The sequence below is a fragment of the Rhinoderma darwinii genome, unplaced genomic scaffold, assembly GCF_050947455.1.
Source record: "Rhinoderma darwinii isolate aRhiDar2 unplaced genomic scaffold, aRhiDar2.hap1 Scaffold_83, whole genome shotgun sequence".
NCBI classification, from domain to species: Eukaryota; Metazoa; Chordata; class Amphibia; order Anura; family Rhinodermatidae; genus Rhinoderma; species Rhinoderma darwinii.
The window spans coordinates 304,016-376,104 of NW_027464397.1; the positions used below are offsets into that span (position 1 = coordinate 304,016).

The following is a 72,089-nucleotide window of genomic DNA, read 5'->3' on the forward strand; positions in this document are numbered from 1 at the left end:
GAAGCCGCGACCGGAACTCGTCATCTTACTGTCCGGCCGTGGCTTCCGGTCCACATGAAAATGGCGCCGGATGTCACTCTACCAAAGACCTTCCTTTTGGTCTGTGTGGGAGTGGCGCATGCGCCGTTCCCACACAGACGGCGTACGCTATAGTGAATGGAACAGCTCCTGTTTGCATTCTCTATGGGGATGTATGTGCCGTATTCCATCTCTGTATGTGACGTTAATGGACATCAGTATATGATCGGTGCATGCCCGACACCTGGACCCCGCACCGATCTGCCACTCCAGCTGCCTCCGGGCACCGGACAACACTGCCGGAAGCAGATGGCTCCGGTCAAAGAATAGAGGCCGAGCTGCAGTTCTGCCGAAAGGCTGCTATGCAGTGATCGGAGCCATCTGTTTCCGGCCGTGTTGTCCAGTGCCTGGTGGCAGCTGGACTGGCAGATCGGTCCGGGGTCTGGTGTAGTAATGATTGTTTTCCCCCATACATTACCGATGATTGCTCCTTGTGATACGCTGGATCGTCGATTGGAGCTGGTTTTCATGGTCAGTATCGGGACGTCTAAAAGGACCTTGATTTCCTCAGACACCACCATAACTAGGCATTGGAACCAACCCTTCCATCTTAGCGGGTAAAGATTAACCTTCTAAAAGATTCACTATATACACATAAGGGCTAAAGGTGAATGGCTCCTGACGCCCCTGAACTTTCCTCTGTTGATCTTTTTTTTTCTGCTCTCGGGCTCATATATGACGAGACTGACAAGACTGCCTTTGCCGAGAGTCAGCTGGTGACCTTACGTCAGGGTAAGAGACCCGTTGAGGAGTACTGTTCTGATTTTAGGAAGTGGTGTGTAGCTTCTCGGTGGAATGATCCTGCCTTGAGGTGCCAGTTTAGATTGGGTCTGTCGAACGCCCTGAAAGACCTGCTAGTTAGCTATCCCTCTTCTGACTCCCTAGATCAGGTTATGGCTATAGCGGTACGACTCTTGACGAACGTCTCAGGGAACGATGACTTGAACGTTTTTGTGCTTTCTCCTTTGGCTCCTCCATTAAGGCTCCCGAGGTTCCGTTGCTTCGTTCTTCCATGGGAAAACTCGGATGAACCAATGCAACTCGGGGCCTCCGTGTCTCCCCAACAACGTAGAGAGCTCCGCAGGAAGAATGGTCTCTGCTTCTACTGTGGGGATGACAAGCATCAAGTGAACAACTGTCCTAGGCATCAGAATAAGCAGCCGGAAGATCTTCCGCACCTAAGTGACCATCGGGGAAGTCACTTGGGCGCACAGGTATTTCCCGTAAATATGAAACCTAATAAGATATTGCTTCCCTTTCAGGTCTCTTTTGAGGGTAGGTCTGCTACCGGCAGTGCCTTCGTGGATTCAGGGTCTTCTGCTAATATTATGTCTGTGGAATTTGCTATGTCTCTAGCTATGCCATTGATTGATTTGCCTAAACCTGTCCCGGTAGTGGGTATCGACTCCCCTCCACTTGCTAATGGTAATTTTACGCAGCATACCCCTGTTTTTGAACTCATTGTTGGCTCCATGCATTTGGAGCAGTGCTCTGTACTGGTGATGCAGGGATTATCGTCCGATTTGGTTTTAGGCCTTCCCTGGTTGCAGATGCATAATCCCACGTTTAACTGGAATACTGGGGATCTTACCAAATGGGGTAATGAATGCATGACGTCATGTTACCTCCTCATAGAGAATATGATTGCGCAATCGATTTGGTACGAGGAGCTAAGCTCCCTAAGGGTAGGATATTTAATCTCTCTTGTCCCGAACGTGAAGCCATGAGAGAGTATATCCAGGAATGCCTGGCCAAGGGTTACATTCACCCCTCTACTTCTCCGGTAGGTGCTGGCTTCTTCTTCGTAGGGAAGAAGGATGGTGGTCTTAGGCCGTGCATCGATTACCGAAACTTGAATAAGGTCACTGTAAGGAACCAGTATTCCCTTCCTTTTATTCCTGATCTCTTCAATCAGGTTCAGGGGGCCCAATGGTTCTTTAAGTTTGATCTTCGGGGGGCTTATAACCTTATCCGCATCAGAGAGGGGGATGAGTGGAAGACTGCGTTTAACACGCCCGAAGGTCATTTCGAATACCTCGTCATGCCCTTTGGGTTGTGTAATGCTCCCGCGGTCTTCCATAATTTCATAAATGAGATTTTAAGAGACTACCTGGGGGTATTTCTTGTAGTGTACCTTGATGACATAATTGTGTTTTCCAAGGACTGGTCCTCCCACATTGAGCATGTCAGGAAGGTGCTCCAGGCCCTTCGGGAAAACAAACCCTTTGCTAAAACCGAAAAATGTGTGTTTGGGGTGCAGGAGATACCATTTTTGGGTCAAATCCTCACTCCTCATGAATTCCGCATGGACCCTGCCAAGGTACAGGCTGTGGCTGAATGGGTCCAACCTGCCTCCCTGAAGGCGTTACAGTGCTTCCTGGAGTTTGCTAATTATTACATGAGATTTATTGCTTACTTCTCGGTCATCACTAAGCCTCTTACGGATCTTACTCGCAAAGGTGCTGATCTCCTCCACTGGCCTCCGGAGGCGGTCCAGGCTTTTGAGGTCCTAAAGAAGTGCTTTATCTCGGCCCCAGTGCTAATTCAGCCTAACCAAATGGAGCCATTTATCATGGAGGTTGACGCCTCCGAAGTGGGAGTGGGTGCTGTGTTGTCCCAGGGTACTAGGTCTCTCACCCATCTCCGTCCCTGTGCCTATTTCTCCAGGAAGTTCTCATCCACTGAGAGTAACTATGACGTTGGCAACCATGAACGCTTAGCCATTAAATGGGCATTTGAAGAGTGGCGCCACTTCCTGGAGGGGGCTAGGCACCAGGTAACGGTCCTTACCAACCACAAGAATCTGGTTTTCCTAGAATCTGCCCGGAGACTAAACCCGAGACAAGCTCGATGGGCGTTGTTTTTCACTAGATTTAACTTTTTGGTCACCTATAGGGCTGGGTCTAAAAATATTAAAGCTGATGCACTGTCGCATAGCTTGATGGCCAGCCCTCCTTCGGAGGAAGATTCTGCTTGTGTTTTGCTCCCAGGTATAATCATTTCCTCTGTTGATTCCGACTTAGTCTCCGAAATTACGGCTGATCAATGTTCAGCTCCCGGGAACCTTCCTGAGAACAAGCTGTTTGTTCCCCTGCAATTCCGGCTAAGCGTACTCAGGGAAAATCATGACTCTGCACTATCTGGTCATCCAGGCATCCTGTGTACCAAGCACCTCATTGCCAGAAACTATTGGTGGGCTGGGTTGCCTAAAGACGTTAAGGGCTACATCGCCGCTTGTGAAATTTGTAATTTTGTGCTAGGTCCAAGACTCCCAGGTCCCGACCAGCGGGCTTACTATGTTCTTTGCCCATTCCCCAGAGACCTTGGACCCATATCTCCATGGATTTTATCACCGATCTGCCTCCATCTCAAGGCAAGTCGGTGGTGTGGGTTGTAGTAGACCGCTTCAGTAAGATGTGCCACTTTGTGCTCCTCAAGAAACTACCCAATGCTAAGAAGTTAGCAACCTTGTTTGTCAAACACATCCTGCGTCTCCATGGGGTTCCTGTCAATATTGTTTCTGACAGAGGGGTACAATATGTTTCATTGTTTTAGAGAGCTTTCTGTAAAAAGTTGGAGATTGATCTGACCTTCTCCTCGGCCTTCCATCCTGAAACTAATGGCCAAACCGAGAGGACTAATCAGTCTCCAGAACAATATTTAAGGTGTTTTATCTCTGACTGTCAATATGATTGGGTCTCCTTCATTTCCCTCGCCGAATTTTCTCGTAATAACCGGGTCAGTAACTCGTCAGGGGTCTCCCCCTTTTTCTGTAATTTTGGGTTTAATTCACGGTTCTCTTCTGTTTCACCTGGTGGTTCCAACAATCCCGAGGTAGAGGTCGTTCATCGGGAACTGTGCACAGTCTGGGCCTAGGTTCAGAAGAACCTTGAGGCGTCCCAGAGCATACAAAAGACTCAGGCAGATAGAAGACGTTCTGCTAACCCCTTGTTTGTGGTCGGAGATCTGGTGTGGCTGTCTTCAAAAAATTTGCGCCTTAGATTTCCGTCCAAAAAATGTGCTCCCCGGAATATAGGGCCGCACAAGGTCATTGAGGCCCTTAACCCTGTCTCCTTCCGACTGGAGTTACCCCCGTCTTTTCGAATACACGACGTGTTTCATGCCTCCCTCCTGAAACGCTGCTCCCTGTCCTTGGCTACCTCGAGGAAACCTCCGGTCCCTGTTCTCACCCCTGAAGGGGTAGAATTCGAGGTGGCCAAGATTGTGGATGGTCCAAGGATCCCTCCAGTACCTGGTCCATTGGAGAGCATACAGGCATGAGGAGAGGACTTGGGTACCCGCCAGGGATGTTCACGCTGGGGTATTGCTCAGGTGGTTCTATCTTCGGTTCCCCAATAAGCCAGGTCCATCTAGAAAGGGTCCAGTGGCCCCTCATAAGAGGGGGGATACTGTAAAGGATCTGCCAGACACAGCTTTTGTATCGACGCCCGTGGTTAATCAGTCTGCACCTGCTCCTAGGTCTGATAGAGTGATTCAATCTACCACTCAGGCTGGTAGGCTCAGGAGTGGGAGAACCTATCACAGCCTGGCCAGACGGTTCTAGCTCCCGCCCTCGGTCTATTTATACCTTCATTTCCTGCTTGTCTTTGCCTGTTATTCTTTCCTGTTTCCTGGCTCTGCTGCTCCTTCTATTATTATTGACCTTGCTTCATTTTGACCCTGGCTTTACTGACTACACTCCTGCTCTGCGTTTGGTACCTCGTACACTCCTGGTTTGATTCGGCTCGTTCACTATGCCTGTTGCTCACGGTGTTGCCGTGGGCAACTGCCCCATTTCCCTTAGCTTCTGTGTACCCTTGTCTGTTTGTCTGTCGTGCACATATTGAGCATAGGGACCGTCGCACAGTTGTATGCCGTCGCCTAGGACGGGCCGTGCAAGTAGGCAGGGACTGAGTGGCGGGTAAATTAGGGCTCACCTGTCTGTCTCCCTACCCCGTCATTACATAATCACAGGCCCATATACCTTTTCTACCCTTGTCCCTGACACAACTATGGACCCCCTTGAGACCCTGGCTCAGCAAATGCAGGGCCTCTCCCTACAGATCCAAGCCCTGGCTCAAAGGGGCAACCAGCGTGATGCTACCCTGGTAGTGGCGGGTAGATTAGGGCTCACCTGTCTGTCTCCCTACCCCGTCATTACACGTGGTATCTAGGTTACATGAACACTTTCATAACGTATCTTGTGGTTCGCGCTTGGGCATTGGAGATGAAGAAGACTGGAAGAAGTCATCATGGCGTTCTGGGCCGGATGAAGAAGAAAAGAGAATGTGAACGACTCCAATCTGAGAAGATGTTACGTGTGAGTCACTGAATTTCACTGCACTGTATTCACTTATATGGTCTGCAGAATGCCTGTGTAGGACTGATATCTGTCACAATATGGTGGGAATATTGGTCTTTGTTTTACTACACACGTTTTTAGTACACAATTAAGAGTGTTCATATTATTTCTATATAGTTTGAAGTTTAGACCCAAAATAATTATTTCCTTTGGTGGGTCCAAGGTACCTCAGTTAGACACTGAGTGTACAGATCCTTGCAGTAAGATATTGTATTACTGTCTGTAGCCTTAGAGGAGAATTTATTAACCTTGCTAAGCCTCTTATCTGGCATAGAAAAGTCCCAAAAGTGCGGGAAAGTTTTTGGGCAGTTTATGCTGAGCTTGGCACTTTTTGAAAAGTGTGTGGTGCTTTGCGGAAAGGGACGACAATTTTACTTTCATTTACGCCAGTAACGGGCGTAATGTAAAGCAGAAATCAACGCCAGCTCCGAGCTAGTGTACAATTTTACATTGAGTGTGTAACAAAAGGCCTAAGCCAGACCCTGTATCTCCCCCACTAATCAGACTGTCTTGTGACACAAGACATGTGTTTTGCCCACACCACTAAAAAAAAAAAAAATATATATATATATCTGAGAAGGCGTATCTATAAGGGTATATTCACACGCTGTGTTTTCAGGCGTATTTCGGGGTGTAAGCGCCTTCGAATACGCCTGAAAAATCGTTAGCCCGATGCCTACAAACATCTGCCTATTGTATTTTAAAACGGCACGTAAAAAGAAGGAGCATGTCACTTCTTGAGCCATTTTTGGAGATGTTTTTCATTGTGTCAATGGAAAAAAATCTGGAAAAAAACACCTCAAAAAAACGTCTCCAGCTTCAAAAACGGCTGTAAATCAAAGGCTGTGTTCTCTGAAACCAGCTCTGTAATTTTCAGCCATTTTTTACTTTGCGTGTGAACCCTAAGTCTATGACACCTGATAGCTCTGCTACTTGATAGGAGACAGCGGCTCAGCAGACAGTATCACATATAATATGCTTAGATACAACGGCTTAGAGGACAGTATCACACATGCTAGGCCCAATTAAAAGGTTAGGCTATGTTCACACGGAGTATTTTGGGGGAGGAATATCTGCCTCAAAATTCCGTTTGGAACTTTGAGGCAGATATTCCTCTCCCTGCACGCCGATTTTCGCGGCAATTATCGCGCCGTTTTTCGCCCGCGGCCATTGAACGCCGCGGGCATAAAACAGCGAGAAATACGCTTTCTCCTGCCTCCCATTGAAGTCAATGGGAGGTCGGAGGCGGAAGCGCCCGAAGATAGGGCATGTCGCTTCGTTTTCCCGCGAGGCAGTTTTACTGCTCGCGGGAAAAAGACGCCGACGCCTCCCATTGAAATCAATGGGAGGCGTTCTCGGCCCGTTTCTGCCGAGTTTTGCGACGCGGTTTCCGCGTCAAAAAACTCGGCAAAATACCCCGTGTGAACATAGCCTTAATTGGGAAAAAATGTCTTATAGTGTTTTTCGATACAGGTCACTTGAACTGGTATCATTTAACCCCTTAGTGACCAGCCCATTTTAGGCCCTAATAACCAAGCTATTTTATTCGTTTTTCTATAGTCGCATTCAAAGAGCTATAACTTTTTTATTTTTTCGTCTACATAGCTGTATGAGGACTTGTGTTTTGCGGGATTAGTTGTACTTTTTAATAGCACCATTTTTGGGTACATATAATTTTTTTATTAACTTTTATTAACTTTTTTGGGGGGGGGATTATAAAAAAAACCTGAAATTCCGCCATTGTTCTAAGCGTTTTTAAATTGACGCCGTTCACTGTGCGATGTAAATAACACATTACCTTTATTCCATGGGTCAGTACGATTACGGCGATACCACATATGTAGAGGTTTTTTTATGTTTTTACGACTTTTGCACAATAAAAACACTTTTGAACTAAAATTATTTGTTTTTGCATCGTTTCCAAGAGCCGTAACTTTTTTATTTTTCCATCAATGTAGTGATTTTTTGGGCTTGTTTTCTGCGGGATGAGACGTAGTTTTGATTGGTACTGTTTTGGGGTGCATGGCACTTATTGATTCATTTTTATTATGATTTTTTTGCGGGGCAATGGAAAAAAATTGCAATTTCGCCATTGTTTTTTGCGTTTTTTTTTTTACGGTGTTCACCTTGCGGTTTAAATTACATATTAACTTTATTAATGGAGTCATTACGGTCGCGGCGATTCCATATATGTGTACTTTTATTTATTTTTTACACTTTTACTAAATAAAACTTTTTATGGCAAAAAATGGATTTATTTTTTTACTGTAATTTTTATTAATAATCTTTATTTCACATTTATGACTTCTTTTATTAGTCCCACTAGGGGACTTTACAGTGCGATCTTCAGATCGCTGCTATAATGCTTTCGTATACTTCGTATACCAGAACATTATTGCCTGTCAGTGTAAATCTGACAGGCAATCTATTAGGACGTGCCTCCGGCGCGTCCTAACAGGCATATGTCCAGGGCAGACCTGGGGGCTTTTATCAAGCCCCCGGCTGCCATGCACCCCATCGGAGACCCGCGATTGCATTTGCGGGCCGCCGATGGGTGACAGAGGGAGCTCACTCCCTCTGTAAACAAAGTTAAATGCCGCGGTCGCTATTGACGGCAGCATTTAACAGGTTAAACGGCCGCGATCGAAGTAAACTTCGATCGCGGGCGTTGGAGCAAGAGCTCAGCTGTCATCAGACAGCTGAGCCCCGGCTCCAGCCTGCACGGGGGACCCGTGCAGGACTTAGACTAGGCTCACGTGAAAAGGCGTCAGCCTAGCCTAAGGCCCCTTAGTGACTCACGTGAAAAGGCGTATTGGTGGTCACTAAGGGGTTAAACAGTTAACCAATGAATGGCGCTGTTTACGTGGAATTTACCCTGTGGCCTAATGTACCATATAATGTATTTAAAAAAAATGTAAAAAAAACCCTACATTTTGTGGGGTGAATTTAAAAAAAAACTGTAATTCCGCAATTTCTGTTTTTATTTTACAGTGTTCATCGGGCGCCATGGATTGCATGATAACTTTATTCTGCGGGTCATTACAATTATGGTGCTAAAACCCACTCTCTGAAGCCCCCCTTCAAGATACATTTCATCTGGTAACAATGACAGAAATATGTCTTTCCATCTGGCACCTCCAGCAGACTCCTTTCAGTCTAGTTTGATTTCTTTTACCTCAGAGTTCCTCTTTTTCCCTTTTTTTAATTTCTTCTTTCCCTCTCCCCTTCTTCTCCTTCTCCCCCCACTTTTTTTGAACTATTTCTAAAAGGGGCTGTGCAGGATTAGAAAAATATGGCTGCTTTCTTCCAAAAACAGCACCACACCTATTCACAGGTTGTATCTGGTATTGCAGGTTAGCTCCATTGAAGTGAATGGTAATGAGCTGTAATACCACACACAACCTATGGACAGGTGTGGTGCTGGTTTTTGGAGAAAGCAGACAAGTTATCTTATCCTGGACAACCCTTTGTCATGGATTGTTCTTGTGCGGAGATGCTCCCTGCATTATCCCTTTTCCTTTATGGCCGCTGATATGTTCTATTCAGCTTTATGGCCTCTGTGGTAAGTACACTGCCAGTCATTAAAGGGTTAACACTTCAGACCACTGTGGGTGACGTCACAATGAATGAGGCGGCAGTGGTAATAAATTCCTGTAGTAATGATGATGAAGGTGCTGATGTCATAAATACAAATGTTTATGACATAAAGAAGATTCCACATTAGAAGGTTTTACTGCCACGTTCAGCGCCATATTGGATGGGACTGAGGACCTTGAGCTTGACTTCCCCACAAATGCCGACCTGATGGAATTTGGAGGTTCTAGCAGGGAAACCCTTCACCCAAGACCACTTCTTCATCACAGTGATGCCATCCTCTTAATACGGGTGGTCTGTAATAGAGGGGGGTTTCCAGCAGGAGATCCCCCTCTATTAGCCGGAGCGGAGACAGATGCTACAAGGAGGCATCTGGAGGACCCGTCTCATCCGTGGATCGCTTATTCATTTTAATGGGTGCCCAGGAAGAGAGACATCCGCCTAGCCAACCAGATCAGCCGATTTATGTGTTTTATGTTGTTCGTTCATTGTATTGTTTTTCCTTGAAAATCTGAGAAAACGTACAAATTCTGTAACAAATTCTATTTTGGCACCTTCTAAGCCCAGAGGAAGGGCAATCCTCCAGCCATGGTTTCCCTAGAGGTTTCCCCCACAGGGGGTTTTTCCTTTCCTGCGTGCTGGAGGGTGACTCTTCGTGAGTCGGAGGTTTGCCATTTTGGGTTTGGTCATATAATATAATAAAAGTTTTGACCATTTAACACCCAATTATAATGTTTTGTGTTTTTATTTTGCATTCTTTGATTTGGTGATTGGGATTCTGGGTCTATCACATATCACAAAATCATAAGGCCGGACATCTACTTCCCACTCTGACATAGAATGGAGACAACAAGCGTTGCTGCACAATTAAGTGTACACATCCTTACATTAAGATATTGTATTACGGTCTGTAGCCTTTGGGGGGAATATATTAACCTTTCTACAACAGTTTACTAGCGTAGAAAATTCACAAAATGCGCAAATGTTGAAATTTTAGGGGGCAAAAATGAGCGGGGCTTAGCAGAAATAGGCAACAATTTTACTATAATTTACGCCAGTAACTGATGTAAATTATAGCAGAAATCTATATGTATAGTGCGGCCCAGATTTATCTCTGGGGGGAGTAACAAGGCAAAGGTCCGTGCCAGACCCATACCTCCCCCCAATCAGACTGTATGCCCCCCCAATCAGACAATAAAATAAATTGTAAAAATTTACTTTAACTGTACAGCAGGCCGCGGCACATAGAAAGTACTGATGACAGGCCGCGTTGCAGCTAAAAGATGCGACACATTTATTAAGAGTCATTCGCCTGTTAATAAATGTGTTGCATCTTACTCCAGCAAACTGTTTAATAGGACTGGTGTATGAAACGCCAGTATTAAAGGGAATGTGTCGCTAGGAATTTATTTTTATTTTTTTCAGTTAAACAGTTAGTATATAAGTGATTACACATTGTTTTAATTTTTTCACAATTCAGGAAATATTATAAATTAGATTCTAATTTATAACATTTCCATCGGCTGGTCACTAGAGGGAGCAAATCCCAAAATTGCAGCATTGGCATGTGGTAAAGCAACCTCATTGCCTTATGCTGCAAATTTGGAGTAGATACACTCGCTCTGCCCCAGCACACACCAGTAAACATACCTACCAACTTTCAAGTATCTAATCTAAGTAGTCTCTGCCCACACATAACCGGTTCAGCCCACTCAGTATTATGTTCCCATTGGACCCCCCACACAGTGTAATGACAAATAGCTGCCCCCATACAGTTTAATGCCCCCTTAGCTGCCCCTAGTACCAGTGCGCTGATATAAAGCGCCAGTGCCCATATAGATAGTGTCACACACAGTGCCCATGTAGATGGTGCCACACACCCCAGGGATTCCACTCCGGAGGAGCCCCTGCTGTCACTGTCCATATATGGACAGTGACGTAAGGCATTCCCTATAGGAGCAGAATACCTGTCCAGAGCGTCGGCCACGCTGTGGCCAGGGATCGCACTCCAGAAGGCGACCTTGATGTAATTGTACATATATGGACAGTGACGACAGGCAGGGCCGCACCTGCCATTAGGCGAGGTGAGTCAGCGGCCTCAGGCGGCGCCACCGAGCTAAAAACGGGGGGCGGCATATTGTGGCAGGGCCAGGGGGGATGCGTGGGGAAGGCAGGGGAGAGTACTTTACCTAGTAGACGTGCAGCACGATAGGCGCACGTCTGCTAGTACACTCCCCCTCTGTGACGCTGCACGCGCCGTGAGAGAGGAGCATAGGGAACCTGGAGGACTGCGGGAGGAGCGGCCGAACGCTCTCTCCTGAAGAAAAGAAAAGCAGCTGGTAAGTAATGAGTTGAGGACAGGAGGCTGAGTCGTTGATAAAGACTAGAGCGGCAGAGTGCCAATTACTGCGCTCAGCCTCCTGCCCTCACTAATTTAAAAGTGATGGGCTGCTACCACACTGACAAGAGGGGGGCATCTGACTGACTGCATTGGGCAGCCTTAGAGGTGTGCGACATGGTGCTGCATCCTCCCACCATGTAGGGGGCGCAACTGTGCAGGCCGTGCTTTGGACTCTATATTCTCTGCTCCTCGTTACACACACTGAGGAAGCAGAGGAAGCAAGTGCAGAGCCGAGGAGGAAGCTCCGCCCACAGTCCGACCTGCAAGAAACCTGTGCAGCTGGAGAGATGGTAAGTTCCTGTGAGTGTGTGTGTATATATGTATACATGCCTTGTGTCTGACTGTCTGTCTATGTGTGTGTATATATGTGTCTCTATATGTATACATGCTTTGTCTGTCTGTGTGTGTGTGTGTGTGTGTGTATATATATATATATATATGTGTGTCTGTATATGAATACATGCCTTTTGTCTGATTGTGTGTGTGTGTGTGTATATATGTGTCTCTATATGTATACATGCTTTGTGTTTGTGTTTGCGTGTGTGTGTGTGTGTGTGTGTGTGTGTGTGTATATATATATATATATATGTGTCTGTATATGCATACATGCCTTGTGTCTGTCTGTATGTGTGTGTGTATATATGTGTTGGTATGTGTATACATGCCTTGTGTGTGTGTGTGTGTGTGTGTGTGTGTGTGTGTGTGTGTGTGTGTATATATATATATGTGTATATTTGCCTGTATTTGTAGAGGGCAGCAATAGAGTCCCCCGCACAGTGCGCCATCCAACCTAATCCCGGCCGGTAATATAATTTAAAAAAAAACAAAGACATAAGAAAACATTTTTTATTGAAATAAAAACTCCCCCGCACAACCCTCTTTCACCATTTTATTAAAAAAAAAAAACGTACATTATCGAAGTAGTCCAACTAATCCATGACTAAGGCTGGGCTCACACGACCTATTTTCAGGCGTAAACGAGGCGTTTTATGCCTCGTTTTACGTCTGAAAATAGGGCTACAATACGTCGGCAAACATCTGCCCATTCATTTGAATGGGTTTGCCGACGTACTGTGCAGACGACCTGTAATTTACGCGTCGTCGTTTGACAGCTGTCAAACGACAACGCGTAGTAAAATGACTGCCTCGTCAAAGAAGTGCAGGAAACTTCTTTGGACGTTTTTGGAGCCGTTTTCTCATAGACTCCAATGAAAACAGCTCCAAAAACGGACGTAAAAAATGCAGCGAAAAACGCGAGTTGCTCAAAAAACGTCTGAAAATCAGGGGCTGTTTTCCCTAGAAAACAGCTCGGTATTTTCAGACGTTTTTGGTCACTACGTGTGCACATACCCTTAGTCTAAATGGTCCAGCCGAACATAGCAAAAAAATAAAAGTTAGCAGTATTACAAATATAAAACCTATACTTTTTTATACTCCCCTGCGCCACAATAGAACTAGAGGTCAAGGAAAAATAATTTCCCTTCATGTAACTCTGCTTCCTGTCAACTGAAAAGTTAGCCGCCAGAGGGAAAAAATGTTTCCCCATTGTGGAGTACAAGAAAGTCTAAGGCCTCATGCACACAACCGTAGCCGTGTGCACGGCCGTGATTTTCGGGTCGGCCGGCTGCGGACTGTCAGCGGACTTACCTGCTAACGCCGATGCTGCTGCAGAATCAAATGTAGCCTCTGGTGCCGATGTGTCCTCGCTCGTCTGACACGATGCAGGACCTGTGAGTGACGTCACAGCGTGATCTGGCAGAAGCTGGGCGTTCTGAAGAGAAGTGGATGATACTTCTCGTCAGAACGCCCAGCTAGTAAAAGTAGTAAAAACGCCCCGATGTACGCACATAATACACGCCCACTTGGACTTTTACTTTAAACACGCCCACTTGGACTTTTGCAAGCCTCATTTGCATAACTACAAAAATGGTCATAACTTGGCCAAAAATGCTCGTTTTTTTAAAATAAAAACGTTACTGTAATCTACATTGCAGCGCCGATCTGCTGCAATAGCAGATAGGGGTTGCAAAATCTGGTGACAGAGCCTCTTTAACTCAGGGGTACGAGGGACCCCCACTGATCAGCATGTTATATCCTATCCTGTAGAGAGGGGATAACATTTAATCTTGGGACAACCCCTTTAAGACCTGAACATGCAGTGAATAGTTTTCAGATTATATTACTGGATCGATGATCACATTCATTCCTAGTCTGGTCTGTGCAGTTTCGGTTTACAAATATTACGGATTGGTTGTACAGATCCAACAGACGTGGACAGAAAGCAAGTGCAGTGTGCGTTACTATACTGACTGTAAAGTGCCGCATGTGTTACTATACTGACTGTAAAGTGCCGCATGTGTTACTATACTGACTGTAAAGTGCTGCATGTGTTACTATACTGACTGTAAAGTGCAGCATGCTTTACTATGCTGACTGTAAAGTGCCGCATGTGTTACTATACTGACTGTAAAGTGCCGCATGTGTTATTATACTGACTGTAAAGTGCAGCGTGCGTTACTATACTGACTGTAAAGTGCCGCATGTGTTACTATACTGACTGTAAAGAGCAGCGTGCGTTACTATACTGACTGTAAAGTGCCGCATGTGTTACTATACTGACTGTAAAGTGCCGCATGTGTTACTATACTGACTGGAAAGTGCCGCATGTGTTACTATACTGACTGTAAAGTGCCGCATGTGTTACTATACTGACTGTAAAGTGCAGCGTGCGTTACTATACTGACTGTAAAGTGCCGCATGTGTTACTATACTGACTGTAAAGTGCCGCATGTGTTACTATACTGACTGTAAAGTGCCGCATGTGTTACTATACTGACTGTAAAGTGCAGCATGTGTTACTATACTGACTGTAAAGTGCAGCGTGCGTTACTATACTGACTGTAAAGTGCAGCGTGCATTACTATACTGACTGTAAAGTGCCGCATGTGTTACTATACTGACTGTAAAGTGCAGCGTGCATTACTATACTGACTGTAAAGTGCCGCATGTGTTACTATACTGACTGTAAAGTGCCGCATGTGTTACTATACTGACTGTAAAGTGCAGCATGTGTTACTATACTGACTGTAAAGTGCCGCATGTGTTACTATACTGACTGTAAAGAGCAGCGTGTGTTACTATACTGACTGTAAAGAGCAGCATGTGTTACTATACTGACTGTAAAGTGCAGCATGTGTTACTATACTGACTGTAAAGTGCCGCATGTGTTACTATACTGACTGTAAAGAGCAGCGTGTGTTACTATACTGACTGTAAAGAGCAGCATGTGTTACTATACTGACTGTAAAGTGGCGCATGTGTTACTATACTGACTGTAAATTGCCGCATGTGTTACTATACTGACTGTAAAGTGCCGCATGTGTTACTATACTGACTGTAAAGTGCAGCGTGTGTTACTATGCTGACTGTAAAGTGCCGCATGTGTTACTATACTGACTGTAAAGTGCCGCATGTGTTACTATACTGACTGTAAAGTGCAGCGTGCGTTACTATACTGACTGTAAAGTGCAGCATGTGTTACTATACTGACTGTAAAGTGCAGCGTGCGTTACTATACTGACTGTAAAGTGCCGCATGTGTTACTATACTGACTGTAAAGTGCCGCATGTGTTACTATACTGACTGTAAAGTGCAGCGTGTGTTACTATACTGACTGTAAAGTGCCGCATGTGTTACTATACTGACTGTAAAGTGCCGCATGTGTTACTATACTGACTGTAAAGTGCAGCGTGCGTTACTATACTGACTGTAAAGTGCAGCATGCATTACTATACTGACTGTAAAGTGCCGCATGTGTTACTATGCTGACTGTAAAGTGCCGCATGTGTTACTATACTGACTGTAAAGTGCCGCATGTGTTACTATACTGACTGTAAAGTGCTGCATGTGTTACTATACTGACTGTAAAGTGCAGCGTGCGTTACTATACTGACTGTAAAGTGCAGCGTGTGTTACTATACTGACTGTAAAGTTCCGCGTGTGTTACTATACTGACTGTAAAGTGCCGCGTGTGTTACTATACTGACTGTAAAGTGCTGCATGTGTTACTATACTGACTGTAAAGTGCAGCGTGCGTTACTATACTGACTGTAAAGAGCAGCATGTGTTACTATACTGACTGTAAAGTGCAGCGTGCGTTACTATACTGACTGTAAAGTGCCGCATGTGTTACTATACTGACTGGAAAGTGCCGCATGTGTTACTATACTGACTGTAAAGTGCCGCATGTGTTACTATACTGACTGTAAAGTGCAGCGTGCGTTACTATACTGACTGTAAAGTGCAGCATGTGTTACTATACTGACTGTAAAGTGCAGCGTGCGTTACTATACTGACTGTAAAGTGCAGCGTGCATTACTATACTGACTGTAAAGTGCCGCATGTGTTACTATACTGACTGTAAAGTGCAGCGTGCATTACTATACTGACTGTAAAGTGCCGCATGTGTTACTATACTGACTGTAAAGTGCCGCATGTGTTACTATACTGACTGTAAAGTGCAGCATGTGTTACTATACTGACTGTAAAGTGCCGCATGTGTTACTATACTGACTGTAAAGAGCAGCGTGTGTTACTATACTGACTGTAAAGTGCCGCATGTGTTACTATACTGACTGTAAAGTGCCGCATGTGTTACTATACTGACTGTAAAGTGCAGCGTGCGTTACTATACTGACTGTAAAGTGCCGCATGTGTTACTATACTGACTGTAAAGTGCCGCATGTGTTACTATACTGACTGTAAAGTGCAGTGTGCGTTACTATACTGACTGTAAAGTGCCGCATGTGTTACTATACTGACTGTAAAGTGCCGCATGTGTTACTATACTGACTGTAAAGTGCTGCATGTGTTACTATACTGACTGTAAAGTGCAGCATGCTTTACTATGCTGACTGTAAAGTGCCGCATGTGTTACTATACTGACTGTAAAGTGCCGCATGTGTTATTATACTGACTGTAAAGTGCAGCGTGCGTTACTATACTGACTGTAAAGTGCCGCATGTGTTACTATACTGACTGTAAAGAGCAGCGTGCGTTACTATACTGACTGTAAAGTGCCGCATGTGTTACTATACTGACTGTAAAGTGCCGCATGTGTTACTATACTGACTGGAAAGTGCCGCATGTGTTACTATACTGACTGTAAAGTGCCGCATGTGTTACTATACTGACTGTAAAGTGCAGCGTGCGTTACTATACTGACTGTAAAGTGCCGCATGTGTTACTATACTGACTGTAAAGTGCCGCATGTGTTACTATACTGACTGTAAAGTGCCGCATGTGTTACTATACTGACTGTAAAGTGCAGCATGTGTTACTATACTGACTGTAAAGTGCAGCGTGCGTTACTATACTGACTGTAAAGTGCAGCGTGCATTACTATACTGACTGTAAAGTGCCGCATGTGTTACTATACTGACTGTAAAGTGCAGCGTGCATTACTATACTGACTGTAAAGTGCCGCATGTGTTACTATACTGACTGTAAAGTGCCGCATGTGTTACTATACTGACTGTAAAGTGCAGCATGTGTTACTATACTGACTGTAAAGTGCCGCATGTGTTACTATACTGACTGTAAAGAGCAGCGTGTGTTACTATACTGACTGTAAAGAGCAGCATGTGTTACTATACTGACTGTAAAGTGCAGCATGTGTTACTATACTGACTGTAAAGTGCCGCATGTGTTACTATACTGACTGTAAAGAGCAGCGTGTGTTACTATACTGACTGTAAAGAGCAGCATGTGTTACTATACTGACTGTAAAGTGGCGCATGTGTTACTATACTGACTGTAAATTGCCGCATGTGTTACTATACTGACTGTAAAGTGCCGCATGTGTTACTATACTGACTGTAAAGTGCAGCGTGTGTTACTATGCTGACTGTAAAGTGCCGCATGTGTTACTATACTGACTGTAAAGTGCCGCATGTGTTACTATACTGACTGTAAAGTGCAGCGTGCGTTACTATACTGACTGTAAAGTGCAGCATGTGTTACTATACTGACTGTAAAGTGCAGCGTGCGTTACTATACTGACTGTAAAGTGCCGCATGTGTTACTATACTGACTGTAAAGTGCCGCATGTGTTACTATACTGACTGTAAAGTGCAGCGTGTGTTACTATACTGACTGTAAAGTGCCGCATGTGTTACTATACTGACTGTAAAGTGCCGCATGTGTTACTATACTGACTGTAAAGTGCAGCGTGCGTTACTATACTGACTGTAAAGTGCAGCATGCATTACTATACTGACTGTAAAGTGCCGCATGTGTTACTATGCTGACTGTAAAGTGCCGCATGTGTTACTATACTGACTGTAAAGTGCCGCATGTGTTACTATACTGACTGTAAAGTGCTGCATGTGTTACTATACTGACTGTAAAGTGCAGCGTGCGTTACTATACTGACTGTAAAGTGCAGCGTGTGTTACTATACTGACTGTAAAGTTCCGCGTGTGTTACTATACTGACTGTAAAGTGCCGCGTGTGTTACTATACTGACTGTAAAGTGCTGCATGTGTTACTATACTGACTGTAAAGTGCAGCGTGCGTTACTATACTGACTGTAAAGAGCAGCATGTGTTACTATACTGACTGTAAAGTGCAGCGTGCGTTACTATACTGACTGTAAAGTGCCGCATGTGTTACTATACTGACTGGAAAGTGCCGCATGTGTTACTATACTGACTGTAAAGTGCCGCATGTGTTACTATACTGACTGTAAAGTGCAGCGTGCGTTACTATACTGACTGTAAAGTGCAGCATGTGTTACTATACTGACTGTAAAGTGCAGCGTGCGTTACTATACTGACTGTAAAGTGCAGCGTGCATTACTATACTGACTGTAAAGTGCCGCATGTGTTACTATACTGACTGTAAAGTGCAGCGTGCATTACTATACTGACTGTAAAGTGCCGCATGTGTTACTATACTGACTGTAAAGTGCCGCATGTGTTACTATACTGACTGTAAAGTGCAGCATGTGTTACTATACTGACTGTAAAGTGCCGCATGTGTTACTATACTGACTGTAAAGAGCAGCGTGTGTTACTATACTGACTGTAAAGTGCCGCATGTGTTACTATACTGACTGTAAAGTGCCGCATGTGTTACTATACTGACTGTAAAGTGCAGCGTGCGTTACTATACTGACTGTAAAGTGCCGCATGTGTTACTATACTGACTGTAAAGTGCCGCATGTGTTACTATACTGACTGTAAAGTGCAGTGTGCGTTACTATACTGACTGTAAAGTGCCGCATGTGTTACTATACTGACTGTAAAGTGCAGCGTGCATTACTATACTGACTGTAAAGTGCCGCAAGTGTTACTATACTGACTGTAAAGTGCAGCGTGTTACTATACTGACTGTAAAGTGCAGCATGTGTTACTATACGGACTGTAAAGTGCAGCGTGCGTTACTATACTGACTGTAAAGTGCCGCATGTGTTACTATACTGACTGTAAAGTGCAGCGTGCATTACTATACTGACTGTAAAGTGCCGCAAGTGTTACTATACTGACTGTAAAGTGCCGCATGTGTTACTATACTGACTGTAAAGTGCAGCGTGCGTTACTATACTGACTGTAAAGTGCCGCTTGTGTTACTATACTGACTGTAAAGTGCCGCATGTGTTACTATACTGACTGTAAAGTGCAGCGTGCATTACTATACTGACTGTAAAGTGCCGCATGTGTTACTATACTGACTGTAAAGTGCCGCATGTGTTACTATACTGACTGTAAAGTGCAGCGTGCATTACTATGCTGACTGTAAAGTGCCGCATGTGTTACTATACTGACTGTAAAGTGCCGCATGTGTAACTATACTGACTGTAAAGTGCCGCATGTGTTACTATACTGACTGTAAAGTGCAGCGTGCGTTACTATACTGACTGTAAAGTGCAGCGTGCATTACTATACTGACTGTAAAGAGCAGCATGTGTTACTATACTGACTGTAAAGTGCAGCGTGCGTTACTATACTGACTGTAAAGTGCCGCATGTGTTACTATACTGACTGTAAAGTGCCACATGTGTTACTATACTGACTGTAAAGTGCCGCATGTGTTACTATACTGACTGTAAAGTGCAGCGTGCGTTACTATACTGACTGTAAAGTGCAGCATGTGTTACTATACTGACTGTAAAGTGCCGCGTGTGTTACTATACTGACTGTAAAGTGCCGCATGTGTTACTATACTGACTGTAAAGTGCCGCATGTGTTACTATACTGAATGTAAAGTGCAGCGTGCGTTACTATACTGACTGTAAAGTGCAGCGTGCATTACTATACTGACTGTAAAGAGCAGCATGTGTTACTATACTGACTGTAAAGTGCAGCGTGCGTTACTATACTGACTGTAAAGTGCCGCATGTGTTACTATACTGACTGTAAAGTGCCGCATGTGTTACTATACTGACTGTAAAGTGCCGCATGTGTTACTATACTGACTGTAAAGTGCAGCGTGCGTTACTATACTGACTGTAAAGTGCAGCGTGCATTACTATACTGACTGTAAAGAGCAGCATGTGTTACTATACTGACTGTAAAGTGCCGCATGTGTTACTATACTGACTGTAAAGTGCTGCATGTGTTACTATACTGACTGTAAAGTGCAGCGTGCGTTACTATACTGACTGTAAAGTGCAGCGTGTGTTACTATACTGACTGTAAAGAGCAGCATGCTTTACTATACTGACTGTAAAGAGCAGCGTGCGTTACTATACTGACTGTAAAGTGCTGCATGTGTTACTATACTGACTGTAAAGTGCAGCGTGCGTTACTATACTGACTGTAAAGTGCAGCGTGTGTTACTATACTGACTGTAAAGAGCAGCATGCTTTACTATACTGACTGTAAAGAGCAGCGTGCTTTACTATACTGACTGCAAAGTGCAGCGTGCGTTACTATACTGACTGTAAAGTGCCGCATGTGTTACTATACTGACTGTAAAGTGCCGCATGTGTTACTATACTGACTGTAAAGTGCCGCATGTGTTACTATACTGACTGTAAAGTGCCGCATGTGTTACTATACTGACTGTAAAGTGCCGCATGTGTTACTATACTGACTGTAAAGTGCAGCGTGCGTTACTATACTGACTGTAAAGTGCAGCGTGTGTTACTATACTGACTGTAAAGAGCAGCATGCTTTACTATACTGACTGTAAAGAGCAGCATGTGTTACTATACTGACTGTAAAGTGCCGCATGTGTTACTATACTGACTGTAAAGTGCCGCATGTGTTACTATGCTGACTGTAAAGTGCCGCATGTGTTACTATACTGACTGTAAAGTGAAGCGTGCGTTACTATACTGACTGTAAAGTGCAGCGTGCGTTACTATACTGACTGTAAAGTGCAGCGTGCATTACTATACTGACTGTAAAGAGCAGCATGTGTTACTATACTGACTGTAAAGTGCAGCGTGCGTTACTATACTGACTGTAAAGTGCAGCGTGTGTTACTATACTGACTGGAAAGTGCCGCATGTGTTACTATACTGACTGTAAAGTGCCGCATGTGTTACTATACTGACTGTAAAGTGCAGCGTGCGTTACTATACTGACTGTAAAGTGCCGCATGTGTTACTATACTGACTGTAAAGTGCCGCATGTGTTACTATACTGACTGTAAAGTGCCGCATGTGTTACTATACTGACTGTAAAGTGCAGCATGTGTTACTATACTGACTGTAAAGTGCAGCGTGCGTTACTATACTGACTGTAAAGTGCAGCGTGCATTACTATACTGACTGTAAAGTGCCGCATGTGTTACTATACTGACTGTAAAGTGCCGCATGTGTTACTATACTGACTGTAAAGTGCAGCATGTGTTACTATACTGACTGTAAAGTGCCGCATGTGTTACTATACTGACTGTAAAGAGCAGCGTGTGTTACTATACTGACTGTAAAGTGCCGGATGTGTTACTATACTGACTGTAAAGTGCAGCATGCGTTACTATACTGACTGTAAAGTGCCGCATGTGTTACTATACTGACTGTAAAGTGCCGCATGTGTTACTATACTGACTGTAAAGTGCAGCGTGCGTTACTATACTGACTGTAAAGTGCAGCGTGCGTTACTATACTGACTGTAAAGTGCCGCATGTGTTACTTTACTGACTGTAAAGTGCCGCATGTGTTACTATACTGACTGTAAAGTGCAGCGTGCGTTACTATACTGACTGTAAAGTGCCGCATGTGTTACTATACTGACTGTAAAGTGCCGCATGTGTTACTATACTGACTGTAAAGTGCCGCATGTGTTACTATACTGACTGTAAAGTGCAGCGTGCGTTACTATACTGACTGTAAAGTTCCGCGTGTGTTACTATACTGACTGTAAAGTGCCGCGTGTGTTACTATACTGACTGTAAAGTGCCGCATGTGTTACTATACTGACTGTAAAGTGCCGCATGTGTTACTATACTGACTGTAAAGTGCCGCATGTGTTACTATACTGACTGTAAAGTGCAGCGTGCGTTACTATACTGACTGTAAAGTGCAGCATGTGTTACTATACTGACTGTAAAGTGCCGCATGTGTTACTATACTGACTGTAAAGTGCCGCATGTGTTACTATACTGACTGTAAAGTGCCGCATGTGTTACTATACTGACTGTAAAGTGCAGCGTGCATTACTATACTGACTGTAAAGAGCAGCATGTGTTACTATACTGACTGTAAAGTGCAGCGTGCGTTACTATACTGACTGTAAAGTGCAGCATGTGTTACTATACTGACTGTAAAGTGCCGCATGTGTTACTATACTGACTGTAAAGTGCCGCATGTGTTACTATACTGACTGTAAAGTGCCGCATGTGTTACTATACTGACTGTAAAGTGCTGCATGTGTTACTATACTGACTGTAAAGTGCAGCGTGCGTTACTATACTGACTGTAAAGTGCAGCGTGTGTTACTATACTGACTGTAAAGAGCAGCATGCTTTACTATACTGACTGCAAAGTGCAGCGTGCGTTACTATACTGACTGTAAAGTGCCGCATGTGTTACTATACTGACTGTAAAGTGCCGCATGTGTTACTATACTGACTGTAAAGTGCCGCATGTGTTACTATAGTGACTGTAAAGTGCCGCATGTGTTACTATACTGACTGTAAAGTGCCGCATGTGTTACTATACTGACTGTAAAGTGCAGCGTGCGTTACTATACTGACTGTAAAGTGCAGCGTGTGTTACTATACTGACTGTAAAGAGCAGCATGCTTTACTATACTGACTGTAAAGAGCAGCATGTGTTACTATACTGACTGTAAAGTGCCGCATGTGTTACTATACTGACTGTAAAGTGCCGCATGTGTTACTATACTGACTGTAAAATGCCGCATGTGTTACTATACTGACTGTAAAGTGAAGCGTGCGTTACTATACTGACTGTAAAGTGCAGCGTGCGTTACTATACTGACTGTAAAGTGCAGCGTGTGTTACTATACTGACTGTAAAGAGCAGCATGCTTTACTATACTGACTGTAAAGATCAGCATGTGTTACTATACTGACTGTAAAGTGCCGCATGTGTTACTATACTGATTGTAAAGTGCCGCATGTGTTACTATACTGACTGTAAAGTGCAGCGTGTGTTACTATACTGACTGTAAAGTGCCGCATGTGTTACTATACTGACTGTAAAGTGCCGCATGTGTTACTGTACTGACTGTAAAGAGCAGCGTGTGTTACTATACTGACTGTAAAGTGCAGCGTGCGTTACTATACTGACTGTAAAGAGCAGCATGTGTTACTATATTGACTGTAAAGTGCAGCGTGCGTTACTATACTGACTGTAAAGTGGCGCATGTGTTACTATACTGACTGTAAAGTGCCGCGTGTGTTACTATACTGACTGTAAAGAGCAGCATGTGTTACTATATTGACTGTAAAGTGCAGCGTGTGTTTCTATACTGACTGTAAAGTGCTGCATGTGTTACTATACTGACTGTAAAGTGCCGCGTGTGTTACTATACTGAATGTAAAGTGCCGCATGTGTTACTATACTGACTGTAAAGTGCAGCGTGTGTTTCTATACTGACTGTAAAGTGCTGCATGTGTTACTATACTGACTGTAAAGTGCCGCGTGTGTTACTATGCTGAATGTAAAGTGCCGCATGTGTTACTATACTGACTGTAAAGTGCAGCGTGTGTTACTATACTGACTGTAAAGTGCTGCATGTGTTACTATACTGAATGTAAAGTGCCGCATGTGTTACTATACTGACTGTAAAGTGCAGCGTGCGTTACTATACTGACTGTAAAGTGCCACATGTGTTACTATACTGACTGTAAAGTGACGCATGTGTTACTATACTGATTGTAAAGTGCCGCATGTGTTACTATACTGAATGTAAAGTGCAGCGTGCGTTACTATACTGACTGTAAAGTGCCGCATGTGTTACTATACTGACTCTAAAGTGCCGCATGTGTTACTATACTGACTGTAAAGTGCCGCATGTGTTACTATACTGACTGTAAAGTGACGCATGTGTTACTATACTGACTGTAAAGTGACGCATGTGTTACTATACTGATTGTAAAGTGCCGCATGTGTTACTATACTGACTGTAAAGTGCAGCGTGCGTTACTATACTGACTTTAATGTGCAGCGTGCATTACTATACTGACTGTAAAGTGCTGCATGTGTTACTATACTGACTGTAAAGTGCCGCATGTGTTACTTTACTGACTGTAAAATGCCGCATGTGTTACTATACTGACTGTAAAGTGCCGCATGTGTTACTATACTGACTGTAAAGTGCAGCGTGCGTTACTATACTGACTGTAAAGTGCAGCGTGTGTTACTATACTGACTGTAAAGAGCAGCATGATTTACTATACTGACTGTAAAGTGCAGCGTGCGTTACTATACTGACTGTAAAGAGGAGCATGTGTTAAACTACTGACTGTAAAGTGCCGCATGTGTTACTATACTGACTGTAAAGTGCCGCATGTGTTACTATACTGACTGTAAAGTGCCGCATGTGTTACTATACTGACTGTAAAGTGCAGCAGGCGTTACTATACTGACTGTAAAGTGCAGCGTGCGTTACTATACTGACTGTAAAGTGCAGCGTGCGTTACTATACTGACTGTAAAGTGCCGCGTATGTTACTATACTGACTGTAAAGTGCCGCATTTGTTACTATACTGACTGTAAAGTGCAGCGTGCGTTACTATACTGACTGTAAAGTGCCGCATGTGTTACTATTCTGACTGTAAAGTGCCGCATGTGTTACTATACTGACTGTAAAGTGCCGCATGTGTTACTGTACTGACTGTAAAGAGCAGCGTGTGTTACTATACTGACTGTAAAGTGCAGCGTGCGTTATTATACTGACTGTAAATAGCAGCATGTGTTACTATACTGACTGTAAAATGCAGCGTGCGTTACTATACTGACTGTAAAGAGCAGCATGTGTTACTATACTGACTGTAAAGTGCAGCGTGCGTTACTATACTGACTGTAAAGTGGCGCATGTGTTACTATACTGACTGTAAAGTGCAGCGTGTGTTACTATACTGAATGTAAAGTGCTGCATGTGTTACTATAATGACTGTAAAGTGGCGCATGTGTTACTATACTGACTGTAAAGTGCCGCATGTGTTACTATACTGACTGTAAAGTGCAGCGTGCGTTACTATACTGACTGTAAAGTGGCGCATCTGTTACTATACTGACTGTAAAGTGCAGCATGCATTACTATACTGACTGTAAAGTGCCGCATGTGTTACTATACTGACTGTAAAGTGGCGCATGTGTTACTATACTGACTGTAAAGTGCCGCATGTGTTACTATACTGACTGTAAAGTGCCGCATGTGTTACTGTACTGACTGTAAAGAGCAGCGTGTGTTACTATACTGACTGTAAAGTGCAGCGTGCGTTATTATACTGACTGTAAATAGCAGCATGTGTTACTATACTGACTGTAAAGTGCCGCATGTGTTACTATACTGACTGTAAAATGGCGCATGTGTTACTATACTGACTGTAAAGTGCCGCATGTGTTACTATACTGACTGTAAAGTGCAGTGTGCGTTACTATACTGAATGTAAAGTGCAGCGTGCGTTACTATACTGACTGTAAAGTGCCGCATGTGTTACTATACTGACTGTAAAATGCCGCATGTGTTACTATACTGACTGTAAAGTGCTGCATGTGTTACTATACTGACTGTAAAGTGCCGCATGTGTTACTATACTGACTGTAAAGTGCCGCATGTGTTACTATACTGACTGTAAAGTGCAGCGTGCATTATTATACTGACTGTAAATAGCAGCGTGCATTACTATACTGACTGTAAAGTGCCGCATGTGTTACTATACTGACTGTAAAATGGCGCATGTGATACTATACTGACTGTAAAGTGCCGCATGTGTTACTATACTGACTGTAAAGTGCAGTGTGCGTTACTATACTGAATGTAAAGTGCAGCGTGCATTACTATACTGACTGTAAAGTGCCGCATGTGTTACTATACTGACTGTAAAATGCCGCATGTGTTACTATACTGACTGTAAAGTGCTGCATGTGTTACTATACTGACTGTAAAGTGCAGCGTGCTTTACTATACTGACTGTAAAGTGCAGCGTGCGTTACTATACTGACTGTAAAGTGCCGCATGTGTTACTATACTGACTGTAAAGTGCAGCGTGCGTTACTATACTGACTGTAAAGTGCCGCGTATGTTACTATACTGACTGTAAAGTGCCGCATGTGTTACTATACTGACTGTAAAGTGCAGCGTGCGTTACTATACTGACTGTAAAGTGCCGCATGTGTTACTATACTGACTGTAAAGTGCCGCATGTGTTACTATACTGACTGTAAAGTGCCGCATGTGTTACTGTACTGACTGTAAAGTGCAGCATGTGTTACTATACTGACTGTAAAGTGCAGCATGCGTTACTATACTGACTGTAAAGAGCAGCATGTGTTACTATACTGACTGTAAAGTGCAGCGTGCGTTACTATACTGACTGTAAAGTGCCGCATGTGTTACTATACTGACTGTAAAGTGCCGCATGTGTTACTATACTGACTGTAAAGTGCAGCATGTGTTACTATACTGACTGTAAAGTGCAGCGTGCGTTACTATACTGACTGTAAAGTGCAGCGTGCATTACGATACTGACTGTAAAGTGCCGCATGTGTTACTATACTGACTGTAAAGTGCCGCATGTGTTACTATACTGACTGTAAAGTGCCGCATGTGTTACTATACTGACTGTAAAGTGCCGCATGTGTTACTATACTGACTGTAAAGTGCCGCATGTGTTACTATACTGACTGTAAAGTGCAGCGTGCGTTACTATACTGACTGTAAAGTGCCGCGTATGTTACTATACTGACTGTAAAGTGCCGCATTTGTTACTATACTGACTGTAAAGTGCAGCGTGCGTTACTATACTGACTGTAAAGTGCCGCATGTGTTACTATTCTGACTGTAAAGTGCCGCATGTGTTACTATACTGACTGTAAAGTGCCGCATGTGTTACTGTACTGACTGTAAAGAGCAGCGTGTGCTACTATACTGACTGTAAAGTGCAGCGTGCGTTATTATACTGACTGTAAATAGCAGCATGTGTTACTATACTGACTGTAAAGTGCAGTGTGCGTTACTATACTGACTGTAAAGAGCAGCATGTGTTACTATACTGACTGTAAAGTGCAGCGTGCGTTACTATACTGACTGTAAAGTGGCGCATGTGTTACTATACTGACTGTAAAGTGCAGCGTGTGTTACTATACTGAATGTAAAGTGCCGCATGTGTTACTATAATGACTGTAAAGTGCAGCGTGTGTTACTATACTGACTGTAAAGTGCAGCGTGCGTTACTATACTGACTGTAAAGTGCCGCATGTGTTACTATACTGACTGTAAAGTGCCGCATGTGTTACTATACTGACTGTAAAGTGCAGCATGTGTTACTATACTGACTGTAAAGTGCAGCGTGCGTTACTATACTGACTGTAAAGTGCAGCGTGCATTACGATACTGACTGTAAAGTGCCGCATGTGTTACTATACTGACTGTAAAGTGCCGCATGTGTTACTATACTGACTGTAAAGTGCCGCATGTGTTACTATACTGACTGTAAAGTGCCGCATGTGTTACTATACTGACTGTAAAGTGCCGCATGTGTTACTATACTGACTGTAAAGTGCAGCGTGCGTTACTATACTGACTGTAAAGTGCCGCGTATGTTACTATACTGACTGTAAAGTGCCGCATTTGTTACTATACTGACTGTAAAGTGCAGCGTGCGTTACTATACTGACTGTAAAGTGCCGCATGTGTTACTATTCTGACTGTAAAGTGCCGCATGTGTTACTATACTGACTGTAAAGTGCCGCATGTGTTACTGTACTGACTGTAAAGAGCAGCGTGTGCTACTATACTGACTGTAAAGTGCAGCGTGCGTTATTATACTGACTGTAAATAGCAGCATGTGTTACTATACTGACTGTAAAGTGCAGTGTGCGTTACTATACTGACTGTAAAGAGCAGCATGTGTTACTATACTGACTGTAAAGTGCAGCGTGCGTTACTATACTGACTGTAAAGTGGCGCATGTGTTACTATACTGACTGTAAAGTGCAGCGTGTGTTACTATACTGAATGTAAAGTGCCGCATGTGTTACTATAATGACTGTAAAGTGCAGCGTGTGTTACTATACTGACTGTAAAGTGCAGCGTGCGTTACTATACTGACTGTAAAGTGCAGCATGTGTTACTATGCTGACTGTAAAGTGACGCATGTGTTACTATACTGACTGTAAAGTGCCGCATGTATTACTATACTGACTGTAAAGTGCAGTGTGCGTTACTATACTGAATGTGAAGTGCAGCGTGCATTACTATACTGACTGTAAAGTGCCGCATGTGTTACTATACTGACTGTAAAGTGGCGCATGTGTTACTATACTGACTGTAAAGTGCCGCATGTGTTACTATACTGACTGTAAAGTGCAGTGTGCGTTACTATACTGAATGTAAAGTGCAGCGTGCGTTACTATACTGACTGTAAAGTGCCGCATGTGTTACTATACTGACTGTAAAGTGCCGCATGTGTTACTATACTGACTGTAAAATGCCGCATGTGTTACTATACTGACTGTAAAATGCCGCATGTGTTACTATACTGACTGTAAAGTGCTGCATGTGTTACTATACTGACTGTAAAGTGCAGCGTGCTTTACTATACTGACTGTAAAGTGCAGCGTGCGTTACTATACTGACTGTAAAGTGCAGCGTGCGTTACTATACTGACTGTAAAGTGCCGCGTATGTTACCATACTGACTGTAAAGTGCCGCATGTGTTACTATACTGACTGTAAAGTGCCGCATGTGTTACTGTACTGACTGTAAAGTGCAGCATGTGTTACTATACTGACTGTAAATTGCAGCGTGCGTTACTATACTGACTGTAAAGAGCAGCATGTGTTACTATACTGACTGTAAAGTGCAGCGTGCGTTACTATACTGACTGTAAAGTGCCGCATGTGTTACTATACTGACTGTAAAGTGCCGCATGTGTTACTATACTGACTGTAAAGTGCAGCATGTGTTACTATACTGAATGTAAAGTGCAGCGTGCGTTACTATACTGACTGTAAAGTGCAGCGTGCATTACTATACTGACTGTAAAGTGCCGCATGTGTTACTATACTGACTGTAAAGTGCCGCATGTGTTACTATACTGACTGTAAAGTGCCGCATGTGTTACTATACTGACTGTAAAGTGCCGCATGTGTTACTATACTGACTGTAAAGTGCAGCGTGCGTTACTATACTGACTGTAAAGTGCAGCGTGCGTTACTATACTGACTGTAAAGTGCAGCGTGCATTACTATACTGACTGTAAAGAGCAGCATGCTTTACTATACTGACTGTAAAGTGCAGCGTGCGTTACTATACTGACTGTAAAGTGCAGCGTGCATTACTATACTGACTGTAAAGTGCCGCATGTGTTACTATACTGACTGTAAAGTGCAGCGTGTGTTACTATACTGAATGTAAAGTGCCGCATGTGTTACTATAATGACTGTAAAGTGGCGCATGTGTTACTATACTGACTGTAAAGTGCTGCATGTGTTACTATACTGACTGTAAAGTGCCGCATGTGTTACTGTACTGACTGTAAAGAGCAGCGTGTGTTACTATACTGACTGTAAAGTGCAGCGTGCGTTATTATACTGACTGTAAATAGCAGCATGTGTTACTATACTGACTGTAAAGTGCAGCGTGCGTTACTATACTGACTGTAAAGTGCCGCATGTGTTACTATACTGACTGTAAAGTGCCGCATGTGTTACTATACTGACTGTAAAGTGCAGCGTGCGTTACTATACTGACTGTAAAGTGCAGCGTGCGTTACTATACTGACTGTAAAGTGCAGCGTGCATTACTATACTGACTGTAAAGAGCAGCATGCTTTACTATACTGACTGTAAAGTGCAGCGTGCGTTACTATACTGACTGTAAAGTGCAGCGTGCATTACTATACTGACTGTAAAGTGCCGCATGTGTTACTATACTGACTGTAAAGTGCAGCGTGTGTTACTATACTGAATGTAAAGTGCCGCATGTGTTACTATAATGACTGTAAAGTGGCGCATGTGTTACTATACTGACTGTAAAGTGCTGCATGTGTTACTATACTGACTGTAAAGTGCCGCATGTGTTACTGTACTGACTGTAAAGAGCAGCGTGTGTTACTATACTGACTGTAAAGTGCAGCGTGCGTTATTATACTGACTGTAAATAGCAGCATGTGTTACTATACTGACTGTAAAGTGCAGCGTGCGTTACTATACTGACTGTAAAGAGCAGCATGTGTTACTATACTGACTGTAAAGTGCAGCGTGCGTTACTATACTGACTGTAAAGTGGCGCATGTGTTACTATACTGACTGTAAAGTGCAGCGTGTGTTACTATACTGAATGTAAAGTGCCGCATGTGTTACTATAATGACTGTAAAGTGGCGCATGTGTTACTATACTGACTGTAAAGTGCAGCGTGCGTTACTATACTGACTGTAAAGTGGTGCATGTGTTACTATACTGACTGTAAAGTCTGGGCGTTAGATATAGATATCTACAAAGGGCTGTATGGCGTTATCTACAGGGGGGGCTGTATGGCGTTATCTACAGGGGGTTGTATGGCGTTATCTACAGGGGGGCTGTATGGCGTTATCTACAGGGGGCTGTATGGCGTTATCTACAGGGGGGCTGTATGGCGTTGTCTACAGGGGGGCTGTATGGCGTTATCAAAAGGGGGGGGTTTGTAAAAAAGGCACTATCTACAAGGGGGGGGGGTTGTGTGACACCCAGTGGAGGGGGGCCCCAGTCAAAAGTTTGCTATGGGGCCCAGTCTTTCCTAGTTACGCCCCTGCTTCTGGCATTTGTGAACATACACTTTATCTTGCCTTTAAATGTTTCACTTTTTAGTATCAGAAATGTGATTTTTATTTTCACTGCTGTTTTGTAACGAAAGGATCTCCTTATCCTGTTGCCTAGTTCTCTCCCCACAGTCTGTTTCTCCCCCCACCAATATAGTCTGACCCCTCTCTAACCTCACTATCCCTTTATTTTCTACATTGGCCTCCCTCCTCAGCCCCAGTTTAAATACTCCGCCACCCCAGCTAGAATTCTCTCCCCCAGCACAGCGGACCCCCTTCCATTTAGGTGCAAATCATCTGCAGAATACAGACCATCCTATTAACACATAGAATATTTGTAAAGATACACACACACACACACATATATATATATATATATATATATATATATATATATATATATATATATATATATATGTGTATATATATATATATATATATATATATATACACACCTCACATAAAAGCCTATGTCTGCACTCCAACAGCTGAAAGTAGGAATTAGACCTACCGGTAATTGTATTCCCAGGAGTCCATCATGACAGCACCACAGGAGGTTGCCCTCTTGACCTCTATAGGGACAGGAAGACAGAGGTTAAAAGGCCCCTCCCTCCACCCACTTGCCAGTGTTTTTCAACTACTACACCAGGATGGATGCAACCCTATTTTATTTTTAGGGGTAATGACTGACATGTTACTTGCACAAATCAGAATTTTACTAAAGGGAGGGAATGTAAGGGTGCTGTCATGATGGACTCCTGGAAATACAATTTACCGGTAGGTCTAATTCCTCCTTTCCAGTACGTCCCCCGTGACAGCAACACAGGAGCAATACCAGATTATAATGCTCAGGGAGGGAATACAGATTGGAGGATTTTGCAGCCAAAACTTAAATCCGTATCTGACAGAACATCTAGCCTAAAATGTCTGCAAAACGTACGATGGCTCGACCAAGTGGCATCTCTGCAGATTTGGTCCATAGAGGCTTCTCTTCTTCCTGCTCAGTATGCCGAAACTGCTCTCGTTGCATGAGCTTTTATGCCTTGGGGGGCACAGAGTCCTTGGGACTTGTACGCTTCTTGTATGGTAGTTTTCACCCATCTTGCTAGAGAGCTTTTTGAAGCTTTCTTTCCTTTATTCTTTCCACCATATAAGACAAATAGATTTTTATCCTGTCTCCAAGAGGAGGTTCTATCCAGATACTAAAGACTTGTTCATCTCACATCCAAGCAATGGAACTTTTCTTCTTGTTGGTCTTTTGGGTCTGGACAAAAGGAAGATAGAATTATTTATTGGTCTCTATGGAAGGCAGTAGGCACTTGTGGAATAAAAGAAGGGTCTAGCTTTAGAATGATCTTGTTTTCTTGAATTTTTAGGTAAGGTTCTATGATCGAAAGAGATTGGATTTCTCCAAACCTTCTTGCTGATCTAATAGCGACTAAAAATGCAGATTTTAGCGTAAAAAATGTTATATCAATTGAGTCGATGGGCTCAAAAGGAGGATCACAAAGAGCCGTTAGAACTACATTCAAATCCCTGGCAGGTACCGATTTCTTTAGGGATGGTTTTAATTTAGAATTTTTTTTGTGTGAATCTTATGATCCACTATGTTCAGCTAGGGGAGTATTGAAAAAAATAGCTTACAGCTGAAATTTGTACCTTTAAGGAACTAGGGCTAAGCCATTTTTTGAATCCTGATGGTAAAAAATGTAGGATTTTTGCGATGTTAGGAAAAAAGTGGTCTGGTCCAGGATCTTCATACCAGGAACAGAATTTCTTCCAAATTTTTCGATAGATTTTTGAGGTAACTTCTTTATGGCTTAATAAAATAGTTGAAATTACCTCGTCTGATAGACCATGGTTCCTCAGGATCTGCCTTTCAGGATCCATGCTGACAACTTCAGAGTTTCTACTCCTTAAAAAAGTAAGGGACCTTGGGAGAGAAGGCTCTTTTTGACTGGGAGCAGGATAGGGTCTTCCAATGCCAGGTACTTAAGGATTGGAAACCATTTTCTCTTTGCCCAATAAGGAAGAATGATGATGACTTTTGTCAATTCCTCCTGAATTTTTCTTAACACCACTGGAATTAGAGGAAATGGAGGAGAGGCATAGGCCAGATTCATGTCCCAGGGTTGGGACAATGCAACCGCTCCCCAATGGGTTCTCTCTGAGATCCAGAAAGCAGAATGCTTCTACCTGGGAGTTTTTTCTTGTGGTGAATAGTTCCACTTGAGGATAACCCCATTTTTGGGTTAGGAACTGGAAAACTGCCAGGGGACCATTCCCCTGGATCTATTTTCTTCCGGCTCAGGAAGTCTGCTAAGCCTTTCACGTGGACTGCGGAAACCGACATAACATTTTCTTCTGCCCAACTGATGGCAAAGAAAGGATACTGCAGTTGTGCTGTCCGATAGGACTCTTACATGCATCCCTTTTATGATGGGCATAGCTTTTATGAATGTTTCCCATACGGCTTTTAGTTCTCTGTGGTTTAAAAACGTAATCTTCACCTGAGGAGGCCACGTGCCCTAAAACTGTTTGTCTTGGACCACGGACCCCCAGCCTTGTTCGCTGGCATCTGTGGTTATTACCACATAAGGAGAAGTTTTCCATGGGACCCCGTTGTTTATGTTGTTTGAGCAGAGCCACTAGTGGAGAGATGATTTCACTGTCTCGAGAAACCAAATTTTTGAATTCAAGGACTTTTGTTTTCGATTCCACTGGGATAGAATTAGATTCTGTAAGGTTTGGGAGTAGAATTGGCTCCACGGAATGGACTGTATGCAAGACGTCATCAAACCTAACATCCGCATTCCTTCTCTTATGTAACAGGTGTCTTTTTCACAAAATTTTCTCACGTCAGTCTGTAGATGAAATAGTTTCTCCCTTGGAAGGAAGGAATGTTGGGAGGAGGAATCTAACAATAGTACTAGTACCTTCTGTTTCTGGGGAGGAAGACTTTTCAAAGTATATTATCCATCCCAATTTCTGTAGTAGGGTAAGAACCTGTAACCGATGGTTATTTAGTATAGACAGAGTATCCTCTACCAGAAGGAAATCGTCTAGTTATGGGATGATAACTATGTCTTGACTCCTTAAAAACGCCATAATCTCTACCAGAATATTTGTAAATACTCTGGGGGCAGAGGAAATGCCAAAGGGGAGACAAACAAATTTGGAGTGAAGAATGGAAGGACTGTCCTGAATCGCGAATCTGAGGAATCTTTGGTAGGCTGGGTGGAAAGGGACGTGATAGTAAGCATCTTTTAAATCTATCGTACACATTGAAGCTTCTTGATTTATCAGTGGAGTAGTCGATCAGATAGACTCCATCTTGAACCTGCGATATTTCACCCATTTGTTCAATATTTTCAGGTTGATGATAGTCCTGTAAGAACCATTTGTTTTTTTGGCCCAAAAAAATTTTGAGTAGTGGCCCTTGTTTCTTTGTGCGGTACCAGAGCAATCGCCTTTAGTTGTGGAAGTTTCTGGATGTCCAAGATGAGAAATTGATGGCGATTTCTTAATTGGTACATGGTTAGTTGAAATTTCCCTGGTGGAAGAGAGGAGATTTCTATTTTGTACCCATCTTTGATAATTTGTAGAACCCAAGGGTTCTGGATATTTTGGTCCACCTGGTTTAAAAGTGTAGGAGTCTTCCTCCTACACTTCTGGCGTCATTGCTTTGAGGGCTGTAATGAGTTGTTGGGGTAGAGAAGATATCCCCGACCTCTTCGATCTTTGGGCTAACTCCAGCGGCCCGAATTTCCTTTACCTCTGTAGTTTGGTTGTTGGCGAAACTTACGAAATTGAGTAGTCTTTTTGGGTTTCTTCTCGAAACCCCTTCTTCCGATCTGTTGCGGTTTCCAACATATTGTCTAGGAGAGGCCCAAAAGTCAAAGATCCTGTGAAGGGAATGGAGCAAAGCTTGTTTTTAGATTTCGTGTCTCCTGACCACATCTTGAGCCACAATGCTCTTCTAGCAGCGTTTGATAGAGCCCCATTCCTGGATGCAAATCTGACCGATTCGGCTAATGCGTCTACCAAAAACCCTGTTGCCATTTTTAGTAAAGGTAGAGATTACAATATATCTTCTCTTGAAGTTTTCATCATTAAATGGGCCTCGAGTTGGCTCAACCAAATAAACATCGATCTTGCGACAGACGTAGCAGCGACATTTGTAGAAATTAATGCGTATGAAAATTCTCAGGCTTTTTTCAGCAGCCCTTCTGCTTTTCGGTGCATGGTATTTTTTAACTGAGAGGAATCTTCAAAGAGGATTGCCTTTTTTTTAGCAACTCTAGCCACCAGGACGTCAACTTTTGGGACTTCATCCCAAGGTTTTGTGTCTTCTGGATCAAAAAGAAGTCTGTTTTTGAATTTTCTTGAAATGAAGAGACTCCTTTCAGAATCCTCCAATTCCGCCATAATCATTTTTATTCACAGGGAGTTTTCCTTTCTGTAAGGCCCCTGCACATCTTATCCAAGACGGTATGGGGTTGGTTTTCTTCTGGGATATCCATTGTTTCCCTAATAGCCTGGATTAAGGTATCGGACATGTCAGAAGAGAAGTAAAATATCTTCTCCTGTGTGGATGAGTTTGAAGGTAACAGTTCTTCCCCTTCTTCCAATTCACCTTCCAATAAATAATAACATTCTTGTTCAGAGTCAGAACCCTGATAAGATGGGCACCATATTTGCTCTACTTCTATTTTGGTTTCTTTGCACGGGAGTACGACAGAATTTCTTGAGGAGAGGCGAGGGAGGCTACAGACTGATTCAATTCCTCACAAATAATAGCCCTCAGCTCAGACATAAACGTGAGTTGCTCTTCTTTCAGTAGTTTTGTGATACAATCCTGACAACTGTTTGTTATGTTATTCTAGCTATTTTTTAACTTGCTTTTTAAGGTCTGTTTGTCTCTGGAAGGATTCTTTATCCTAGAGACACAAAAGGCAGATAAAGCAAACCTTACTTTCATTCAGAGTCATCCCCTTAACCCCCAAGGGTGAGACTGGAATTCCATCAGAACGAGGCAGTTCCATCACCGCACCAAGCATATAATCCAATATCCAACTCAAAAGATATATAATATAAACTGTAAATATCCACATTAGTGTTATTAGCTCCAACACATACCTGTGCGTGTCCCTTGATACATCGGTGTTTAGAATTTTCCCGTCTTCCAAGATGGCTGCAGACCGGAAGTAGTCGGATGTAAATTCTGGTGACACGGCTACTCCCGAGATGCCAAGGTTACTTCCGGTGTTCCAAATATATGGAGCTTCCAGTCTCCGAGTGGGTCCTCGCGGTTTTCGGCTCAAAGCCGTATTTGGGAGTCCTGAACCTGCACGCAATAAGAATCCAGCCTAGGATCTATAAAGGTTAGCGCTTTGGTTCGGTAAGCTAAAGGACCTGTCATATGAAAGGTGTTAGCCTAGGCACATAGGGGGAATAGAAGGAGAAGTTCACTGACTCCCCGATCTTGCCCCCTGCCTGAATTTTCTAGTACCGATCTCTCTCTGCACCTGACCCTGTAGGGACAGGAAGAAGACTGGAAAATGGGTGGAGGGGGGGCCTTATAACCTCTCTGTCTTCCTGTCCCTTAGGAGGTCAAGAGCGCAATCTCCTTTGGTGCTGTCATGAGGGACGTACTGGAAAAGTAGATTTATCACAGTAACTGCTTTAACAGCACAAATGCCCCCCTCCCCCACCACACATATATATATAAAAGAATTATAAGAAAATGATATGGTAGAATTATATTTTATTTCTTTCCTTCTACAAGGATAAAGATGCAGAAGATCCTGAGGACGAGGTAAGAGCCTCACTGTTACTATTACTAGATAGACATAACATAAATTTTAACCACAGCACAGAATAACATTAAACATCTCAGTGCCCAACCAGAGGGTCTATAATTCTGCAAAATATTGTTCAGAAGGAGTTTTCCATAGATAAATCTACAGGTAGGATTATTCAGTACTGACAGCAGAGCGTGAGAAAGAACCTTAAATGGGTGAACATGGCATTCACAAGAAAAATAGGAAATGAAATGTAACGTTATTATATAACCCAGAAAAACTAATTATTACCTGTTCTGTTGTAGCCGATCTACATGAAGCTGGACGACGGCATACGGATCCCGGAAGATGTAAGTGATGTCAGCAGATAATGGTATTACTTTATGAAGATTCACAACTTCTCTACATATTAACCTGACATTAAATTCTTTATATTCACATCATAATAAACCAAAAACCTACTTATTACAGGAAATAGCGCTCACAATGTCTCTGACAGATTCCTTACATATATCACACTCAGCATTTATGCATTCTTAACATTATCTGTTACATTTAAATGTGTAGTCCTGGGTTTCATAGATGTCATTGACTCCCTAGCTTATAGACGGGCCGGCCTTAGATTAACCCTTTCCCATCGCTTTTTATGTCAGGACAGGGTATTTAAAAATGGCGCCCACTTAGAAGCCCAGCAGGTGCCATAGACCCTGGGTCTCTGTTGTGTTTGACAGCAGGGGCCCAGTGGCAATGCTTACTATCAGAGACATCTCTGATTGCAAGCATTTAACCCTTCAGATGCTCGGGTCAGATGTGACCACCGCCATCTGAGGGGTTTTCAACTTTCACTTCCTGTTTGTGGCCGGTCACCGTCTCCTGTGTGGCGACATTGCGGGAGCCGGTGTGTTCCTATAGCAGTCGAGAACCTTGTAAACGCTCCCAGTCCTGCTATAGGAAAATTTGCACTGATGCAATTAAGCAATGTACTGATTTTGCAGTAGATTTCAATACAGTGATAGTGCAGTCTATGGCATAAATGATCTACTGGCTATATAAAAAAACAAAATAAACAAAGTTTTGAAAAAAGGAGTGGGGAGTGATAAGTGATGGTGGCTGTTATGTATTGAATTTGATTTGCATAGCTGAATAAATAAGCTTCAGATTCTTTCTACTGTAGAAGTTTTCATTTTGCTTTCTTTGAGATATTAGTATAAATAGCTCAGCGTTCTGCACATTTATAAAATGGACTGAATGAGACTCGCTGTCCCTTTAAATGCTAGGAAACGGCATTCTAAATTATTTCCTAACGTACTGTTATTATGGGAATCACTCCCTTAATAGGCAATAGCCACTCCCATAAACCTGCTATAAACACCCACACAACCCGTAGGTGCTTTTTTCTTGTGTTGCAGTTCCGCGTGACATCCGTGTACGGTGCGCGTCTGCGTTTTTTACGCGCATATGTCATCCGTATGTCACGCGTTTTTTACGTCAGCAAAAAAAACCTGAAGGAGGTGGTTTTCTTTTTCTCATCATTTCGTTAGCAACTGTTGTGTAAATCACGGACAGCACACGGGTGACCTTCGTGTGCTGTCCGTGATTTTCACGCACCCATTGACTTCAATGGTTGCGTGATGCGCAAGAAACGCACAACAAAGGAAATGCAGTAAGTTTCACGCAGCGGACACACGCTGCGTGAAAAACACTGACTGTCTAAATGGCCCCATTGAATTGCATAGGTCCATGTGACGTCTGTTGTTTTAACGCGCGTAACACAGACGTGAAATACGCTGGTGTGAATAAGGCCTAAAGCTAACCCTGCATATAGAGATGCACTAGCATCCCTACAGAAATAAACTACATTATACATAGCTATTATCACTGTTAGGCTCCAAAATCAATACACATGGGGGAGTTCAGTGTACAGAACATACGGTCTTTGAAATTGCTTCATTTTGTTCACAGGAACCAGCAGAACCATCTGAAGAAGAGGAAACACAAAGCTGCGCCTGGTTCTGCATTCCAGCATTCCTGATCGTCAGAAGAGCAAGGGCCAGGATTGCGTCTTTCTTCAGGGTGTAAAGGGAATCTTCGGTCTGAGAGGAATCTGGGGTCAGGGATGGTGGGCAGGCATCTGGGGTCAGGGATTGAGGACGCGTATCTAGGTCAGGGATGGAGGGCGGGCATCGGGGTCAGGGAAAGAGGGCGGGCATTTGGGGTCAGGTATAGAGGGCAGTCATCTGGAGTCAGGGATGGAGGGCAGGCACCTGGGGTCAGGGATGCAGGATGGGCATCTAGATCAGGGTTTGATGGCGGGCATCGGGGTCAGGTATAGAGGGCAGGCATTTGGGTCAGGGATGGAGGGCAGGCATCTGGGGTCAGGGATGGAGGGCAGGTATCTGGGGTCAGGGATGGAGGGCATCAGGAAGGAAATCTGGCATCAGAGAGGGAGGGCATCGGGAGTCAGAGAGAGGCCGTCAGGCGTCAGAGAGAGAGAGTGTCAGGCGTCAGAAAGGGAGGGCGTCAGGCGTCAGACAGAAGGGCGTCAGGAAGGAAATCCGGCGTCAGAGAGGGAGGGCGTCAGGAAGGAAATCCGACGTCAGAGAGGGAGGGCATCAGGAAGGAAATCTGGCGTCAAAGAGTGCATCAGGAAGGAAATCCGACGTCAGAGAGTGAGGGCGTCAGGACAGAACTCCGGCGTCAGAGAGGGAGGGTGTCAGTAAGGAAATCTGGTGTCAGAAAGGAAGGACGGAAATCCGGCGTCAGGGAGGGAGGACGTCAGGAAGTTAATCCGGCATCAGAATGAGAGGGCGTCAGGAAGGAAATCCTGACGACCTCAATCTCTGACGCCGGAGTTCTGTCCTGACGCCCTCACTCTCTGACGTCGGATTTCCTACCTGACGCCCTCTTTGACGCCAGATTTCCTTTCCGACGCCCTCCCTCTCTGACGCCGGATTTCCTTCCTGACGCTCTCCCTCTCTGACGCCAGATTTCCTTCCTTACGCCCTTCCTCTCTGACGCGAGATTTCCTTCCTGACGCCTTTCCTCCCTGATGCCGGATTACTATCCTGACGTTCTCCCTCTCTGACGGACGCCGGATTTCCTTACTGATGCCCTCCCTCTTTGACGCCTGATTTCCTTCCTGAAGCCCCCCACTCTCTGACGCCGGATTTCCTTCCTGACGCCCTCACTCTCTGATGCCAGATTTCCTTCCTGACGACCTCAATCTCTGACTCCGGATTTCCTTCCTGACGCCCTCTCATTCTGACGCCGGATTTCTGTCTTTCCTTTCTGACGCCGGATTTTCTTACTGACACCCTCCCTCTCTGACGCCGGAATTCTGTCCTGACGCCCTCACGCTCTGACGTCGGATTTCCTTCCTGTTAAAAAAGTATTAGCAATAGGGCCCCATCCAGTGTTATCACTGCAGTGAACCAGGGAGTAGCCGATCGCCAGTACTTGGGGTCAGGAAGGAATTTTTTTTCCCCCACATGGGGGTTATGTTTCGCCTTCCTCTGGTTCACACCTCTTTTATTGCAGTAAATTCTATAAATTGTCCTGGATGGTTTAGGTAGGTAGTTATAATAGGTATTAATAAAACCTATTTTAATTTACTTATTGTGTCCGTGTCATCTTTTCTCTGTGATAGGTGTGAAATCACCTGAACGATCTGGTAATAAATTGTAAATTCCTGCCGTCTGTTACTTCTAAAAAAAAAAAACATTAACATAAATATACCAAAATCCCTTCAGTCTGGTACAGAACAGTCCACAGAAGCGGATTATCTGGAGTCATAAAGGAACGGGCATAACAAGAACTTTATGGGACCTGAGCCCCTTCTCACTTGTGTCACGCATTATGCATCTTACCCCTGGATAATAACCCCTCCTGAAATAAGGACCTGGAAACCATTATGATCTGTGGTGTATATGGTACAGTATCTGGTCTAAGGTGAGTAGTCCATATGGTTTGACAATTAAAACAAACTATCACCATGGTTGACATGTAAAGCTGAGTAAAAGACACGTTTCTTCTCTTACCACTGGCTTTGGATTCCTGAATGATCCTATGTCTCATTCCTATAAAAGATTACAATAGAATGAGTATGTGGGTTATTGCTTTATAAATGTATTGTGTGAAGTCAAGGCCGGTCTTGAGTTATGTGGTGACCGGTGGAGAAATATTCCCTCCCCCGCCACCAACTAAAAATGGTGGACATTGCTTTTGATAGAAATCTGAGCACCATAGAAAGGGTGATATGAGTGACAGTTCTATACGGCAGTTCAGAAGATAATTTTAGGCAAAATTACAGATTCACCAACAATACCACAATTAATATGCACATTCAAAGTGCAGTCTGATGAGGAATGTTTTTAGTAAAGAAAGAAAAGAACATTTTTTACTAGGTAATGAGCCACTATCAGGGGCGGATTGGGCATGTAGTTTGCCGGGAATTTTCCTTGTGGGCCGGCCGCTCCACTGAGAGGTACAGTATGTAGGTACTGAACCAGGAGCGGGCTGGGCCGGGGGGCAGTGAGGCCTGTAAACTTTATTAAAAAGCTGGGACAGCGCAGAGGACAGGAGCTGTGTGTGTAATGTACTGCATTCTCCTGCACAGGAACAGCGTGTATTATACGTCACATGTGACGTCATATAATGCAGCTGGCCACACTCTGCCTGTGAGGAGAACATTGTTTTCGGCCCCAGCTGTTTACATAGCAGACATGGCGGGAGGATGGAGGAAAAGAGTGCTGGGAAGGAGCAGTTATACACACAGCTCTCCTCCTGCCTGCAACGTGTGACCCATGAGAACATGAAGAATCCCTCCATGGAGCTGAGGACGGGTAAGTACAGCTGTAGTGTTCTGAGCAAGTAGGGGAACTGTAAGTGTTATGTGTGTGGGGGGAATATTCTTTATAAATCGTTTTTGTGGGGAGGATGGACTTGTGTGTGTGTTTACAAATCGTTTTTGTGTGGGGGAGGGGGGACTTGACTAAATATTATGTGTGGGGTGAGGGTATTCTGTATTTTTGTGGGACAGGGAGGATTTTACTGTAAATGCTATGTTTTGGGGGAGGGGGACTTCTTAATACATCGTTTTTTTGTGAGGATGGGGGTGAACACTATGTGTGGGGGGACTTATTTAGTGTAGCGCCCATGGCCGCGTGCCGTCGGGTTCACTCACCTCCCGACGCCCGCAGCCATGGATCTGTGAGCGCTGGCCTCCGTCTCCCTCCTAGGAGATGCCAGCGCTCACTTACGCTCCGTCCGGCCGTGTCCCGTAGGGTGCGCGCGCACGTTCGCGCCCGCTCTTAAAGGGCCAGCGCGCGCACATGAAAACTATGATCATTAACCCACGTGATTCCCTGCTCTATAAGAATGCCCCAGCCCTTCTGATCCTTGCCTGAGCGTTGTTAGTTTTTCCCTGTCTGTCTCGCAAATGGTCCCTTAGTGTCTCCCGTTCCAGCTGTTTCCCGTGCCCTGTTACCGCTCCTGTATTCCGCTTTGTTCCTGTGCCTACCCGTGTTCAGGTGCCATCTGCCACGTCAAGTGTCATCTGCCACGTCAAGTACCATCTGCCACGTCAAGTGCCATCTGCCACGTCAAGTGCCATCTGCCACGTCAAGTGCCATCTGCCACGTCAAGTACCATCTGCCACGTCAAGTGTCTTCTGCCACGTCAAGTGCCATCTGCTCATCGGATACTGCCCGCCACATCTGGCGCCACTCTCCGCACCTGCCTCTATCCGTGCTGAAGCCACAGCCACCGTCCGGACTATTTCAGGTACCTAAGCATTACAGTCTGCCATCTTACTTTCACATAGACTGTGACCTGGTCAGCTGCCTCCCCACTACGGCGGAGCGGCCTAGTGGGTCCACAAACCCAGCGTCCGTGACATTTAGTATCTAGGAACAGGTGAAGGACCCTAGTAGTTGCCAGGGATATAATTATATAAAGAAACGACTGATGTGCAAAGGCACAGTAGTCCCAATTTCCCAACTACTAAAAGAATTAATTAGAAATCCAAAAATATACCTGATGTAAAAAATAATAACACCAAGTAGACAAAAGATAAAATATGTAAATCTTTATTATCCCATACGGGAGAAGTTACCCACAAAAAACATACATTTAAAATACAAAAAACTAAAAACACCCCGGATGGGAATGTGCCTCAAGTCCCACGGAAATGACCATATGTTATAACAAGATAACAGCATAAGACATATCAGTAGAATAGCCAGAAGATCCAATATCTAGAATGATCAACTAAGACGGCAAGATATGACTCAATATTAATGCAAAAGTACACCAAGGTCTATAAAAGTCTAAATAGATCGTCATTTACTTGAAGTGGACATGGTAAAGAAACACACTCCGATCCAAGGACCACCTCGACGCGCGTTTCGCTTCCTTCGTCAGGAGGTGAGGTATGCCTAATGATTGCTCTCTTAAGTACACCTCCAAATGAGGTGATGTGAAGCGGCGCATGACAGGTCACGCCTATCTCCACGCGTCAGACCATCCGCGTCACGGCCGGAAGTTCGTACCTGGAAACCAGGACTCGTTCTCAGACCTAGAGACAACTTCCGGTCCGACGCATGAGAGATCACGCGACCCGCATGCACACCCATCAAGTACCCAACAGGTGAAGCAGGAAGCATACTGTCATTAGGGGAAAGTGTCCTAAATCATTCCGATCCCTGGAACTGTCAAAAACTATCAATAATACATATGTACATGCACATGAAAATAAACCGGAATATTTCGAAAGTATCATTAATATGCGTAACATTAAATCCAGAATTAGATTACTCAACAAGTAATTATATAAATAAGTATACATGACTGACCACAAATATCATCATTATGTTTTAGTTCTAAGAAATTCATTACTTGTAATATATCATACACATAATGATCAAATGTGATTAAACGTAACACACAGGATCCAACATAAAATATCATATGGATTAAAACCCACCCATGAGAAAATAATTTAAGAGGACCAAAAAACGGACCAGACCCTTAATTATATATGACAATTATACATATAAAGTGCACAGTAGTAGGTAATTAGCTGATAAGGCTAGAAAATGTAAACGAGACCTTGCAGATTACCAGTCTAATACTGCCTATAAATGGCAAAGATCAGGGAGACCTGTGTCTTCATCGCGATCATCTTCGGTTTCATCTACCAGAAGTAATGTAGGGGAATGTTTTTTAGACAAACGTGTAACCTCAATAAATCAAGAGGAAACGGATCGATCTCGAATGCATACCCGAAATTACTACAAAAAGAAAAATTATGGAGGTTTTAGAGAGAACCAAACGAAAGTACGGAAACATTAAAGGTAATTAATTTATCTAGTATCAACCTCTTAGATGCACAGATCTCCGTTTTAAGTAGAGGTTTGACCTTTTCACCTTCCGCTAACTTTGATCTCTTTGAAGCGGTTAAAGATTTACACCTTTTTGCCCGTAAACTTATGCTTAAACGCTATTTTTCCAATTCGGGTGAATTTATACCATGTGATGATACTGAAAGGGAGGCCCTTAGAGCATTGGAGGAATTAAGGGAGGAAAGTTCTGTTGAATTGATTAGTACATCTATACTTCCCCCATGTGCCCGTAAGAAATCCACGACATTTCCATCCTTTTCCCTTTGTCCACAGGTTGATATTTTTGTTAGATTGGTAACTGAGGATTTGAGATCTATCTCCAATAATTTTGGTGACAACCTGGCACCTTGTGAGAGGGAGGCTCTCAGGGAATTAAAACAGATGAAAGACGTTATATTTAAAACAGCGGATAAGGGTGGAAATGTCGTGGTGTGGCCATGTGATATGTATGAAAAAGTTATATTATGATAATCATTGTCATACCTGATGGTTTGATATATGCTCTAAGTACAATTTCTGTTGATAAAAGAATTAATTCGTTTATTAAAATATAGCTTTTATTATTAAAGTTAATATTGAGCAAAAGAACGTAAAACATGTAGTTAGTTAAAAACTTGCACAGAGTCGGTTAGCATATCATTAGAAATGATGTGTGTGCTGTACATCTCATAGATGCAGTGTGACTGACACTTTCAGTAGCTGCAGACTGCTGAGAAAACCCTTTTGTCACACTGAGGTTGGATATAGTTACTAAAGCCGACTGTGTTGATTAAAATTGCGCTAGCCCCCCCGACAAGTCTCACTGCATAAGCAGCGTCCTCAGGGGATAAATCAGGGCTAATACGCGCGCGTGCGATTTCCTCTTCCTTTTGTAATATGGGATAGACCTCCGAAAGGAGTGTCTTCCCATATGACAGCCAGTCAAGGCTCGCAACGAGGGACGAGCCCTCGTGTAGCCAGACTGGCATATCGGGTGACCAATGGGGTGAGTCAGCCATGTACCCAATCACAGAGCGATCTGGGCGCATGTTCCTTTACGGCCAAGCCGGGTGATAGAATATCTTATAGCCGCGAATGCGGCTACCCCAGTCAGTCAGTGAAGGCAGAAAGATGCATGCTATGCACATCGCATCAAGTCGCGATGACAGCTACATTCATGGGTATCTCCAGAATAGTAGGTATATTTCTATTTGGGGTGATTAGCCCATGTGTGGGAGGGGGTAATTTACCACTTGCAAGGTGCCAGAATTGATCTAACACCGCAAAGAAAAGACATTAGTCCAGGAAAACTGGACCAGTATGCGTTTATGTTACTATTGTTATTATTGAAATGCTGTTTAGATATCATTACTGGATTCACGAGTGACAGGCTTCATCTATAGGTTGGAATTAATGAGGATAGAATATCGTTAGATAAAAGGAAGGAGGAAACTTTACTTAGCGTTGTACATTGGTAACAGATTGCATAAGTGGTTGCTGGTAGCTTATGTATAGATTTATAAATATGTACCAAATATTAGTGATATAGTAAATTCATAATTTCGAATGATTATTGTAGGAGTGGTTGTCAATGACAACAGTGTTGCTATAGTTAAAGATATTAGGTTTATAAAGGGAATCTATAGGAAGGCTACAAAGGTAAAGCCCTCATTCAGTCCAGTAGGACTGAGAGAGCTAAGCCTATGTATCCAACGATTGCAGCAACTTCCTGTCCAGATTGCCGGCCCTAGGGCCCAGCTTGACTCGAGTGATGCCCCAGAACTGAAGGGTATTGGCATTCCCATGGTGGAAGGATCTAACGTGTCTGGAGAGGGGTATATCTTCTTTTGTATTAATGGCACTAATATGCCTAGAGATCCTTCTCCTAAGTTGTTGGATGGTCTTACCATGTCAGGAAGATGCTCCAGGCCCTTCGGGAACACAAACTCTTTGCTAAATCCGAAAAATGTGTGTTTGGGGTGCAGGAGATACTATTTTTGGGTCAAATCCTCACTCCTAATGAATTCCGCATGGACCCTGCCAAGGTTCAGGCTGTGGCTGAATAGGTCCAACCTGCCTCCCTGAAGGCGTTACAGTGTTTCCTGGGATTTGCTAATTATTACTGGAGATTTATTGCTAACTTCTAGGTCACCGCTGAGCCTCTTACGGATCTTACTCGCAAAGGTGCTGATCTCCTCCACTTGCCTCCGGAGGCGGTCCAGGCTTTTGAGATCCCTAAGAAGTGCTTTATCTCCGCCCCAGTGCTGATTCAGCCTAACCAAATGGAGCCATTCATCGTGGAGGTTGACGCCTCCAAGGTGGGAGTGGGTGCTGTCTTGTCCCAGGGTACCAGGTCCCTCACCCATCTCCGTCCCTGTGCCTACTTCTCCAGGAAGTTCTCGCCCACTGAGAGTAACTATGACGTGGGCAACCGCAAACTCTTAGCCATTAAATGGGCATTTGAAGAGTGGAGCCACTTCTTGGAGGGGGCTAGGCACCATGTAACAGTCCTTACCGACCACAAGAATCTGGTCTTCCTAGAATCTGCCCAGAGGCTAAACCCGAGACAAGCTCGATGGGCGTTGTTTTTTACTGGATTCAACTTTGTGGTCACCTGTAGGGCTGGGTCTAAAAGTATTAAAGCTGATGCACTGTCGGGTAGCTTCATGGCCAGCCCTCCTTCGGAGGAAGATCCTGCTTGTGTTTTGCCCCCAGGTATAATAACATCCTCTGTTGATTCTGACTTAGTCTCCGAAAGTGCGGCTGATCAAGGTTCAGCTCCCGGGAACCTTCCTGAGAACAAGCTGTTTGTTCCCCTGCAATTCCGGCTAAGGGTACTCAGGGAAAATCATGACTCTGCACTATCTGGCCATCCAGGCATCCTGGGTACCAAGCACCTCATTGCTAGAAACTATTGGTGGCCTGTGTTGCCTAAAGACGTTAGGGAATACGTCGCCGCTTGTGAAATTTGTGCTAGGTCCAAGACTCCCAGGTCCCGACCATTCTTTGCCCATTCCCCAGAGACCTTGGACCCATATCTCTATGGATTTTATCACCGATCTGCCTCCATCTCAAGGCAAGTCGGTGGTGTGGGTTGTAGTAGACCGCTTTAGTAAGATGTGCCACTTTGTGCCCCTCAAGAAACTACCCAATGCCGACGTTAGCTACCTTGTTTGTCAAACACATCCTGCGTCTCCATGGGGTTCCTGTCAATATTGTTTCTGACAGAGGGGTTCAATTTGTTTCATTGTTTTGGAGAGCTTTCTGTAAAAAGTTGGAGATTGATCTGTCCTTCTCCTCGGCCTTCCATCATGAAACTAATGGCTAAACTGAGAGGACTAATCAGTCTCTAGAACGATATTTAAGGTGTTTTATCTCTGACTGTCAATATGATTGGGTCTCCTTCAATCCCCTCACCGAATTTTCCCTTAATAACCGGGTCAGTAACTCGTCAGGGGTCTCCCCCTTTTTCTGTAATTTTGGGTTTAATCCACGGTTCTCCTCCGTTTCACCTGGTGGTTCCAACAATCCCGAGGTAGATGTCGTTTATCGGTTACTGTGCACAGTCTGGGCCCAGGTTCAGAAGAACCTAGAGGCGTCCCAGAGAATACAAAAGACTCAGGCAGATAGAAGACGTTCTGCTAACCCCTTGTTTGTGTTCTGGATCTGGTGTGGCTGTCTTCAAAAAATTTGCGCCTTAAGGTTCCGTCCAAAAACTTTGGTCATTGAGGTCCTTAACCCTGTCTCCTTCCGGCTGGAGTTACCCCCGTCTTTTCAAATACACGACGTGTTTCATGCCTCCCTCCTGAAACGCTTCTCCCCGTCCTTGGTTACCTCGAGGAAACCTCCGGTCCCTGTTCTCACCCCTGAAGGGGTAGAATTTGAGGTGGCCAAGATTGTGGACAGCAGGATGGTCCAAGGCTCCCTCCAGTACCTGGTCCATTGGAGAGGATACGGGCCTGAGGAGAGGACTTGGGTACCCGCCCGGGATGTTCACACTGGGGTATTGCTCAGTAGGTTCCATCTTCGGTTCCTCAATAAGCCAGGTCCACCTAGGAAGGGTCCAGTGGCCCCTCATAAAAGGGGGGGTACTGTAAAGGATCTGCCAGACACAGCTTCTGTGTCGACGCCCGTGGTTATTCAGTCTGCATCTGCTCCTAGGTCTGATAGAGTGACTCGATCTGCTACCACTCAGGCTGGTAGGCTGAGGAGTGGGAGAACCTATCACACTCTGGCCTTCATTTTCTTCTGGTCTTTGCCTGTGATTCTCTCTTGTTTCCTTGCTCTGCTGTTCCAGCTATTACTATTGACCTCTGCTTCATATTGACCCTGGCTTTACTGACTACGTTCCTGCTCTGCATTTGGTACCTCGTACACTCCTGGTTTGACTCGACTCGTTCACTAATCTTGTTGCTCACAGTGTTGCCGTGGGCAACTGCCCCATTTCCCTTAGCTTCTGTGTACCCTTGTCTGTTTGTCTGTCGTGCACATACTGAGCGTAGGGACCGTCGCCCAGTTGTACGCCGTCGCCTAGGACGGGTCGTGCAAGTAGGCATGGACTGAGTGGGGGGTAAATTATGGCATACCTGTCTGTCTCCCTACCCCGTTATTACAATTACAGTATGGAGCAGTATTCCCGCGGAGAGGCAGGGGCTTCAAGCAGCATTGATAACTATGTCCGGCTCCCTGAATTGTGGTTGGCCTGGGAAATACAGCCAATACACGCTCCGTGTATCACGGACCGAACACGGCAGTCTGAATTAGGCCCATTCACACGAGCGTGAGTCATGTCCGTGTGCTGTGCATTGAAACAACACACAGCACACTGACCCATTGATTTCATGGGGCCATTCACACATGCGTGATTTTTCTGTAGCGAGAGTCCGCTGCATGAAACTCACTGCATGTTGTATATTGGTGTGTTATCATGCACCTATGCGCCCATTGATGTCAATGAGTGCGTGAAAACCGCACACCGCACACAGATGCACATGCGTGTGCTGTGCATGATTTGCACATCAATTCAATTGAAATCATTTAAAAAAAAATTATGTGCTTTGCGAGTGCGTGAATAACGCATGCCCCTCACAAAGCACACTGATGCATAATGCAGCACACATGGACCAGATTCACCCGCGTTTTTCACGCGCATGAAACTGATACGCTCGTGTGAATGAGGCCTAAGTCCTTAGTCATAATTACACAGTGCTGCCAAATCCCATTTTTTTTGCCACAATTTTTGCAAAGTCGCGACATGTAATTTGACCGCACTGTGAGAATATAGCCAAACAGCACTATTTTGTCATGTTTTGTATCCTTTTTTTATGCAATTTTCATAATCTCAGCAAAAATCACGCGGTTTTGCCGCGATTTTTATATAATCGCGGAAAAACTGCGCCATTTTTGCCGTGATTGCAAAAATCGGGGCAAAAAAAATGCTAGGTAAACTGAAAAAAAACAAAAAACATTTTAACATACTTTATATATTCTACAAGTGGGGTCAGGAGGGATGGGAAGCAGGATGGAGAGGGGGGGGGGGGGGCACTCACCAGCCTACAGGTACAGGCGGCTGTGTAGAGAAGGAGCTGGCTGGGGGGCGGGATCTCCACACCGAGCTTCTGCTTCTCATTCTGCATCTTCCTCTTCTGTTATTCCTCTGGAATGCTAAAGTTGGTGTCCAGTTCGTGAAGTTACAACAGGTCTGCAGGGGGCACGCGAGCATTGTGAGGGGGGGGCGACAGTCCAGGGTGGACGACAACAGCCCGACGGGCCCCTTTTCTTAAGCCATGTGGCCGGGCCCCTAACGGGAGTACCACTAGTACTGCCATGATGGCGGCCCTGCCCCACAGTATAATGCCCCCATAGCTGACTCTACGGTATAATGCCCCCCATAGCTTCCCCCCACACAGTATAATGCCCCCATAGTATAATGCTTCCCATAGCTGCCCCCCTCACAGTATAATGCCCCATGGTATAATGCATCCCATTGCTGCCCCAACACAGTATTATGCTCCCCATAGCTTCCCCCACAGAGTACAATGCTCCCCATAGCTGCCCCCTCACATTATAATGCCCCCCATAGCTGCCTCCATAGTATAATGCTCCCCATAGCTGCCCCCACACTATAATGCCCCCCATACAGTATAAGGCCCCCATACAGTATAAGGCCCCCCATACAGTATAAGGCACCCTATACAGTATAAGGCCCCCCTTAGCTGCCCCATACAGTAAAATGCTGCCACCATGCTGCCACAATATCAGCCCCCCTTCCCATACCCAGTATAATGCCCCCATATGTGCCTAATAAGAAATAATAACATAATTACTTACCTATCCCCGTTCCCACGACGGGTGGAGGATCCTTCTTTGTTCTGTGCTATGAGTGACTCGGCGCAGACAGGCGCAATGACGTCACAACATCGCGCCTGCCTGCGCCGACCCGCTCACGGCAGAGTGAATGCTGGGGCAAGGAGCCGTCACTCTTGCTCCAGCATGCAATTAAACTGTACCTGCATAGTAAGGATGCAAATTGGAACTGGGACCAGTGGCGGTTACATGGGATGGAACATCATCCCAGGAGGCTGGCCTGGATGACGTTAGAGGGCCGGCCTCCTGGGATGATGTTTCATCCCATGTGACCGCCGCTGCAGCCAGTCACAGGCCAACGGGGCGGATACCAGATACCGCGGCCCGGTACCAAATGATCCGCGGCCCGGTATTGGTCTGTGGCCCGGTGGTTGGGGATCACTGATGTAGAGACATACAGATACAGTTAAAGGATATAATTCTGGTTGCCCTCAGCTACTACTAGGGGGAGTTTAGTATTGCATTTAATCCCTTCCCTTCGCAGCCAACTTTTTTATCTTTCCGTCAATATAGCCGTATGAGGACTTGTTTTTTGTGGGATGAGTTGTGGTTTTTCAGGGCACAATTTATTGTACCATATAATGTACTGGGAAACTGAAAATAATTTATTTGTGGGGTATTGATTTCATGTATTGCAGAATATCGTGATTTTTACAGGCTCTTATGAATATGGCAGAACTGAGGGCCCACATTAGACCCCCAGGCTACTATGACAACTTTCAGCATCCAGCTATCGTGTCGCGGGGAGCCAATGGGACATCAGAGAAGGCTGCCCCCTCTATCTGGTGGCTTAGATGCTGAGGTCACTATTAACCACAGCATCTAAAGGGGTTAAACAAGCGGAATCACGCTCTTTGCAGTGAAGTTTCGACTGTAACATACAGCCAACATGCTCAAACAAAACTAAAACATAACTCTTTTAGATACCACCAAATAAAATCAAAATATGTATAATATAAGACAAGTTCTGTCTTAGGCTAAAAATATGGGAGCCGTTGCTTTTGGGTTTTTGTTTAGGGTTAGATTACACCAGAATCTGGCATGCACTCAAATAAATGAGGATTATGGAATATGACCTTTGGAGAAGGATAAAGAAACAGCTGACATTAGCATGCACTCCAAAACCGCAGAGAAAGGATAGCACACAATAATTATAGTGAGCACATACATACGTATAGTTGTTAGACTAAGAAAATACAATTCTTTCATGAGTCTCTACTAACAGATCATTATTTTATTTTGTTTTATTAACCCTGTTAAATGTGCTTACAAAGAAACATTTTCTTAATGCATTTGTGATTTTTGGCAACACCAAATTCTTGAGGGAGAAGCTAGTTTTACATTTTGCATGGATCACTTTCAAACAAAGTAAGGCAAAAAATTTGATATTGCGATGCTTTTTTTTTTTTTTTAAAGAAGTTCAAGGACACATTCCTAGAAGAACTACTTTTAAAAATTGTATAACTGTAAACAATAAATAAAAAGTGATTGTACATGCAGTTTTTTATACAGTAGTTTGTCCCCGATAAAAGTTAATTTTATAGTTTTGCTCTGACATCACAGATATGTTCTCTCAATGCCATAGAAAGGTCAATAAAGTCCCCTTAAGCCATGCTGGGAGTCAGAGGCATACCTGGGCCCCAATAGTAAATCTGTAACAGTGTCCCCCACCTACCATGTGCCATTTATAATGGTGAAGTCTACCTATGTGGCAAAGGGGCCCTTGGGACCACTCAAGCACCAATGCCTGGGTGCTACTGCTACCTCTGCATCCCCTATAGCTAGGCTCCAGCTAGGAAATGTAGTTTTGCAACAGCTGTAGAGCCGCAGGTTGGCGAATCCTGTATTAGAATACACTGTAGAACCTCCTAATTATGGACCTACTAGTGGCTACATGTATAAAATTGGTGGCAACCAATGGGTAAGAGTTATATCACAAAATGTGGGGCTAACAATTATTTCCAGTTCTACAACAACAACAAAAAATTCAGATTCAGCGTGACATATTGCTTGACATATCTTAGCTCAGGGGTGCACAACCTGCAGCCCAGGGGACACAATAGGCCCGCAATGCCATTCTGTGCAGCCCCCACCTATCAAGACATTAGACACCGATGTCTTTTGACAACCGCATCCATGGGAAAACACAGGATTTTTAAATGGGGTTTCCAAATGCATACTTTTTAAACCGTTATTTTCGCGACGCTCCTGCTATCCTATGGTTTTTACAATAGGAGTACTGTTCTGCATCTATCCACCAGCCTAGTCCTTTATATTAGAAAGTCTAATATAAAAACGGCTAGGCTAGTGGATCTGTGCTGACAACTACTCGTAGTGTAAAAACCAAGGTAGATAGTGTCAAACACTGCCCACCTGTAAATAGAGTGCCACACACTGCCCCTTGTAAATATAGTGCCACACACTGGCCCAAGTACAGAGTGCCACACACTGGCCCAAATACATAGTGCCACACAATACCCCCTGTACATATTGCCACACAATGCCCCCTTTACATAGTGCCACACAATGCCCCCTTTACATAGTGCCACACAATGCCCACTGTACATAGTGCCACACAATGTCCCCTGTACATACCACCCGCTCTAACAAGCACTCACCTGTCCCTGTTCTGCCCCGTTCTCTCCTCCAGCGATGCAGACCAGGTCTCTTCTGACTAGGCCTGCTCCAGCAGAACAATGCAGGTACACCACCTTCATCACAAGAAAAGCACTCATGCGTCTTAATAAATTAGTCGCATCTCTGGAGTCCACGTGCCGTAAAATCACATCTACGCCAGCGACGAAGTGGTGCAGATTTGCACAGTAATTTACACTCGTTTTCTGCGACTTTGCTATGGTGGTGTAGTGGGCTTCATAAATTTCCCACTATGTGTCTGGCACTGTTATGGTAGGAACAGAGGCTGCATAAGTTCTATTTTAAGCAGATAAAACTGCCAGGGTCAGTTCACACACAGAAATTGCGTAGGAATCAGCACCAAAAAAACGGTTAAAATCACCCTCCATTGATTTCAATGGGCAACAGAGGTGTTTTTTTTCCCGGGCGGCTTTTGGCCACTCGTGGAAAAAAAAGCAAAATTTCCTTCCTTGCCTCTGACCAGAAAAAGCCTACAGCGCTAGTTTCTTAGTGTTTTTCACTGTTTTTTCCCCACAGTCCTTGCATTAGCTTTAATGGCCGCAGGCGCAAAACTCACTGAAAAAACGCAGAAAAATACGTGCAGGCAGTTCAAAATCTGCCTCAAATTTCCTGATGGAATTCTGAGGCAGACTTCTTCTGCCTGCAAAAAAACTCTGTGTGAACGGGGCCTTACTGTGTTATGACTTGTGCAAACCATTACATCAACTTTACCAATATTGCTTCCTTAAAGGGGTATTTCCACCAGAGACATTTATGGCATATCCACAAGATATGCCAGTAATGTCGGACACGTCCGGCACTCCAGAGAGAAGGCAAGGTGGAGAGGTGGGTGTGCATGTGTGCGGCTCTCTCCTTTGTAGTTTATGGGCATTATGACATGCTCAGGTATTTCCATAACTCTCATAAATTGCAAAGGAGATAACTGCTTACATGTGCGGCCACCCTGTCTTTCCTGGAGTAAAGGGGAATTCCCATTCTCACTATATATGTGGGTATCCCAGATGTGGAACCCCCACACATGCCATAAATGCCTCATATGGAAATACCCCTTTAAATTTTATTGTGATTCTTGGGAGTGTTATAATCGTACAATGTGGGGGCCAGAAAAGGTTGTACATCCCTACCTTAGATTGTTAATATATTTATTATTCATACTTAATTTTTGTTGAAGCCTTAAATATTTTTCCCCTTGGGAACTGTCAGATTATCGAATATTCTGGATTATTGGACTGTCATAACATAGTATATAAAATTTACCTCTAAGATTATAAATCTTTAAACCACAATGTTCTACCATGACATTTGTTTAATCACAGGGGTGTCTCTAAATGTATTGGTTTTGTGATATTACAGATCAGGTTGTACCAGTCTATCAGACTTTCTGTATTATCAGATGGCAGATTAAAGATTTTTACAGTGTTTGGGTGATATAGCAGTTATTCCTACCATTATTACTACTAATACCAAGGATTAGAATAAATGATTCTATGTTAAGCCCCATCTGACATTGCACATATATCATTTATCCTTAAAATAGCTTGGATTTTTCTTCCTGTTACACCAAAAAATCTGCTCATGTGAAATGGTGCTGCAGCTGGTGCTTGCATCTAGAACAGGCATCTCACTGGGCCTGACCAAGCACACTGGGTGCCGCTGACAGATTTCTATTGGATTAGCCAATCCTCAAATTTTTGGCACCGTACAAATGAACCCCTGGTAAACTATAGCTCTGCCAGGAAAAGAGCTGCAGTGTCATCTCAGGCGTGCCCAGCTAGACTTAAGGGCCCAAGTTTTGTGTGAAGCATGTGGAAGATAAAGTGACAGCTTACAAGTCTCGCCCTGCCTCTGAAGGGGGGGGGGGGGACGTTACACACAGGCTCTTGTGCACCATTTATTTATAACAGAGGAGTCAGTTTGTGCAGATGAAATGTCCAGTCCGGAGGAGGAAGGAGAAAACTCACAAGAAGGGAGGTAAGATTTTATATATAATAGCACCTAGATGTAGTATCAGCCTCAGGTTAAGGAGTAGAAAACAATGGATTTTTTTTTCTTTCAGAAGTTCAGGTGCAATGAAAGTAGAATTACATATGATACTGAAGCAGGATAGACGGAAGTTATTAAAAGTGGCACATAGGGGAGCAATGTAAGGTGGGATTGTACAAATGCACACTCAGAATGGAAAGATGCGCATAAAATGGCACCACTGGGGTTGGGGAGTGTGACAGTCTTCAATAAACAGCTGCACTAACAGTTCACGTAATGGCCCAGACAAAGATGAGATTCTACATGAAGAAGAAGCACAGAAGGAAATTCTAATAATGGGAATGGGAAGAAATGGGACAACATCTTTCTGTATAACTTCTTATGTATAGTATTATGGGCTCCTCTGTATAACATGAATATATAGCAAACTGAGTATCCATACAGAAATTGAACTGTAAGAAAAATGAATAATAAAAATGATTAAAGCTTAGCAGGACTCAAAACCTGAGGATTAGACCAGATAACCCATATACCCTTCCCTCCTCATCAACCTGCATGTCCCTCTCAAAGGGGTCTAGGAAAAAGAGTTGCTTGGAAGGGTCTTTACACTGGTCATTGGTAAAGTTCTTCTCCTTACAAAATATTGACTTTGTAGAGTTAAGGAGTCATAAACGGATTCATGGGACACAAGTGGGGTTAGCGGACGTCACACCGGAATAAGTTCAGTTTTTGAGGGAATTTAGACCAAGAAAAAAATAATTATTTTTGGATTCAATGGGAATCTCTCTAAAACAGTACTGGCCAAGCTGATTTTTGAGTCTAGTTGAACAATTTTAACATCACTGCATAACTGCAATTGTGGCGTTTATATACCCACAATATTTGGAAACTTAGGCTATGTTCCCACAGGCAGGATACGCTGCAGAATTTGCGCAACCGAATTCTGTGTGAAAATTTCATAGCATTTACAGTAGCAGCAAAGTGGATGAGATTTCTGCAAATTTCAGCCACATGCTGCAGAAAGAAAATACAGAAAAGTCACGTGGAAAGTGTTCTGCGGCGCGGCGTTCTAATCCGTAGCATGTCGATGCCGTGTATTACAAGCGAAGATGCTGCGTGTTTGGGCCATAGAATGGGAAGCCTAAATTCCACAAGTTGAGTTTTGTTGCATTTTGTACAGCGTTTGCACAGCAGAAACGTCGTAAAAATTGATGCAAATCCGCTGGCGCACATAATGTTTGTTACAATCAATGTTTTACACTACATCCGCAGAAAAAAACGAAAGTTGAAAACGACACTGCATTACTGCAGAAATATGCTCTATTTGCTGATGATTCATGTGACTGATTTAGCTGTGTCTTTTTGAGATTCCACTTCAGATTTCCCCCCGCCTCCACTACCAGTACCTATGTATAATTCACACAACCTCTTTGGGTTTTTCTATATGTATTTCTTTAACCCCTTAATGACCGGGCATGTTTGTACCTTAATGACCAAGCCAGATTTGTCAAATCTGGTATGTCTGACTTTATCAGAGAATAACTCTGTGAAAGTTTTGAATATCCAAGTAATTCTGACATTGTTTTTTCGTCACATGTTGTACTTTATTTTAGTGGTAAAAGTAGACTGATACAATTTGCGGAAATTAATTAAAAAATAGAAAAATGGAAGAAATTTTGTAAAAATTACCATTTTCCCCTATTTTTAACTGCAATATGTCACATATGTACACACATACTGCACAATTTTTTTAATTAAATATATATTTCTATCTCTTTACTCCATTTTGGCAGCACTTTTGAAAAAATTAAATAAATTTTAAGCAATTTAGAGGACTTACAAATTGAATAATAATTTTATAAATTTTGAAGTACATTTTGTTTTCCTGCACCAAGCCAGGTTTTCAGAGGCTCATAGGTGTCAGAATGGTGGAAACCCCCACAAATGACCCCATTTAGAAAACTAGACCCCTTAAGGTATTTACCTAAGGGTATAGTAAGTATTTTGACCCCACAGTTTTTTGCTAAATTTAACCCCTTCCCTCTTTGGCCGCTTTTGACCTTCCTGAAAGAGCCTCATTTTTCAAATCTGACATGTTTCACTTTATGTGGTAATAACTCCGGAATGCTTTTACCTATCCAAGTGATTCTGAGATTGTTTTCTCGTGACACATTGGACTTTATGTTACTGGCAAAATTTGCCCGATACATTCAGTATTTAATTGTGAAAAACACCAAAGTTTAGCGAAAAATTGCAAAAATTTGCATTTTTCTCAATTTAAATGTATCTGCTTGTAAGACAGGCAGTTAAACCACACAAAAATGTTGCTAACTAACATCCCCCATATGTCTACTTTAGATTGGCATCGTTTTTTGAACATCATTTTATTTTTCTAGGACGTTACAAGGCTTAGAACTTTAGCAGCAATTTCTCACATTTTCAAGAAAATTTCAAAATGCTATTTTTACAGGGGCCAGTTCAGTTGTGAAGTGGCTTTGAGGTCCTTAGATATTAGAAACCCCCAATAAGTCACCCCATTTTAAAAACTGCACCCCTCAAAGTATTCAAAACAGCATTTAGAAAGTTTCTTAACCCTTTAGACATTGTGCAGGAATTAAGGCAAAGTAGAGGTGAAATTTACAAAGTTCATTATTTTTTTCCTGAAATTCATTTTGAATCCATTTTTTTTGTACCACAGAATGTTTTACCCAAGAAATGCAACTCAATATTTATTGCCCAGGTTCTGCAGTTTTAGGAAATATCCCACATGTGGCTCTAGTGTGCTACTGGACTGAAGCACCGGCCTCAGAAGCAAAGGAGCACCTGGTGGATTTTGGGTCTCCTTTTTATTAGAATATATTTTAGGCACCATGTCAGGTTTGAACAGGTCTTGTGGAACTAAAACAGTGGAAACCCCCCAAAAGTGACCCCATTTGGGAAACTACACCCCTCGAGGAATTTATCTAGGGGTGTAGCAAGCATTTTGACCGGCCAGTTTTTTTGCAAAAATTTTTGGAACTAGGCCATGAAAATGAAAATCTAAATTTTTTCAAATAAAATGTAGGTTTAGCTAATTTTTTTTCATTTCCAAAAGAACTAAAGTAGAAAAAGCACCACAACATTTGTAGAGCAATTTCTCCCGAGTAAAACAATACCCCACATGTGGTAATAAACGGTTATTTGGACACACAGCAGGGCTTAGAATGGAAAGAGCGCCATTTGGCTCTTGGAGCTCAAATTTAGCAGGAATGGTTTGCGGAGGCCATGTCGCATTTGCGAAGCCCCCTAGGGGACAAAACAGTGGAAACCCCCAACAAGTGACCACATTTTGGAAACTATACCCCTCGAAGAATTTATCTAGGGGTGTAGCAAGCATTTTGACCGGCCAGTTTTTTTGCAAAAATTTTTGGAACTAGGCCATGAAAATGAAAATCTAAATTTTTTCAAATAAAATGTAGGTTTAGCTAATTTTTTTTCATTTCCAAAAGAACTAAAGTAGAAAAAGCACCACAATATTTGTAGAGCAATTTCTCCCGAGTAAAACAATACCCCACATGTAGTAATAAACAGCTGTTTGGAGACACGGCGAGGCTGAGAAGGGAAAGAGCGCCATTTGGCTTTTGGAACTCAAATTTAGCAGGAATGGTTTGCGGACGCCATGTCACATTTACAAAGCCCCTGAGGGGACAAAACAGTGGAAACCCCCAACAAGTGACCCCATTTTGGAAACTACACCCCATGAGGAAATTATCTAGGAGTACAGTGAGCAGTTTGACCCCACAGGTGTTTTACAGAACTTATTGGAAGTAGGCCGTAAAAATGAAAATCTAAATTTTTTCAAATAAAATGTAGGTTTAGGTATTTTTTTTTCATTTCCACAAGGACTGAAGGAGAAAAAGCACCATAAAATTAGTAAAGCAACTTCTCCCGAGTAAAACAATACCCCACATGTGGTCATAAACGGCTGTTTAGACACACCGTAGGGCTCAGAATGGAACTAGCACCATTTGGATTTTGGATAGTGTGTGGGGGCGCCATGTCACATTTGCTGAGCCCCTGTAGTACTAGTACAGTGGAAACACCCCAAAAGTGACTCCATTTGGGAAACTGCACCCCCTGAGGAATCATCTAGGGGTATAGTGAAAATTTTGATCCCAAAGGTTTTTTGCTGAATTAATTAGAATTAAGCTATGAAAATGAAAAATAATTTTTTTTTTCCAACAAGATGTAGTTTTAGATCAACATTTTTCATTTTTACAAGGAATAGAGAAGAAAAAGCACCCCAACATTTGTCAAGTAATTTCTCCCGAGTACGGTAACACCCCATATGTGGTTATAATCAGCTGTTTACATATATGGGAGCATTCAGAAGAAAAGGAGCGGTATTTATCTTTTGGAGCGTGGATTTTGCTGGAATGGTTTGCGGACGCCATGTTGCATTTGCAAAACCCCTGATGTACCAAACAAAAGTGACCCCGTTTTAGAAACTACACCCCCAAAGGCATTTATCAAGGGGTGTAGTGAGAATTTAGACATCACAGGTGTTTTTCAGAAATGAATACGCAGTGGATGGTGCAAAGTGAAAATTGCAATTTTTCCACTGATCTGCCCATTCACCACACAAGATGTTGTGCCCCTAGAGAATCTTACCCCATAAATTGTTAAGCGGGTTCTCCCGGGTATGGTAATGCCTTACTTGTGGCCATAAATTGCTGTTTGGGCACACTGTAGGGCTAAGAAGGAATAGACAGCCATTTTGAGCATGGATTTTGCTTGGTAATAGTTCTGTTTGGGGTTTTGCTGGTATTTCAGCTTATAATGTGGCGGCATATGTAATCTGTGCGGAGTACATCAGGGCATAATAAGAGGGTATAATAATGGGGTAAATAATACAATTATCCATAGATGTGTGTTACGATGTGAAGCGATCCGTTATGCACAGGCCGGTGTCACACTGATAAACGGTTTTCTTTCTTATCCCCCTTTTGTAACGCTCTGCACCTTTTGGGGACTTTTTCTCCTTCGTAGTTTGGGAAATATTACTGGGAAAGTTTTGCGCTGGTATACTACGGGCGCCCTCGCTTCCAGCGGATGTGCTATGTCCCTTCCCTTTCCTAGTTCCTAAATACTATGGCCCTGAAACTGAAGGAATGTTCCCCTCCGGCCTGCGCATTGAGATGTTTTACATCACTGCATTACTAGTGCCGTAACTTTTTTGTTTTTCAGTTGATTGAGCGGTGTGCGGGCTTGTTTTTTGCGAGACGGGCTGTAGATTTTATTGGTACCATTTTAGAACACATACGACTTTTTGATCACTTTTTATTTCATTTTTTGGTAAAGGAAATTACCAAAAACAAGCAATTCTAGAATCGTTTTTTATTGGGTTTTTTTATCGGCATCCACAGTGCGCCCTAAATTACATGTTAGCTTTATTCTGCGGGTCGATACGATTACGGCGATACCAAATTTATATAGTTTTTTTTATGTATTGCGGCTTTTGCACAATAAAATCGCTTTTTTTATAAAATCATTTGTTTTCTGTCTCGCCATATTCTAAGACCCATAACTTTATTATTTTTGCGTGCACAAAGCGGTGTCAGGGATTATTTTTTGCGGGACGGATTGTCGTTTTTATTAGTACTATTTTGGAGTAAATGTGACTTTTTGATCACTTTTTATAGCATTTTTTGGAAGGAGATGTGACCTAAAAACAAAGATTCTGGCATTGTTTTTCATGGTTTTTTTTTACCGCGTTCACCGTGCGGGATAAATTACATAATAGTTTTGTAGTTTGGGTCGTTACGGACGCGGCGATACCAATTATGTATACTTTTTTTAATTTTTACGGTTTTTCGCATAATAAAAGACTTACTATGGGAAAAAAAGTCAGTTTGGCTTTATTTTTTATTTGAAATGTGTGTGTTTTTATTGTTTTACCACATTTTTATTAACTTTTTTTTACTTTTCTGACTTGTCCCACTAGGGGACATGAGGGCCTGATGCCCCGATCGCTACTCTAATACACTGCACTACATACGTAGTGCAGTGTATTAGCGCTGTCAGTTATTCACTGACAGCAAGCCTATGAGGACACGCCGCAGGCGGGTCCTCATCGGCTCCCGTACAAGGCAGACTCGGACGCCATTTTCTGGCGTCCGATTGCCACAGCAACCCAGCGATTGCATCACTGGGTTGCCGATCGGGTGAAAACCTATCAGATGCTGCGCTCTATTGAGCGCAGCATCTGAGGGGTTAATCTGCCGGATCGGAGAGTAGCTCCGGTCCTGGCAGTTACAGGAGGGTGCCAGCTGTATAATACAGCTGTCACCCCGCGGTGATGGTGCCGGCTCTGCTTCTGAGCCCGCACAATCACTGCGCCGTACATGTACGGCGCTTTGCGGGAAGCACCTCCCGACAGCGCCGTACATGTACGGCGCATGTCGGGAAGGGGTTAATGCATATCAGGTGAAAAAAATAATAATTTCACTTTTTTCATAAAAGTATTTGTTTGAAGACCGATTTCTTTGTAAAGCGACCATGAAAATGAAGAAACACACCTCAAAATCTATCACCCTCTTTCTCCTGTTTTCAAAAATACCCACATTGTGGCCCTAATGCGTTGTTTGGACACACGGCAGGGCCCCAAAGGGCATGACCACACATGGCGGAATTCCTCCGCAACTGTCCGCATCAATGCCGCACAGAATCTGCGTTGCAGATTCTGCAGCGGATCTGCACAAAATGTGCAGAAAATTGATGCGGACTGGCCGCTGCGGACTGCAGGAAAAGTGCTTCTCTTCTCCCTATTCAGTGCAGGATAGAGAGAAGGGACAGCACTTTCCCTAGTGAAAGTCAAAGAATTTCATACTTACCGCCCGTTGTCTTGGTGACGCGTCCCTCTTTCGGCATCCGGCCCGACCTCCCTGGATGACGCTCCAGTCCATGTGACCGCTGCAGCCTGTGCTTGGCCTGTGATTGGCTGCAGCCGTCACTTACACTGAAACGTCATCCTGGGAGGCCGGACTGGAGACAGACGCAGGGAGTTCTCGGTAAGTATGAACTTATATTTTTTTTTACAGATACATGTACATTGAGATCGGTAGTCACTGTCCCGGGTGCAGAAACAGTTACTGCTGATCGCGTAACTCTTTCAGCACCCTGGACAGTGACTATTTACAGACGTCTCCTAGCAACGCTCCCGTCATTACGGGAGCCCCATTGACTTCCTCAGTCTGGCTGTAGACCTAGAAATACATAGGTCCAGCCAGAATGAAGAAATGTCATGGTAGTAAAAACAATACGCTCCGCAGCACACATAAGATCTGCGGACTTCATTGCGGAATTTTGACTCTCCATTGAAGTCAATGGAGAAATTCCGCCATGAGTCCGCAACCAGTCCGCCACTGCTCCGCAACAGACAGAGCATGCTGCGGACACCAAATTCCGCTCCGCAGCCTATGCTCCGCAGCGGAATTGTACGCATCGTGTAAACGAACACTGCTAAATTAAAGTGAAAGTCAATGGAGAAACGGCTCCGCTGCGGATTAACGCTGCGGAGTGTCCGCAGCGGAATTTAAGTGAAATTCCGCTATGTGTGAACCCGCCCAAAGGAAGGGAACACCCGGAGGCTTTCAGGACTCATATTTTGCTTGAAAATGTTTTAGGCCCCAATGGACATTTGGAGAAGCTTTGAGCTGCCAGAATGATAGAAACTCCCCATAAACGACCCCATTTCGAAAACTAGACCCCTTAAGGTATTTATCTAGGGGTATAGTTAGCATTTTGACCACACAGGTTTTTCGCTAAATATATTGAAATTAGTCTGTAAGAATTAAAATGTACTTTTTTTCTGAAACAACGTAGAAATTTTTATTATTTACAAGGAATAACGAAGAAAATGCACCCCAACATTTGTAAAGCAATGTCTCCCGATTACGACAATACCCCATATGTGGTAATAAACTGCTGTTTGGACCCACAGCAGGGCTCGGAAGGGAAGGAGCGCCATTTGGATTTATGATTTTGCTGGAATGGTTTTCGGTGCCATGTCGCATTTGCAATGCACTGGAGGGACCAAAACAGTGGAAACCCACCAAAAGTGACCCCATTTTGGAAAAACCTTCAAGGAATTTTTCTAGGGGTATAGTGAGCATTTAGACCCCACGGGTCTTTTGCAGAGTTTATTAGAATTAGGGCGCGAAAATTAATATCAACATTTTTTCCACTAAAATGTTGCATTTTCTCATTTTCACAAGGGATAAAGGAGGAAAAAAACAACCATTTTTTTATAAAGCAATTTCTCCCGAGTACGGAAATACCCAACATGTTGTCATACGTTTTTTCATTAGAAATGAATTAACCCTTTCAGGACTGATCCATTTTTTGCTTTCATATTTTAGATTTTCACTCCCCGCTTTCCTAGAGCCATAACTTTTTTATTTTTCCATCAATAGAGTGGTGTGAAGGCTTATTTGTTGCGGGACAATCTGTAGTTTTCATTGGTACCATTTTGGGGTACATGCGATTTTTTTTGATCACTTTTTATTCAATTTTTTTGCAATCCTGAGCAAAAAACAGGAATTCTGACACCGTTTTTTATGTTTTCTTTTTGTGGCGCTCACCGTACGCTATAAATGACATTTTTACTTTATTCTGCGGGTTGGTACGGTTACGGCGATACCATATGTATATAGGTTTGGTCCTTTTTTTTAGCGTTTGCGCAATAAAATGACTTATTTATAAAAAAAAAAAATTCTGTGTCACCATATTCTGAGAGCCGTAATTTTTTAATTTTTTAGTCAAAAAAGCTGTGTAAGGGCTTGTTTTTTGCGGTACGGATAGAAGTTTTTATTGGTACTATTTTCGGGTACATGCGACTTTTTGATCACTTTTTATTCTTTATTTAGGGAGCGGTGGTGACCCAAAAAATTGCGATTCTGTCGTAGTTTTTTATTGATTTTTTTGGGGTGTTCATTGTGCGGGAAAAACAACATTATAGTTTTATAGTTGGGGTCGTTATGAACGCGGTGATACAAAATATGTGTACTTTTTTAACGTGTTCATTTTTTTTCTATAATAAAAGTCTTATTATAGGAAAAAAAGCATTTTGTGTTTATAGAACTTATAACTTTTATTTTTACACTTTTTTTAAAACATTTTTATTACTTTTTTTTACTTTTTTAACTTGTCCCACTAGGGGACACTTAGTCTTGCAGCTTTGATCGCTGCTAGAGTACATTACACTACACACGTAGTGTGATGTACTCTAACTGTCATTGTGACGTGACTGTCACACTGACAGGAAGCAGAGGAGGAACCGCCGGACGCTGTTCCTCCGAGGCTTCCGTGCATGGCAACCCGGAGGTCATTATCTGACTTCCGATTGCCGTGACAAGCATCGGTAGCCCCCACGATCACTTCGTGGGGGCTGCTGATGTGCTTCAAACCACTTAAATGCGGCGACGGCAATCCGTCGCCGCACTTAAGGGGTTAAGTGCCGAAATCAGCGGCGATGGTCCGCTGTCCGGCAAGACTGATGTCTCAGCTGTCGGGGACAACTGTCAGCGCGGATCTGTCACTCTGTGTTTACACAGAGTGACAGTTTGAAATGCGGACGAAAATGAACGTCATGGTGCGGGAACTAGCAGCCGACCATGACGTTCATTTTCGTCCTTGGTCGTTAAGGGGTTAAGGCTATTTTCACACGGAGTATTTTGCAGGAGGAATATCTGCCTCAAAATTGCGTTTGGAAGTTTCAGGCAGATTTTCCTCTCCCAGCACGCCGATTTTCGCAGAGTTTTTCGCCCGCGGCCATTGAGCGCCGCGGGCATAAAACACCGTGAAATACGCTTTCTCTGCCTCCCATTGAAGTCAATGGGAGGTCAGAGGCGGAAGCTCCCGAAGATAGGGCATGTCGCTTCTTTTTCCCGCGAGGCAGTTTTACTGCTCGCGGGAAAAAGACGACGACGCCTCCCATTGAAATCAATGGGAGGCATTTTCGGCCCGTTTGTGCGAGTTTTGCGTTTTTTCGTGTCAAAAAACTCGGCAAAATACTCCGTGTGAACATAGCTTAAGGCTATGTTCACACTGAGTTTTTTGCAGGAGGAAAATTCTGCCTCAAAATTCTGTTTGGGATTTTGAGGCAGATTTTGTCCCTCCTGCACGTCGTGTGCCGCGATTTTCATCGCGTTTTTCGCTCACGGCTATTGAGTGCTACGGGCAAAAAACTCTGCGAAATACCCTTTCTCTGCCTCCCATTGATGTCAATAGGAGGTCAGAGGCATAAACGTGCGAAGATAGGGCATGTCCCTTCTTTCTCGGGAGGCATTTTCGGCCGGTTTTTGACGAGTTTTGCGGAGCGGTTTCCGTGCTCAAAAACTCGTCAAAATACTCTGTGTGAACAGGGCCTAACAAATAAACATCAAATGCTTTCCTATTTAAAAAATATATATATTGCGTGTTTGATGTGTACAGCTAGGAATGAGAAAACTCTGATAGATTTGGGGGGGTGCCTTTTTATAGTTCGCCTCAGGCGGCAGACGGGCTAGGTTCACCCCTGGCTATATGGTGAGGGATACTGGTATAAAGAGAGGTCACGTCACAACTCAACCATGTAAATTCATCTTTCCACTTTTTATCTACAAATGAGCATAAAACATCTCTTGTGTCACGTAAATGACCCGGGGTTTTTACTGCTAGAGGTTGTAGCAGGGAGTCTAACCATTCCGAGAGATTGTCTGTCATTGAACCTATCCCTGACACTATGGGACGCATGGGAGGAGGAACTATACCTTTATGTGTTTTGGGTAATGCGTGCATGATTGGGATAGTAGGGCATTGTACAGTAATATATTCTGATTGTTTTTTTTTGTCAGTACACCACTATTTAGCCCATCACTTATAAGTTTATCAAGTTTCAGAACTTATTTTAAATTGTTTGAAATATTGAATTTTTTAGCCTATAATACATATTTTTAATTTCTCGATGTGAGCATAAAAGAGGTTTATATCCGTCAGCCTTACAAATGAAATACCATTTCATTAAGCTACAACTAGAACATTTGGTATCCCCATCATTTTGGACATTTTCAGTGTCAATAATATGATAAACATGACAACTACTATAGAATAACAACATAACACTTCACCGGCGTTTCAGTTCAGCACCATTCTGCTGGACAGCTCCATTACGATACATAGCTTCCATTCATAAATTGCTCAAGCCAGTTGTGCGCCCTCTTGTGTTCAAAAACCAATATGCTGGACAGCATCACTTTGCTGAACCAACAGCATTACTTTGCTGAACTAGTTTCATCTACTAGGTTTAATTACCACCTGTAGGTAACCGGATATAAACCTCCCCCTGATAGTTTGTCATTTAACCAAAAGCCATGAGGAAGGTGTGCGTCTGAAACGCGTAGGCACCTACCTATCTATCTCTAAATATTACACTCGGGACTGATCTTGTTTTAAATACCCAAAATAAAATTGGAAAAATGTTCTATTATAACTAATTGCACTGGATCCTCTATTCTTTCGTTTTCCCTATCCAACAATATATATGATGCATGAAATTGGGGTTAAATTAAGAAAAATCTTTCATTTAAATGGAGCATTGAGCTTCACAACATTATTTGTCAACTTTAATATATTAGAGGTTAATAAAATAACTGATTGGAGTGGATGGTCCAAATATGGACATTGGTTAGACATTTTATTTTTTCTAATGGCAATCTGAAAGATTGGGATACACTGAGTACAGAATTGAATATTCCTTCACATATGAGATGTAAATATTTGCAAATACATCACGCGGTGATTGTGACTCGGGATAAAACTTTATTCCATTTGGAGTCTTCTGACTCGTTATGGAACTTATATCAATTTGGGAGGGGAAAAGGTTTACTAGAACGGATTTATAAGAAATTAAAATGCGAGTCTAGAGGGGAGGGGAATCAAAGAGGAAGGGGGAGTGGGAATATATTTTTGGGATAATAGATGACAATGAATGGAGAAAAATAAGCAGATGCACTGGTAAATTTTAATTGAATAGATCCCATGGAATGACATAATATTTTATTATTCACTGTTTGTATTTAACGCCAAAGAAAATGAAAAGGTTTACGGGAAAAAATTGCGGGAAATGCATCAGATGTGGGATATCAGAGGCAGATTTCTCGCACTTGTTTTGGAATTGTCTTATGGTTCACCAATTCTGGGTAAGCTTGGCACAGAATAATACTAAGGAATATAAACATGGAGTTTGGATATTATAATAGCAAAAATAGAAACTTTACATTTGAACAACTATGGGAACCATGGATCAAGAGCATGACAGATGAACAAAGGGTTATGTTCAACTCAAGGATGACAATTGGGTAAAGATGTGAGGGTGGCCGGAGAGCTACGTATGGGAGAGAGTTGAAGGTTTTTTTTTTTTTTTTTAAACTAATAATACATATTTATACGCTTAAAATGCACTTTGTTATGTATAAGTAAGGTTTTTGTATTAGGATTAGGTTGGGGGAGGGGTCGGGATTGTTTTTTGTTATATGTATTAATATCTTATTGGAATGAGAATTAAAAAAAAAACAGAATCGCACTCTGTTTCCGCTTATCTGGATTCTGGAGCAGCTGCGAATTTCATCCAACAGGCCTTAGTAGACCGTCTCTATTTGCCCACGATGCCTTTGGAGAAAGCTCCAGCTGTCGCTTCGGTGAATGGTCAACCTCTGCTAGACCCAATTCTTTCCATTACTGAACCTAGTGAAAACATGCCGTACATCCATGTGAACACTGCAGCCAATCACTGGTCTCAGCGGTCATGTGCTGTACATGCTAGCGTCACTGCTGAGGTCAATGACTGGCTGCAGTGGTCTTGTGGATGTACAGCATATGTCCTATGTGTGAGTGGCGTGTACAGCATGTATCCTATGTGTGAGTGGCGTGTACAGCATGTATCCTATGTGTGAGTGGCGTGTACAGTATGTATCCTATGTGTGAGTGGTGTGTACAGCATGTATCCTATGTGTGAGTGGCGTGTGCAGCATGTATCCTATGTGAGAGTGGCACGTGCAGCATGTATCCTATGTGTGAGTGGCATGTGCAGCATGTATCCTATGTGTGAGTGGCGCATGCAGCATGTATCCTATGTGTGAGTGGCGTGTACAGCATGTGTCCTATGTGTGAGTGGCGTGTGCAGCATGTATCCTATGTGTGAGTGGCGTGTGCAGCATGTATCCTATGTGTGAGTGGTGTGTGCAGTATGTATCCTATATGTGAGTGGCGTGTGCAGCATGTATCCTATGTGTGAGTGGCGTGTGCAGCAGGTATCTTATGTGTGAGTGGTGTGCACAGCATGTATCCTATGTGTGAGTGGTGTATACAGCATGTATCCTATGTGTGAGTGGCGTGTGCAGCATGTATCCTATGTGTGAGTGGCATGTGCAGCTTGTATCCTATGTGTGATTTGCGCATGCAGCATGTATCCTATGTGTGAGTGGCGCGTGCAGCATGTATCCTATGTGTGAGTGGCATGTGCAGCATGTATCCTATGTGTGAGTGGCGTTTGCAGCATGTATCCTATGTGTGAGTGGCGTGTACAGCATTTATCCTGTGTGTGAGTGGTGTGTGCAGCATGTGTCCTATGTGTGAGTGACGTGTACAGCATGTGTCCTATGTGTGAGTGGCGTGTGCAGCATGTATCCTATATGTGAGTGGCATGTACAGCATGTATCCTATGTGTGAGTGGCGTGTACAGCATGTATCCTATGTGTGAGTGGTGTGTGCAGCATGTATCCTATGTGTGAGTGGCCTGTACAGCACGTATCCTATGTGTGAGTGGCGTGTGCAGCATGTATCCTATGTGTGAGTGGCGTGTGCTGTGTGTATCCTATGTGTGAGTGGCGTTTGCAGCATGTATCCTATGTGTGAGTTTCGTGTGCAGCATGTATCCTATGTGTGTGTGGCCTGTACAACATGTATCCTATGTGTGAGTGGCATGTGCAGCATCTATCCTATGTGTGAGTGGCGTGTGCAGTATGTATCTTATGTGTGAGTGGCGTGTGCAGCATGTATCCTATGTGTGAGTGGCGTGTGCAGCATGTATCCTATGTGTGAGTGGCGTGTACAGCATGTGTCCTATGTGTGAATAGTGTGTGCAGCATGTATCATATGTGTGATTGGCCTGTACAGCATGTATCCTATGTGTGAGTGGCGTGTGCAGCATGTATCCTATGTGTGAGTGGCGTGTACAGCATGTATCCTATGTGTGAGTGGTGTGTACAGCATGTATCCTATGTGTGAGTGGCGTGTGCAGCATGTATCATATGTGTGATTGGCGTATACAGCATGTATCCTACGTGTGAGTGGCGTGTACAGCATGTATCCTATGTGTGAGTGGGCTGTACAGCATGTATCCTATGTGTGAGTGGCGTGTACAGTATGTGTCCTATGTGTGAGTGGTGTGTGCAGCATGTATCCTATGTGTGAGTGGTGTGTGCAGCATGTATCTTATGTGTGAGTGGCATGTACAGCATGTATCCTATGTGTGAGTGGCGTATGCAGCATGTATCCTGTGTGTGAGTGGTGTGTACAGCATGTATCCTATGTGTGAGTGTCGTGTACAGCATGTATCATATGTGTGAGTGGCTTGTGCAGCATGTATCCTATGTGTGAGTGGCATGTACAGCATGTGTCCTATGTGTGAGTGATGTGTGCAGCATTTATCCTATGTGTGAGTGGCTTGTGCAGCATGTATCCTATGTGTGAGTGGCATGTACAGCATGTGTCCTATGTGTGAGTGATGTGTGCAGCATGTATCTTATGTGTGAGTGGTGTGTGCATCATGTATCCTATTTGTTAGTGGCGTGTGCAGCATGTATCCTATGTGTGAGTGACGTGTACACCATGTGTCCTATGTGTGAGTGGCGAGTACAGCATGTATCCTATGTGTGAGTGGCGTGTGCAGCATGTGTCCTATATGTAAGTGGTGTGTACAGCATTTATCCTATGTGTGAGTGGCGTGTACAGCATGTGTACTATGTGTGAGTGGCATGTACAGCATTTATCCTATGTGTGAGTGGTGTGTGCAGCATGTATCCTATGTGTGAGTGGCCTGTACAGCATGTATTCTATGTTTGAGTGGCTTGTACAGCATGTATCCTATGTTTGAGTGACGTGTATAGCATGTTTCCTATGTGTGAGTGGCATGTACTGCATGTATCCTATGGGTGAGTGGCATGTACAGCATGTATCCTATGTGTGAGTGGTGTGTGCAGCAGGTATCCTATGTGCAGGGGCGTAGCTAGGGGGGGCAGGTGAGGCATGTGCCCCAGGCGCAACTAGGTGGTAGGAAAGGGGGGGCGCCGCAGAGCAGCTGATCGCTGCTGATAGCCGCCCTGTATGTCGGACACCTGCAGCAGCTTTAGGAAGAGCCAGGAAATCACGCAGCATCGTTCTGACTGAGGTCTGTGACGGCCAGGGATTGGACCAGTTCAATCACCCTACCTGTCACTTGACCTCATGTCAGTGACATGAGGTCAGATGACTCAGGTCAGGGGACTGGACTGGTCCACTCCCTTGCTGCACCCTCCCAGCATGTAGGGGGTGCCACTGGGCTCTGCCTCTACTCTGTGCTCTGCTGTTACACACACGGAGCAAATAACAGCCGAGAAGCAGAGGAGGAAGCTCCTGTCCTGAAAGAAACTTGTGATCCTGTCAGCAAGGATACATGGTGAGTGTCTGTGTGTATATGTGTGTGTAGTGTGTATACAGTATGTGTCTCTGTGTTTGTATGTGTATATGTTACAGTGTGTGTGTGTGTGTGTGTGTGTGTGTGTGTCTGTCTCTGTGTCTCTGCATGTGTTTGTCTCTTACATCTACTACATTATCTGTACTCAGAGAGTTATCACTGTGTTATCTGTGGTGTTACATAGGACTGCAGGTAACATCTACTGCATTATCTGTACTGAGAGAGATATCACTGTGTTATCAGAGGTGTTACATAGGGCTGCACGTGAAATCTGCAACAATATCTGTACTGGGTATATATGGGTCTGGAAAAAAGGGGACAAAAGTCGATGGTCCAGCGCAGTCAAGTTTAAAACAGAACGTAGTTCCAATTTTATTTGGATAGTTAAAACTAGAGATGAGCGAACCGGGACAACCGAACCCGGTTTCGGTCCGAACTTCTGGAAAAGTTCGGTTCGCAGCGAATCCGAACTTCACCGGGTTCGGCCGAACCCGTTTTGACCGAACCCGGTCAAAAAGTATTATAAAAATCGGCAGCCACTTGTCTCTATCAATCACTGATAGAGAAAAGAGGCTGCTGATTAAAATAAAATAAAAAGCATTTCATACGTACCTGGTCGTTGTCTTGGGGACGAGTCCCTCTTCTTCCTCCAGTCCGACCTTCTTTTCTGACGCGGCAGCCTGTGATTGGCTGCAGAGGCCTCTGCAGCCTGTGATTGGCTGCAGAGGCCTCTGCAGCCTGTGATTGGCTGCAGCGCTCACATGGGCTGCATCGTCATCAAGGAATGTCGGGCCGGATGTCGAGAGGGACGCGTCACCAAGGCAACGGCCAGGAGACCGGACTGGAGGAAGCAGAAAGTTCTCTGTAAGTATGAACGTGTTTTTTTTTTACAGGTTACTCTATATTGTGATCGGTAGTCACTGTCCAGGGTGCTGAAACAGTTACTGCCGATCAGTTAACTCTTTCAGCACCCTGGACAGTGACTATTTACTGATGTCGCCTAGCAACGCTGCTGTAATGACGAGTGCACACATGTAGCCACCCGTCATTACGGGGCCTCATGCACACGACCGTAAAAACACCCGTTATTACGGGTCGTAATTACGACCCGAAATAGCGGGCCCATAGACTTCTGTTAGCCACGGGTACCTTCCCGTTTTCTCACGGGAAGGTGCCCGTGCCGTTAAAAAGATAGAACATGTTCTATTTTTTTATTTTACGGGCCGTGCTCGTAATTACGATTCGTAATTACGAGCACGGCCGGGCACGGCCA

The 72,089-nt window shown here is 43.7% G+C and overlaps 1 long non-coding RNA gene across 1 annotated transcript; it reads left to right on the forward strand.

Moving 5' to 3' along the window:
* The first annotated feature begins 11,383 nt into the window (after window positions 1-11,383).
* On the forward strand, window positions 11,384-39,220 carry LOC142731593 (uncharacterized). Its single transcript, XR_012879033.1, has 4 exons — window positions 11,384-11,725; window positions 36,667-36,696; window positions 36,988-37,032; window positions 38,645-39,220. It is a non-coding gene; the product is annotated as an uncharacterized LOC142731593 (long non-coding RNA).
* Window positions 39,221-72,089: the final 32,869 nt, after the last annotated feature.